General features: G+C 43.0%; 1 protein-coding gene and 1 long non-coding RNA gene across 2 annotated transcripts; one reads left to right on the top strand and one right to left on the bottom strand.

Moving 5' to 3' along the window:
* Window positions 1–4,485: 4,485 nt before the first annotated feature.
* INSIG2 (insulin induced gene 2) lies at window positions 4,486–19,325 on the top strand. Its single transcript, XM_053404987.1, has 6 exons — window positions 4,486–4,674; window positions 12,984–13,343; window positions 16,703–16,827; window positions 17,464–17,630; window positions 18,506–18,605; window positions 19,219–19,325. The coding sequence occupies exons 2-6, from the start codon at window positions 13,094–13,096 to the stop codon at window positions 19,258–19,260; spliced, it is 684 nt and encodes a 227-aa protein (XP_053260962.1). The 5' UTR covers window positions 4,486–4,674; window positions 12,984–13,093; the 3' UTR covers window positions 19,261–19,325.
* LOC128421797 (uncharacterized) lies at window positions 13,342–19,351 on the bottom strand. The gene is made up of 3 exons (XR_008332375.1): window positions 19,278–19,351; window positions 17,379–17,665; window positions 13,342–13,456 (listed from the first exon to the last, which is right to left on the bottom strand). It is a non-coding gene; the product is annotated as an uncharacterized LOC128421797 (long non-coding RNA).
* Window positions 19,352–60,948: the final 41,597 nt, after the last annotated feature.

Genomic DNA, 60,948 nt, shown 5'->3' with positions numbered 1-60,948 from the left:
AAAACCAATTTTATATGACTTACGGTATCTCTTGTAGGCTGCACTCTTGCCGAGTTGCTGGAACTGTTAGCTGTGTGCTGTCTCCCTTTATGCACAACCATGTTCCTACACACTGGACATTACCAGCTTTGATTACAACCCTTTTGCATACGCATTGGAACAGCTATTCTGGTTCTTATAGTTTCCTTTAAGATTTGGCAGCAATTAAAAGGCTGAATGTTTACAAGAGCTGCTTTTAAACAAGCAACACTTGCATTCCCGCCCCCGCCCCCAATGTTGCATGCCAAATTCTGAATATTCAGCAGGAAGGACATATTCAAACTGTGCTATTCAAAGGAACAAGGATAGATATTTTAATAACTGCGTGGCTTTAGAGCATACAGTATATTTAATTATAGGCTAAAAGTAAAAATGTTCAGACTGATACCGCCTTTCGAGGGAGGTTAGACTGACACCTTCATTGGCGATTTCCCCCCGGTGGGGTGGGGTGGAGGTTAACGGTACAGTTCTATTATACATGTCTATTCAGAAGTGCCAATGAGTTCCATCAGTCCCAGGTAAACATATATCGGATTGTAGCTTATCAGTGCAATCCTCAGTATGTGCATGTGTGAAGTGACAGGTAGTCACTTCTAAAGCCAGGTCATGGTGGGGAGGCAATGGAAGTGTGTGCACACTAGGGGGCGAGCGGGGAACTTGCTCCCTTCCCTTTGTACAGCTATCAGTATTTTCTAATGCCCCCCTCTCCGGTTCTAGTAAGGGAAGAAATAGTTGTGCTATCTGGACTGTTGTACACCCTGGACTAGACATTCCACCCTGGAATGTCCGACATCAGTGGTATCATGAGGCCCATAGAGATATCTGTAGGCATCTGTAGGCATTCTCCTCTGTTGTCAGAGGTGCCTCTGCTCAGTCTTAACCTCCTGCAGCCAGCAGATTTGTGGGGTTAGGACTGTTGTAACCTGCCATTTTTATTCTGCCAAGCGTTTGCTGCATTTTAATTCTTACCTGCATGTGAAGTCATTTTATTGGCTTGCTTTGACGTTTTATGGGGTTTTAATTGTAACACTATTCTAATATTGTAAACTGCCTGGGGACCCTTTTTAAGTCTGACTGACACCACACAAATGCTTTTTAGAATTATAATGCAACACCTAATGAAGTATGATGAAGACAAATAGTAGATTTCACGTTTTGATTATTCCACAATGCAAATCTAGAGCTAGGTTTCTCCTACTTAAATCTGAGTGCTCTTGTGTCTCCTACTGCAGTCTAGTCAACTACATACCTTCATCTTGGGTAGCTAAGTGTCTTGGGCCATTGGGCCAACCCTGCCAGCTGTCTATGCCACTGGTTTTCAACCTTAAGTCATCCTCAGATATTGTTGAACTACAAATCCCTTCGTCCCTGGAGTCCCAACAACCTGTGGGAACTCCAAGGCTGAAGAACATTGCTTCACACAGATTTTCATTTGAACATGTGGAAGTTGGGAGTGAGGATAGCGCAAGTAACCCCATTCCCCTACCAGTTTTGAAACATTGTCTTAGGAGGGCTGAACTGCAGCTAATTTCAACGGCAAATAAGCTGTGAGAGTTTGTACAAATGAAGCTGGCCCACCCCGAAAGAGACCGACAGGCTGTTGAGGAGTATGCAGGAGGCCCCCAAATGCAATCAGATACTCCCACACTAATGCCCTTAGAAGCAGAACTCTTGAGGCACTGAAGACCTCCCATTGTCTTTTATGTACCACTCTGCTACCAAGGATAATCCCACAGAAAGGTAGAAATCTTGCTACAGCAATCTCATGTAGAGTTGAAGGCAGAACCACTCTGATGTCCCTGCAAATATACAGTGTGGCACTCATCTTGCCTAAAGTTAACCTAACTTTTTGTTCTCTTGTTTACTTTACCCAGAAACAAATTTCCCAGGAACGAATCCACTATTGCCTTCATTTCTTTTATTCTTTGCCCTGTGTAAAAAGACTAACTTGTTCTTCTTCTGTGTCAATGTGCTATGCTGTTTCAGTGGAAATGTCACCGTTCCCGCCCCCCCCCCGATCAACACATTGCTATTTTCTGTGCCCACACTCAAACTCAGCTCCCTTGCCCCAAACACTATATTGTTATTTCACACAGACTACTTCAAAGGACCTCAAGTGCACCCCCTTTACCAAAGTCTGTTGCGTAACCAGGAAAACTTTGTTCTTGCAAGACTTTGGAGGAAATTAGTAAATGTGGTTTAACGTTTTGGGGGTTTTCTGCACTGCTGCATTTTACTAATGATCAGGCTGAAGTAGTCTTACGGTTCTTTTATGTTAAATAGGATCTGTTTTATGTTGGAAATTGTGATAAGGTCACTATCTATGGTGGAAGGGCAGTCTAAAAATCTGGCAGAAAATATAAATTTATTATTTTGTCACTGACAGATAAAATGACCTGCTCAAAATTCAGGTAGCTATGGCTAGGTCACCTTTGCAAGTGTGTCTTGCTTCATGATGACCTGCCCCTGTGTGCCAGGGAACCCAAACCCCCTAGTTTACTGAAGAATTGAGGGCTATAAAGCCATTAGGGAAGCAGCTAGCACTGAAGTGTTAAAATACTTGCATCATGCCACAGTGGGCATGCCACTGCAGCAATCTACAGGCCTATGAGGGTGGTTACCATAGGCCTGTAGGCCACCCTACTGTTTTGACGCCTGACTGCTGCTGCAGGCTCTATTGCTATCTCCTGGGTTTGACTGTGTTCCTTGAACCTGCTACCCAAACTTGGCTCAGTTTGATCTCCTGACCCTTAGACCTGTTGCATCTCAGCCAATGGCCTGCCCCTCTGATGAATGACACCCAACTGTGCCAAATCTAGTCCAGCCACACACTCACAAAAGCTGTTCACACTTGTAATGCTGTCATCTATTTTACTTGAATAGATGCAACACAGGCAAAATTCACCAGGAGTGTTTTCCAGCAATCCATCACAATCTAGAATAAGTTGCACCTCTTGGTTTCGGCATGTTATGCAGCAAAGAGTTTCATGCAGGGGAAAATATGGCAGCCCTATTTGTCCTGGTGTCTGTGGCAGAATTCACATGTACTTGCTGTGGCAAGAGTCACTTCTTCTTGGTGCAATCCATACAGTGTCCCATCCTTGATACACACTTCCTTCATACACAAATTTGTGGAACTGTGTAAGATCACATCTGGGAAGCACCGTGAACGGGCTCCGAGACAACTGTTCCACTATAACTCCACTCAGTTAAGCAATCAAATAGTGGCAGTACCTGGAAAAGGCACACATCTCCTGAATTAAGATTCTGAGGTGTACTTATTACATGTGCGAGAGTCTCTAGCCTCAGGCAGGAGTGATGTGCAAGAAAGCTTATCTTCACCAGAAAAGGTCACTCCACCTTAGGAAAGGAATTCTCTTATCCTGCAATAAATCTACAGACAGGTCAAATGAAATACAGTAGTAGCCAGAACCATAAATAACCAATCTTCACTATTGCAGGCATCCACTGGTAATTGTTTTTGCATGGCAGATTTCTTTAAATGGATTTAATTTGTCAATCAATTAAACCTACAGCCCTAGTTTTTGTTTTAAAAGGGGGAATACTGAACAGTTGTCCTTGGGATGTGTAAAGAGCTGCATAAGTAATGGATAACAATTATCCAATTGGTAGTTGCTCTTTATTATTCTGATGAATTTAAAAATACAGCACAATGCAGTTTTGTGGGACATTATACATTATACTTACTTTGATTTCTATTTTTATTTTATTATAAACATTTTAAGCTTTCTATTTTATTTCATTTTTCCAGGCAGGGCCCTTAGGAGTTTTAACAACAGCTGGCCAAGCAGCAATTCTGCTTGTGAAGATGCTGATGTGATGAAGGAAAAGCTACCACACTTCTCTCAAGGGGTCTGCCAAGGAAAAAAAAAAGAACTGGCTACAGCGCTGCTGTTAGCTTTGGGTGCAATAATCATTCGGTTTTAATTATAGATAGAATTGCTAACTTTTATTTTTAGCAAACAATTTATGGTCCAACGATCGGCCACTATGGGCAAAGGAGCGAATTCTGTTGCATCCAAATCCAGGTAAAAATATACACAGAATAGCAAACATTTAAGTCTGAAAACAGACGACCAGTTATAAATCTAACCCGCTATTTCCCTGCGCAGCAATTTAAATTCGCAGTGTAGGCATGGCTCAGAAAATGCGACAGGACCCAAACGCAGACATAACCCCTCTTTCCTACTTTGTTTGAAGCATATCTGTCTAATAATCATGATGATGATGATGATGATAATAATAATAATGGAGTTGACTGGAATTCCTTCTCTCTCCTCGCTCAAGCAAGCAAACAAACCAAGCCACAACCCAAATTTATTAGGAAGCCCACAAAGCTCAATCCTTGCATATTGTGAGGCGCCCACCCCCCACTTCTCGTCGTCGGTCTGGGAGGCAGCCGGCAGCACCCACCACCCCGCTGCCCGGTCTCCCGGTCCCGGCGGCCTCTCGGGCCCCGGACTTCCCTGCAGCCTCCGCGGCTCGGCGGAAGCGGCTTTGCCCCGAGTCAGGTGTCGTCGTCGTCGGCAAGGCGAGCCCGCTGCCTGGTTAGAGAAGACGCGGGAGGCGGAGACTAGCAAGCAGGCAGGGGAGGGAGAAGATGGCGGAGGCAGAGTGAGTAGAGAGCTCGGCGTGCCTGCGGCGGGGCGGGCGGAGAGGGAGCGGGACTCGGCCGCGGGGCGGGCGCTTCGGAGGGGATGCAGCAGCAGCAGCAGCAGAGGGGGCGGGGGGCTCCCATATATCTATATGTCTATGTATAGCTATACCTAATAGGCGACTGTAGAGCCTTCCCCGCGCCCCTCCTGCCTCTCCTGGTTTATGGTGACGGAGTTGAGCGGCTCCTGACGCCTGCCAGTCAGAGGGAGACAAACAGACAGACGGACGGTAAGCCTTAGGGGTGATTCTCATGCCACCCCCCGTCTAGACAGCGCTACTTTCGCAAAAGGTGCTTGCTGCTCCTTGCCCTCCTGTCAAGCCGGAGAGAACGGCACATGTTTTCGCAGAGAGAGTTGTAGGGTTGGGAGGGGGACCCCAAGGGTCATCTAGTCCAACCCCCTGCAAGCAGCTGAATCGCCAGGTCGAGAGCCAAGACAAGGCGCAGGGAACCTGTTGTCTTTCCAGATACACACACACACACACACACACACCCCGACCCCGACACCTCTTCCTCTAACCAGCCAAACCTGAACTTGGGACAGCCCAAATTGGCTGGTTCAAAGACCATCCGGTTCAGGAAGTAGCTTGCCTACATCAAAGCCAGGAATGAAGGTTTCTTCTTGCCTGCTGTTTGTATTTATATCCCACCGTTGCGCATAAAAGGAAGCGCAAGGCGAAATGATGTCGTTTTGCCAATCTCCCCCTGCCTGCCCAAATTTCATCCTATCCCCACCCAGTGAAGTCCATGCCTGAGAGGAGGTTTGAACCCGGTCCTAGCTCAGTGCTCCCAGCTAACTGCAACACAATGTCCACCAGATTGCATCCTGCAGTAGACGTCATCCCTTTAGGACAAGGCACTTCATCAGGTCACTGATTACGTCACAGAAGGCAAAACAGAGAGTGGATGTAGTGTGGGTTTTAGTATTCAGGCGCTTTCTTTGTTTTCTGGTTTTTTGATGCAACAAATTTTCTGCTTTTTGAAAAGGTATCTTCACCCCCCCGCCCAAACACACACACTTATTCTAGTGTCATTTCTTCAAGGATTTTGAAGATATATAATTATGTACAAGGTTTATATCAAGCTCTTATCAATTCCATCTAAGAATAAAGTGAGGTGGGGGAGAGTTTGTTCATTTTTTTTATTAACTCAAGGGATTTAAAAGCAACGTCAATCTGCATCACCAGCGGCAGTAGAAATATCTTCAAGTCCTTCCTGCGTGTATGTAGATTGTTCCTGTCTCTGGGTTGGCCTGCAGTGTTAGGCAATTTCTGTTTGTCCATCACTATGGCTCTTACGTTCCAACCATGCCTTACTAGGTTACTATAGATAGAACCATGTGAGAGAAGCTACCACATGGTTATGTGTCCTCTCTGGAACTCACCGAACTGAGTTGTACCATCACCAACTTTCTTGTGAGGTTGTAGAAGCATGGTAATGGCAATTTCATTGAAGTGTTTACCTACAGATAGCTGTCCATACAGGTCGATCTGTGCATTTGTTTTTAATCTGCAATTGTGTGGTCAATGGCTGTATAAATGGGATCCACTAAATCTGCTTGCAGTGCCCCTGTAATGTACACTGAGAACAAGATAGTCACTAGGATCCTGCCCAAAGGCCGTAGCACACCTCACCAGGAAGAGAAAACACCATGCATGGTGCTTCCTGGCATGGCAAGCAAACTAAAATAAGCAGACTCGTATTTGTGAGTCTAGTTATTGTGGTACTGTACAAAGGAGGTCTGTGTGTTGTTCATACAGAATGCAATTTAAAATCATTTCATTTAAAATCAATAGGAAATCTGCTATATAGGTATCTTGTTTAGGATATTTGCTCCCCATCGTTTCAGAAAAGGTTGGAATAATTTGGGTTTTTTTAATATACATTTTTATTAGTTTTGAACATTTTAATTAACATTCATACAACAGAACTTCACATCTTATACAATATTTTTTGGACTTCTGTCAACACCTCTGATGATTTTCCGTTCTTATCACTTATTATGCATTTCTTAATTTCATATTACCTTTCATTATCTTTAACTAATAATTCTCATTATCTTTTTTGCAATGTTTCAAATAATTCACCTTACAAAACTTCTTGCAAACCTACTAGCGTAATCTGTTCATCACAATTACTTTTCAAATAATCCATAAATTTACTCCAGTCTTCTGAGAATCTCTGGTCCCGCAGGTTTCGAATCCTTCCTGTTAGTTTATCTAATTCTGCATAGTCCATCAATTTCATCCTCCATTCTTCTTTCGTCGGTAATTCTTCTTGCTTCCAGTTTTGTGCCAAGGAATAATTTGTAAACATGTACTATGGTATTCTGCATTCCAGACAGAGTATTTCTTTTGAAAATTCCTTTGTTTTTCAAGGCCACTGATGGTGCAATACCTTCACAAGGGAGCTTTGCAAGACTTGCTTCAATACAGGAGATCTTTTCTTACCTTGCTTTATGTGCCACTCAACCATAAATTTGTGCGATACAGGTGCATTGCTCAAGAAGAGTTAATATAGTTAAGTATTGTAATAGTTAATAGTTGAGTTACCTTTAGTCTCATTTTTGAGAAATTGATTTATAAATTAAAGGCATCTCGGGGTGCAGCTACAATTCAGTTTCTGTGAATTCCAGTGTGAACTGGCCTGATCTGTATTTCCTTGTAGATTGGACTAATTATCCTTTGGAGTTTGTATTTCTCCAAATTTTGTGATGCAGTTCTTGGCTCAACAACAACAAACCAAATGAGTTATTTTAGGATAAAACATGATTAGAAATGCACACAGATAAAATATGTTAAATTAATACAAATATGTTTGGCAGATTGTTTAAAAGCAAATAGCATTTTAAAGCAGGAATGTGTTTGTGAATGAACATGTGCAAAATTAACCCAGGCAGGAAACAGACAAATTTGTCCTTCCCTGGTCCATAGAACCTTCCATATGCATGCAGAGAGGATCTCTGCAATTGCATCCAAGCCCTCTTTTCCCTCCTTGCTCTGCACCTTTTACTAGTTGCACTTTCATAGTGTCGTATGTGCTGCTGCTTAGCCAGCCATTCTCTGTGATGAGAGCTCTTCCTCTGCATCACATTCCGTTATCTGATGGGCTGCTTTTATATAGGGCCCTGGCATGTAGGCTACTCACACAGAATAGAAGAATACTTCTTGCTGGCATTCTGGAGAGGACCAGATCAGAAGATAACTCTTATGTGAGGCTGATTAAACCTAGCACAGTGTCAAGAAGCCAAGTTGAGAGTTGGTATGGAGGTGGGCATCACAGAAAACAGGACCCCACATGCAGCCACAAAAGGTCTTGTCTGGACACTAGTCTCCACACAGAAATCCCTTGAACTGTTGTAAATACTTTATTGTGTCCCCTATCCCCTGTCAAATGTAAGACCGTTCCATTTTATATGTAAAAGAACTGAAAAATGACTGACGGCCTTGTCATGTCTGCTTTAGGGGATGTACAAAAAATTGTTGGTGGGGAATGAACACTTGGCTTAGCTTTCAGTTGAGGAGGAGCAGGCAAAATACATTTTTATTTATGCAGGCCTCTGGCCTGCAATCTGCATTGCAAACATATTTGAATTGGTTTTAACTGATTTGGTGTTTAAATTTCTTTTCTTTTTTTTTTACTGATGTTGTAGCTGCCCTTGGATCTTTTAAAAAAACTTTGTATTTTATATCTGTTTTGTGGTATTTTCCTACCTATATTGGGGACAGTGCCATCAGACCAAGGCATTGCCCACTGATTTATGTCATTGACACATGGTCTCAGAACTAGTTACAGGTAGGTAGCCGTGTTGGTCTGCCGTAGTCGAAACAAAACAAAAAAAATTGCTTCCAGTAGCACCTTAGAGACCAACTATGTTTGTTATTGGTATGAGCTTTCGTGTGCATGCACACTTCTTTAGATACAAGAAGTGTACATGCACATGAAAGCTCATACCAATAACAAACGTAGTTGGTCTCTAAGGTGCTACTCGAAGGATTTTTTTTATTCGGTCTCAGAACTGTGTTTGATGTCTTGACTACAAACCCAGAACGAGGTTCTGGACGCAGGTTTCAAACATTAGAGGACCTTCCAAAACCCAATAGTAGAGTCTGAAAACTCTATTTCCTGCTTTGTAGCAAAACACTGTAATGTACCTGCAGTTGCCTAGATCAGTAGGCAACTTGACTGTTGAACTGTGAAGAGAACTGCAAATGATAGGGAACTACTGTAGGAAGTCTGCACAGAGATGGCAATTAACCAAAAGTGAGACCTGATGGTCACCAGAGCAAAGAATGTTATGACAAGGTCATTCTGGACCAAAGGAAAGCTTAGGCTGCATAAACTGCAGAGTTGGGAGTGGGGAAATCAGCCTTCAAAAGAAAACAAAAACAACCACCCATATGATCACATAACTAAGGCATACTTCTCTGCTTTCTACATCAAGTACTGTACTCAAGAAAATTCCACACTCCTCACCAGCTCTCCCTACACACCCTCTGGATCAGACTGGCAGAATTCCTTTTTCAGATACCTCTTTTTCCAACCTGTCAATCAAATATCTTGTTCTACATGGATCCAGTCTCACATTCGTGTATAACAAGTATTTTGACTGACAGCTTAGTCACCTGGAACGTTAAAGGGAGGGGAAAACCCTCCCCCAGAAGCGTTGTTTTGCACATTCTGAAGCTGCCAATCGTTTGCATCTTTTGATAGCGCTTATTCATAAGCAAGTGGAGGAGATGTAGCAGCAAGAGACTGCGTGTTTCTTCTACGCCACCTCTTATTCAGCAGATTCTCGGAGCACACAGAACTGCCTGCAGGTGTGGAGTACTGCTGCAGGCCTGCACTTCTGCACCCAACAAATTGCCAACTGAGCATAGTAAAAAATAAAAAATAAGGAAGTTGCAATCACTTTTCAACCCACTTCCACAAAGGTAGTCTAGCAAGGTTTTGTACAGCTCATATGGAATGCTTTGGGATCCCTTTGCACCAGATACGCAGGTGGGAAGCAATAGGTGGTGGTGGTGGATCTTTGCCCATATCTAGTGTGCAGGTTCTGAAAGAGTGCATCAATTGTCAACACGGCACCCATGCATTCAGCGGTCCAGCTTTTGGTGGTAATACGGTCCAGCTTTTTGATGGATTTTGAAGAGTTTGTGGTGAGTTGGATGAAAAGCCTTGCGGGGGAAGGCAGATGGCTAAGACATTGGGGGCAAGATGTAGAAAAGGGCACAAGAAGAAATGCTTTTTGAAGGCTTAGGTTGTGAGTTCAGAGTAAGAGTTGATTGTGTGGCTCGGCTGAAGCTTCTGTGGGTGACTTCTGCTTTTCCGAGCAAAGCAAACCATTGAATGGAGTTAAGCTTGGAAACGCTGCAAAAACTTGAAAGGTCTGCCTGTACATGCAGCACACCTCACCATGAAGCTAAAGACACCACCTACACAGCGAGTTCTGTTTTCTGAACGATGCTATCTAAACAAGGATAACTTAAACATTGAGTCATCCCCTACGTAACCAACTGATCACTGTGCCCTTCCATGGAGGGCATCCTGCAGGTACCACCCTATTAAAGAGGTTCATTTCAGAATCGGGCCAGAATGTTCCCCTTTGGAACATATCTACGTCTGCTACATATCAGAGAGGTAACTCCCCTGTTGTCATTCAGTGAGTGCTAAAGACATTCCTGTTTCAGCAAGCCTTCAAAATAGAGATCTTTACCTCTGTATCAGATTTAAAACTTTCACGTGCTGCTGTTGTTTTAAAATATATGTGTTCATTTGTTTTTATCTATGTAGCTATTTTATATATGTTTTTATTATACTGTGAATCACTGTGGGATGCCTCTTGGGAAGCGACTCATAGATGAAATAAGCAATAATAACATAATAATTCTGAGCACCAAAGGGTTGGGTTGACTGTTTCGTTTCCTGTCCTTCTTGTCAGCACCTAGCTGGCTCCTGTTGGAAATAGGATGTTAGAATTGATATCTCTTTAGTCTGATCCGGGAAGACAGCTCTCCTATTCCTATGAAGTGCTTCAGACATATATGCACACTCGCTGAAAGGCTCCCTTTTTCTCTTCTACCACATAGAGCACCAGCTTTGGAGTTACGCAAGTTTGCCCAGCCAGGTTTCTGATTTCAAAGCATACCTTAGTCATTTTCTCTGCATATTCTGTGCGGGGCTAAGTGTGTGAAGAACTGTTGCGCAAGCACCCCTTGAACTCACCTGACCGTAGCACTATGTGTCTTAATAAAACCTGTTTCAGAAATTGAGGACACCTTTCAAAGTCCCTTTACTGAATGATGTTTTCGTGGGGAGAGGAGAGGCACATAGCAACACCAGAAATGGCTCAGTTGGTAGAGCCTGAGATTCCTAATTTCTGGGAAAGGGGTTCGAGCCCCACATTGGGCGAAAGATTCCTGCATTGCAGGGGTTGGACTAGATGGCCCTCAAGGTCCCCTTCTAACTCTACAATTCTATGAAAAGCACCTCTTCTAGAAATCATAGAACCATGGAATTTCAGAGTTGGAATGGACCCTGACGATCACCTAGTCCAACCCCTGCAATCCAGGAATATGCAGCTGTCCCATACGGGGATCGAACCTGCAACCATGTAATTACAGTGGTACCTCGGGTTACATACGCTTCAGGTTACATACGCTTCAGGTTACAGACTTCGCTAACCCAGAAATATTACCTCGGGTTAAGAACTTTGCTTCAGGATGAGAACAGAAATCGCGTGGCAGCAGCGGGAGGCCCCATTAACTAAAGTGGTGCTACAGGTTAAGAACAGTTTCAGGTTAAGAACGGACCTCCGGAACGAATTAAGTACTTAACCTGAGGTACCACTGTATCAGCACCATGCTTTAACCAGCTGAGCTATTCGGGCCCTGCCCACCAATTCTTTCTTCCCACCTCCAGTACTACCTAATAATGCTTGGGTGTGTTTCCATTCTTTTGTTTGCATATTGATCTAACTAAGTCAGTTAACTGAAGTTGTCATCATTCGATCGTCAGGCACACAAGGATAATTCCATTGACTTCTAAGGAGTCACACTGCTGCGTCTTCTTTCCCCATCAAAGCGACACCCTAGCCATTATACTATCTGTGCAGCTACTCTGATTCTATTCCTGATAAGTTCAACTTAAAGCTAGGCTGTGGAGTTTATTATGCAATCGCTAATAACTTACTATCACAGCAATTTGTGGAAGCACCTCTTTGGGAGGTTGCCACATTGACTTGGTATGTTTATGTTTGTGGTAACATGATGTGTGCCAGGCTTTGGTTAAAAGAAAACAAAAGAAAAGAAAACAGGCTATGCTACTTCAGTGATTCACCATTACCCCATGAATGTTTGGCTGCCTATGATATTCCATGTTTAGTTCTCAGCTTTTGGGGAGACGGGCCTTGAATCTTTCAGCAATAGAGACCAAAAGTCCTAGTACCAGTTTTGTCAAGATTAAATAATTCCTGAAGCCCTGATGATGAACCAGAAAGTTTAGTAAAAATCATTTTATTTCCATTTTGTTTTCTGCAACTTTCTATTCAGATGGTGGTTATGGGTGTTACTCGACTAAGTCTTACATAGAGTAGACCCATTTAAATAAATGAGCATGGGTAAGTGAGGTCCATGGGTGTCAATAGGTCTACTCTGAATAAAACCTGGATGCATACCACCCCAGGATTTAAAGCTTTTATTCACAAATGAGGAGTAGAATTTTATTGTACTAAAATAAATGAAAGCTGGAATTCTTGCCAATTAAGCTGAATATCTGGGTGTTAATTTTTTCATATAGAAAAGCATCTCCTTATGTGTGTTTTAAGGTGATGCTACATTTATCTTTATATCAGGACCTTTTTTTTTTACAGAACCTATATTTTCAGTTGAGCAGTGGCCACATTGCCAAAGTGCTCTTTTAACCCAGTCCTCCCCACTGTGAATAGTGACAAAAAAGCCTTTCTTGCTCACCAACGTTAGCGTGCATTCATTACAGAACCTGATGCCTCTGTATTTTAGTGGGCAGCTGAGACACGCACCAAGAGCGGCTGTGCTTGTTTTCTGCTCAGAAGCATCTTTGGAATGGGTCGAATCCACCGGCCACTTATTCCCTGTACAGTAGCTCTCCAAAGGTGCCCAAGGATTGAAAGCTGCAGAATTTGGCTAGTAGAAGTCCTCGTGAGTTAATGCCATGCTTCTGCAGCCTTCTTCAGAGATTATATATGTGCGCGTTCTATAATTATATTGTTTGTTTGTTTTGTTTTGCACAGGATTTGGAGTACACCCTGAATTAAGAAAAATAGTATTGCTTCAAGCTTCTTGGTCATCCTCCCTTCTCTCCCAACATATGCGTTGCATTTTGCTGTAAGTACAGGCGGCCATGGCAGATGATGATGATGATACGCAGCCATCCATCCCAAAGAAGTGCGGTCCGTACATTTCCTCGGTGACCAGCCACAGCCTGAACTTGATGATCCGCGGGATAGTCCTGTTTTTAATTGGTGTCTTTCTTGCTCTAGTATTAAACTTGCTACAAATTCAGAGAAACGTCACCTTGTTCCCACCAGATGTGATCACCAGCGTCTTCTCTTCGGCTTGGTGGGTACCGCTTTGCTGTGGAACAGCATCAGGTATGTCGGAACAAATGCAGCCGGAGAGAAACCTTATTAGGGGAAACATCATGGGCTTGATTCAGTCCGCAGAAGCACCATTTGGCATTTCCTCCTCCTTTCCTCCAAGACACCTGTGGACGTGAACCAGGCAAGGGTTGTTAAGAGGAACATAAGGTCTAGGCGCACCTTTTGTATCTATGGACTTCCCTGTCTCTTCTGCTCAGCCATGGAGAATGAGGTGGACAGAGAGTCACAGATGTGGGAGGTGCATCACTTAGCCCTGACTTTCCACATAGGAACCTAATGTGCTGAGAACTCATGCATGCACATCGGAGGATATGCAGATGCTGGATTCATGCAACTGTGCTACCCAGTTACAGCTCCCCCTCTTGCTGCTAGTGGGGATTAGCTTGCTGGGATGTCTTAGATTCTGGCAGAGGAAAGAGTGCCAGGCATTCTCCATTCGTCATTGCTTCTCATGGGCCAATCTGGGCATGGCATCCCAGTGCCAGATTTATGTATAAGCTAAACAAGATATAGCTTAGGACCCCACTCTCTTGGGCCCCCCAAAGAAATTTAAAGGGGGGAAAACTGGATGTACATTTCCAAAATTTAAGATGAAAAACAAATAAAATAAAACCTACATACAGCAACAGTGTTTTGTGTTGTGTAGGATCCTATGGTGTAAGTAATGGGCCCCACCTGCTAGCCTGCTCCCTCAAATATCACTGGTTTGCTCATTTCTATATATAGGGTGTCTAGATTCTGCATGGACTGGTTGCATGGCAACATGTGCAAATGGCTTTAAATACCTATTAGGTCCATAAATTACCATATAGCATATATTCAACACAAACAACTGTGACAGTTTGTTGTTGACAAAGGGCAGCTGGACATATAAAGGGCCCCATTACCTTCAGTAGCCGAAGGCCTCATCAAACCTAAATCCAGCCCTGCATCAACCACATGACTGGCCCTAGGCAGAGAGGGAGGCCTAGCTAATCTGGACCAGGGCTGGTGGGAGGGGACGCCAACACTTTGCTTCCACTACAGTCCCAGTCCGGATTGCACCTCCCCTCCCCTGGCTGCAGTTTAGAAAAGAAAAAGCAGTCATGGGCAGCCAGTTTGCATTCAGTGATCCAACTTCATTTTTTTATATATAAAAAATCTGATTTCAATTTCCATTTGGTGGTCCAAATTTATTTATTTTGAAAATCTGATTTATAGTAGAAATGTTCCTAAATTTTGCAAGGCAATAATCATCTTAAGTAAGTAGCATGGTCTGCTGAAATCTTTTGATTGAGCGGAATTTCTGTAAGCCAGACTGCTGGTGGGGGCTGATGAGAGCTATAGCCCAAAACATCTGGAGAACCCCAGGTTGGGTAAGGCTTCTGTAGTACAATGGCATCTAGATTTCTGTGGCAGGGTAGGGTACATATCTTTCCAGTCTCCCTACCACTGATTCAGCCAATACTTTAATGAATTCAGTTGCTGCATAATATCTTTTTATCAGCGGAAACCTCTTGGCAGTGGAGTCAGGGGGCAGCACTAGGGGAAGGTTCTATTGTAAGTAAACCTCCCATAATATGCCAATATTTTCCTGAGGTGCTGCTTGTCAGATTCTGATACAGGTCAATAAACCGATCTATTGTCTAGGAAACAGGTTTTTGTTGTTGCTGCTGAAGATAATCTTCAAGGCTACGTATCTTGCATTATCTAATTACTTTCCTTTTGTACCTTTTCATGGAATTAATACACCACAGATTTCACAGAGGATTCAGATTTGAAAGGAATTGTCTGTGTAAATTGTCTGAATGTGTTGGTTTTCTTTTCTCGAGTGTGTGTGTGTGTGTGTGTGTGTGTGTGTGTGTGTGTGTCTGTGCGCGCTTGGAATATTTTGGTCACAGTTAGAGACTCGTTTTATCTCTAAACTGCCTGCCTGTCATCGTTCCTTTTTATTTTTTTATTTTTTGCCCATCTGAAATCCTTGAGTATTTTACTGTACCATTTGCTTCGTTTTTATTTTACACCTAGATTGGCAATTCTAGACACAAGCATTTGTTTGGCTTGATTGCCTTTTGCCATCCTTCTCCACCCTGGTCCGTCCCCCTGGAGGTTTAGAGTACAGCTCCCAGCATCCCGCACTGTTGTTGTTTGCTTTCATTAGCCACTTTCCCCACAAAGGTGACTCGAAGCAACTTGCAAAAATGGTACAAACATTAAAACCGGATACAGTGGTACCTCGGGTCACAAACACTTCAGGTTACAAACGCTTTGGGTTACAAACTCCACTAACCCAGAAATAGTACCTCGGGTTGCGAACTTTGCCCCAGGATGAGAACGGAAATCGCGCGCTGGCAGCAGTGGGAGGCCCCATTAGCGAAAGCGCACCTCAGGTTAAGAATGGTTTCGGGTTAAGAACGGACTTCCGGAACGAATTAAGTTCGTAACCCAAGGTACCACTGTATTAGGAAACCCAAACAGAATGAGAACCTAAAAACACATCCATATATAGGTCTCAAACACCCCACCCCACTAAAAGAGGCCACAGATAGCTGATACTCTCCAAATTAAGGGGCTAAAGCCTGGGTTCAAAGAGATGTTTTTGTCTGGTGCCTGAAAATACATAGCGGTGGTGCCAGGCATGCCTTCTGGGGGAGAGTGTTTCATAAGTAGGATGCTGTCAGTCAAAAGGCTTGCTTTCATGTTTCCACCCTCTGCACCTCTCTTAGTGGGTGCACATGGAGAAGGGCCTCAGGTGATGAACACAGTCTTGACTTGGTTCATGTGGGGACAGGTGGTCCTTGAGTGTGAGCTGCATGAGGCTTCATAGGTCAAAAGAAGAAGAAGAGTTTGGATTTGATATCCCGCCTTTCACTCCCCTTCAGGAGTCTCAAAGCGGCTAACATTCTCCTTTCCCTTCCTTCCCCACAACAAACACTCTGTGAGGTGAGTGGGGCTGAGAGACTTCAAGGAAGTGTGACTGGCCCAAGGTCACCCAGCAGCTGCATGTGGAGGAGCGGAGACGCGAACCTGGTCCCCCAGATTACGTGACTACCGCTCTTAACCACTACACCATACTAGCTCTCAACCAGCACATTGGTTTCCCACATTGCCTGGGGCTAATGGAAGTTCTAGTCCAAAGCATCTGGAGGGCATTCAACAAGGCTGAAGGCAAGGGCAGTGGCAGGAATTTTTTTGCTAGCGTGTTTTCATCTGCGGGAAGTTATAAAAAAATATGTCGTTTCGTAAAATTAACTAGTAATGTAATGAATGGTTACCAGTATGATATCAGCCAATTTAGGGAGCGTCAGCGAATGACAAATTTGGCAGAAGTCATAATTGTTCCTTTCGCCTTTTGTTGTTGTCATTTACAGCTGTGATTGGGTTATTGTACCCCTGCATGGATCGACACCTGGGAGAGCCACACAAATTTAAGAGGGAATGGTCCAGCGTGATGCGGTGTGTAGCAGTCTTTGTTGGTATAAATCATGCCAGTGCTGTATCCTTCTCTATGGTAATGAAGTTGGCAGCCGCATCCAAACTTTTTTCTAGGAGGCCAAGAGCTAAACAACAGCTGCCCCGCTCACTTCACTGGGATTGCACGCCTGGTGCACTCCCCGACGAGGCAGTGAATTTATTAGTTGCCCTTCCATTGTTAACTCAGGGTGATTTACAACAGTTTCAAGCTACATGTTTAAAATAACTTAATAAACACAATAAAAAATCCAGTGTGGCTGCAGAAAGCTTGGCCATAAAACAGCAGCAAGAAGCAATAAAGTATTAAGAAATAACATTCTCGTGGCACAAGAGTTCACACTAATGACAGGGTGCATGTAAACTTTTAGCAAGGTGGCTATCCCAAGGAAAGCACTTTTGCAAGCCAACACGCACTCATGAGTAATTGCATACCTACTAAACAAGCATTTGAAACATCATGCCTTTGGTCTAGTCCTAAGAGTGCTGCGAATGGTCAGCTAGGGATGTTCCAGTTAGATCTGATTTTCGGAAAGCTGTTCGGTGTCAGGAAAATCAGAGTTGTGTGATGCTTACTGGCAATCCCTTTGAGGCAAAACCCCAAAACAATTAGTCAGTGTTCCGCTGATCTTCCGAAACTGTTCCTTAACGACGCTCACAGAAAGTGGATTTTGCCAACAACATCCAGTTGTCCCTCACACTTGCTGCACTTTCAATTGGGCTGTGGTGGACGTTTGATCGATCTCGAAGTGGCTTCGGCCTGGGAATTGGAATTGCATTTCTTGCCACATTGGTGACTCAGCTTCTCGTCTACAATGGAGTTTATCAGTAAGTGTTTTCTCTTCAGTATGGCAATTGTAATGCTAGGATATTAGAGAAGGTATCAGGGGTTGGTGCCGATGAAATACTAAAAACTATTCCGACTCCTTGCCCAGTGTGCATCAATCCCATCAGAATGGATGCGGCTCAGAGGTGTGCAAGATTGCATCTGAGGTGTGGGGATTTGCATGGGCCTGTCCTTTTGGCTTTGGGACTGTGTGCTTCTATACCTGCCTGCTCTGTTTTAAAAGAAGAAATAGAAGGGGAGAGGTGTTCAAGCAGCAGGACCACAAGCAGGACCCCACACTTGGGTTCCCAACCTTGCAGCAGATGTCTGCCCTCTTCCCAGCTTACAAGGCCAAGGGAAAAGCTTAGGGGTGTTTTGGCAGCTGCATTGCCAATGACCTATGAGCAGCTTAGCCAAAGCACCTAGGGCCAAAACAACAACCCTATTGCTACCTTTCCAATCTCAAACTTGGAACTAGGGAAGGAAGCCTGGCGTTACATGGAGGTGCAGCATGGGGTCAGGGGCCTGGCTGCAAGCTTTTGCTTGACTTCCAGTGCCCAATTCTGACATTGTGGGCTGGACTTAAGGTGCCGTGCTGATTCCAATGGAAGATCTGCCATCAGCTCTGCTGGGCAAGGGCTGGTGTCCCAGCCACTGCAGCACAGTGCTGCTTATGGGTCTTTTTGCAAAGCTTCAATGCACAGTGAGCAGGCTGTGCCTCATTTTTCAGAAACGGGACTGTGTCGGATGCATTAGCACAAGCTGTTACTTGTACCAGTGCAGTCTTGAGCCCAGGCAACAGCGTCAGAGTGCCAGAGGTTTCCTGTTTCTTTGTGCATTGTTTCAGGCCTAACCATGACTCTTTATCTCTCCCTAGATACACATCTCCTGACTTCCTTTATGTGCGTTCCTGGTTACCCTGTATATTTTTTGCTGGTGGAATAACTATGGGGAACATTGGCAGGCAGCTGGCAATGGTAAGTTAGTCTGTCAGTGCTGGGATTATTTGCAGCATACTTGTGAATAATTTTGTCTACCTTTAGATGTGTGAGCCATCCTTTGCAGGCCACATCCAGATAACTGTGCTGCTGTTCAGGAAGCTCAACATACAGCAGTCCTTGTGCTTTCCAACCCTGCCATGTTCTCCACTTAAATACAGTTGCTATTCAGTTCACAGTGCCTTAAAGGAAAAAACCCAGGATGTACCTGATGTTGTCTGTGCATTAGCATCACCTTCTTAGCTACCCCTGTAAACTTACCCCACAACATGCCCTCTAAACCTGATCTCGATGGCTGAGAGACCTAGAGAAGTTTGGTAGGGAGTGGGAAAGCTGCAGAGCACATGACAGGATCATGAAGTCCTGCTGTGTGAGTGGAAGTCCGTTCAACACAACGTTGGATTCAACCTGCAGATTGTAGGAATAAGGTGGAAAGCTGGGCTCCCAGAAAATTTACCATGCTGAGCTCCACTCATTTGCATCTCTGTTCTCAATTTTTACAGTGTATCCTTTAGTGTGTGTGTGTGTGTGTGTGTGTGTGTGTCATTCTTGGAGACACTTACCACTTAATTTATGTTTTTTTATTTTGTAGTATGAATGCAAGGTTATTGCAGAAAAGTCTCATCAGGACTGAAAAAGAGCAAAGCATACCTTTCTCAAGGAGGATGAATGATAGACCTGGAAGAACTGGCACCAAGGAGTACTTTATAGTGTTTTCAAAACAGTCGTCGCCCTCTCTTGTGTCTTCTTCTGCTCTCACTCGCTGTCCCCCTTGGCCTGTTCCACCTGCAAAAGACACTTTTTACTGCAATCTGTGATTGCTACATATGTAATTCACTTGAAAATCCCAGCATCTTGGTATCTGATCAGTGTGAAATTCTGCTGGAATGCAACATGCTGGACAAGTTGTTGGTTTTTAGATAGGAGCCTTTACTTTATAAAGTAAGCTAGTCTTGCCATATACCATCCTCTTATTTGCATTATGTTCCTGTGCCAAACCAAACTCTCTCTCTCTCTCTCTCTCTCGGTTGCATTCCTTTTTTTACCTTTCCCTGGACAACTTGGGGGATTAAATGTTATTAGAGTGTTTCTATTTTATTATTCATGCCAGAGTGATGTAAAGGTGGCCTGAAAAGGCATTGAGGACAGTAAATCACAAATATAATTCAAGGCTGTGACTTCACTTGTCCCTACCCCACCCTACCCAAAAAATCAACAGGTTAGTTGTATGTCAGGTACAGTTATACACAACCAACTTGTTCTGTGTCATGGGTTGATTGTATATTGGATGTAAAACCAACCTGGACCATTCTGCATACGTACAGGTGAGGCTTCTGCTGCAGTCATGATGTCTGTGCCTGCCATGTTCCTTTGTAAATAGGTGCATTCTGTTGTAGGACTCTTCATGCAACACTAGCAGTAACACTGCTGCGAGTGCAGACATGGCTGAGATGGAGTGATGCTACTGAGACCACCTGAAAATAAGTCATCTGTGGATGATAGATCTGCTGTGGAAATAGGAAAACCAGAACTTCTTTAAATTCAGTGAGATCAGCCTCTGTTTACTTGTTGGAAGTTTCACTCTTGCACTATATGCATAAGCGTGGATTCTCACATGCATTCTGATGATAGAAGACACAATCTGATGATAGAAGACACAATCTGCTGTGAACTTCTCCTATGCGTGCCCCATTGAGAAGAATGGATGAGTGGATAATTGCCGTATGCTACAGCAAACGTGAAAGGATCCCAGTAGTTCAGGGATTGGGAGCCCCTTACCCTTCAGGTGTTGTTGGACTCCAGCTTCCATCAGCCCCAGCTAGCGTAGACAGTGGTCAGGGATGATGGAATTTGTAGTCCAACAACATCTGGCAGGCCAGAGGTTTCCCATCCCTGCATTAGATTGTGCTTGGTTAAACAGACTCGAAGAAGGCCAGAGTATGATGTGACGTTGACACACTCTTATTAGAGGTGTCCATTGAGGTTGGGGGTGTGGCAGAAGGGAGAAATGCCTTACTTGTAATGAAGCCCTAAAGTTGATTCTAAGTAAAAAGAATAAGTTGAATCTGTTCTAAACTTGACCAGTTTCATTCCTTCTATTGTCGTTCATTTAGCTTTAGAGAGCTGCTTATATTCTTTTAAAGAACATTTTCTTTTTAAAAGAAATATTCTGTAAAAGGGTTTTTTTAGAAAATGTGTTACAGTGACTCGAAAGGCCTTGGTCCAAAGAACCGATGTGTTTAGACAAAATGTTTTATTTTTCTTTAATAATGTATATTGTTGTGTTCATAAAAAAAATTGTGGAACAGACAAACTAAGCAGCGTTTTTAAGGCTTGCATGCTAATATATGAAGAATATGCAATGAAAGCTTGGGACAAAAAGATGTCGGAAGGAAAATGTGCAATCAATAAGACTTAAAGAAAAGAAAAAGCGCAAAAGCAAATAATATGCAAAATATCAGTAGCTGAGACTTCCCACTTGGTGTTGTAGCTTCCCACCGCAGCACTGAAATGTTTCCAGTGTCGTCCTATGGACTTAATGTTACGGAGAAAGCACTTACGCCTTAGTGTATCTCCTTATATGCCCTTCCCCACACTGAAATGCAAACACTTTGTGTATATTTATATGATTTAATTTTGAAGCATTTCCTTGAATGGTACAAATGTCACTTGGGATTGTGGAGATACCTTAAAATTAAGTCAACAGAGAGCTTAGTATTCCAGCATAGCTTGTAAGTGCATCCGTGATCCTGCTGATTAATATTTATGGTTCAACCCAACTGTTTAAAGTGTTCATTAAAATTGTGGCATGAGTATATTTTGAAGGCTTAAATCTGGCAATTTGGCCCTTGGAAAACAATAGAGTGACTAAATTAGGCAACAGACCAGTAAGATGTGTGGAGCTTTTTACGTGAACTGTACAAGAGATCTCTTACTTAGAAGTTTCTAGTCATTGCTTGTATTCTCCAGGGCCTTCCCATAGACAGGTGAGCTTGGAGCATATCAGCAGAATCACCTTCTGTTTCACATGTATAGTCTAGGGCAACTCTTGTTGGGAGTAGATGGTCTTGGGAGTATAGCAGGTCTCTCGTTTCCCACAGTTGTTGCTTTTAAATCTAGTTGACACGAAATGTGAAAAGAATTATGAAGGCACGGAGAGCAATTGTGTGGTACCTCAGTTCACAATACGGCATGTAATAGCTAAAAAAGATGGCTGTTCATGGCTATGTTAATTGAATGTTATGAATACCACTGTTTTCTGTAACAGACTCTGCAAACTTTGGAGGACTTAACAGATTTGCCACTTACAAATCTTGCTTGCTTCTGTGTCACGTGTTCTTTGCACCCAGCTGTAACGAGGGGAAGAAAACAGTTTTCATTCACCTTGCTGAAGAAGTACAAATGTGGTGTTAAATCTTACATACATCTTCATATATTTATCTCATCCTTTGTATATTAACGTGAAGATGCAGAATAAAACCTTTTGTATATCGTAACTACTCACCAGGCATCCTTGTATGCCATGCCTTGCACTGTTTGTCAGTCAGTGATAGATAACACATGGTCAGTTTGAAAATGCCACTTGGAATAAGTTCAGTGACTCTTCCATGTCTTTAAGCCAGTGATGCAAAGTCACCCCAAAGTCATTCTTGTGGACTACTGCTTTTCTGTTGATGAGTAGCTTTTCGTTTAACAAAACATGCGTTGATTTTTATGTACCTACTAGCCAGTACTAGAGTTTTGGGAGGAGAGGTTTGTAATGGGAATGCCTTAATTACAGTGGTGGGAAGAAGCAGCTACTGTATAATGTGTAATTATAATATTAGACTGTCTTCAAAATGTTCTGTAGAGGATGACTAAGATATATTTTAGATACAACTTTATAAGCACTATAAACTCTTCACTAGTTGTGAATTGTAAAGGTTGACGATGTTTACTTCAAATTGCTGTTAAAAGCAAAACATGTATTAAATATAATTACAGCCTCGTTGAACCAGTTTCTTTTTCATTTTTCAAGAAGCAATAATTGATAATTATCCTGTTTCAAAGATCAAATTAGAATGCTGGCTGTTGGAGCGCCTTAATGGTTATGGAACACCTGTGGAAATGCTACAAGGAAACAAGCCCGTTAATACACATAAATCAGAAATTGCCATGAGTCAAGATGATTGCAGCACGATGGGCCCTTTAAAGATCCAAACCCGTCCAACTATGGTGAGGGCAGTGGAGGTGAGAGAATTAAGTGAAGAAACAAAACTAACTAAAAAAAAAGGTACATTGAAAAGGGAAGAACGAAGAGCATCGGGACAATTTCATATAATAAAATTACTTTCCTCTTCCTGACGAACAGAGTCGTAATTAGTTTGTTTTGAGATAATTTAATTTCCAGTTATTTTGTTTATTGTAGCATTGAAGGGCTTCAAATAAGTTATATATGGAATAGCAATACAGTCCTTTCAGACGGGTCAGTATTGCCACTCCCATGTTGCAGTTCAAATGTGAGGGTGAAGCCTGAGGAGGCAGGCGGGCTCATGAAGTGATGGCTGAGGCAACCTTGAATTGACAGCAGTTCTAGTTTGGTGTACCTGTATACAACTCCCATCTTCCCTGACCATTAGCCGTGCTGGTTGAGGCTGATGGGAGCTGGAGTTCCAGCAACATCTGTAGGGCTACTAGTTAGCAGTCCCTGAATTAGAGACTTAGGGGCCACAGGTCACACTTTCAGCCATTATGCTATACCAGTGTTGTCTTTCTTAAGCAATTATCCATGAAGTTCTTTGTGTAGTTTAAAACAGCTTTGTTGGAAATATGCTGAGACGTCACATTTAGTATGGCAACCACTGCAATTGTTTCCATTTTTTAAAGGTTCTGAGCAATTACTGTGCTAGCAAAGTAGCTAGATAAAAGGATCTGGGTCATGTTGAATTGTAGAAACTTAACATTTTTGTCCAATTTTAAACCTGGAGGAAGTTTGTTCTCTCTGTGATTTGTACTGAACATTTTTTTATGTAGTGGTGCCAAGTCGTTAGCAACATATGTGATTGCAGATCCATCTAGTAAGTATGGGACTGCAGAGCGTGGCGTCTGTTGTCCTACGACATTTCCATATGGGTGGATGCTTGCACAATATCTCACTAGAAGTGAATTCTCCCTGAGCGCTGGCTTTTTTCAAAGCAGGCAAGTTGGATGTGATTTCAGTCAACAGCCAAAGATTTTTGACTCTTCTCACAAGCCCTGCTTCAATCTAGCATGTTCACATAAGGTGGTTTGGATGAAGACTGTAGCTTATATATAGTTTTTTAAAGCACACATCTCTACCACTGCCTCTCCTACATGAAAAACCTTGGGTGACGTGCTACACTAAAAGAATGTTCCTAACCTTACCTGTAAAAATGTCCTTAGCCTTTTGACTCCCTTGAAGTACCATAGCTAGAAAGGGGACTATGGTAGAATGGTGCCATGGGAATAAGTCCATTTAAGAATCCAAAAGAATTAAATAGATAGTGAATGGCATATTGCCATCTTTAAAATGTATTCTTCTCGGCAGTATATCCTGGTGACAGGGATACCTAATGCTGCCATAAAGTCAGTGTATTCTCAGGGGTAGTAGCTGTTCATGGTAAAAAGTTTTCCTCATGAAACTTCTGCAGAGTCTGAGACAGTGTGCAATAAATTATGGCGAAGGAAGGCAAAACCCTCTCGGGATGCAAGGAAGGGGCAAGTATCTTTGGGCAAAGAAATATTTCTTTTGTGTTACTTAGAGGCACATTCTGTGGTGTTTCTCACGCTGCTATAGGGGAGAAAAATCCTAAGGACAGTTTCCTTTAAGGGTATACTTCTACAAATGTCTGAAATGGAAGAGAAGATGAACAGAGCAAGTACATAAATAAGCATAAAGTGAGTTGGCCGGTCAGCTAATTGACTCTGGTGCCTTTTTTACCCAAAGGCACAGAGAGTAAGAAATTAAAACATTCCAACGCAGCATAAAATAACAAAGATGCTAATTACAGGTCATAGCTTGTTGTTCACATTCTGGAACTATAAAGGTGTGTAGACCAAATTGCACAAGTTGGGCAATTCCATAATTCATCTTAATTTTTTATCCTCATTAAAAGTCAGAGGCTGAGGTTAGAGGCAGACCCTTTCCTGCTTTAGCATTGCTCATTTCTTTTTCTCCTTGACTGGAAAAGCAGGTTGATTGAGGTGGGGTGTTGTGTAGATAAATTATGTGTGAAAGAATTAAGCATCCCTCTCTCTTGCTGATCCTCTCCCCCAGTGTGCCAAAATCTATCCTCCAATTTCTGAAAAGTTTTATTCCTCTGAGGGAAAAAATGTCCATTTTTTCTGCCTCAATTACCTGGGCATTTCAGAAATTCTTTAGAATTTAAGTCAATGTGAGATATTGAGTTTACCGTACCTTATAGTTATGAGTGTGTGTTTTTTTCTTGTAAATGTTGCTCCATCACTCTGCCATTTCCTTGACTGCCAATGCTTCCTGGTCTGAAAAAGAGTCATAGGAGGTGTTGCCTTATAATAGGCGTCAGCAAACTTTTTCAGCAGGGAGCCGGTCCACTGTCCTTCAGACTTTGTGGGGGGCCGGACTATATTTTTTTTGGGGGGGGGGTGAACGAATTCCTATGGCCCACAAATAACCCAATTGTTATGTACTGAGTTGAATAGGATCCAAACTGCAGCAGTCTGATTTGTCCTAGAACAATGCAGCAGTATGATTGGTTGGCAGGAACCACCCAATCCTGCTCCAGATAGAAGTGAAACCACAACCTGATTGGCTTACAGTAGAATTCCAGAATTAGCCAATCATGTGCAGCCCATTGTGTAAATAATGTATATAAAGCAGATACTTTGAGGGGACATTCATTCATTCCTCCTCACCACTATGAGCTGAATAAAGAGCATGAAATCACTTTGCGACTCTGAGTATATTTCACCAATTTAAATAAAAGGGCACATTCTGCTCATGTAAAAACATGCTGATTCCCAGACCGTTCGCGGGACGGATTGAGAAGGCGATTGGGCCGGATCCGGCCCTCGTGCCTTAGTTTGCCTACCCATGCCTTGAAGCACAGACACTTGAGAAAGCTGACCACTGGCGAAATGATCTGTAGAATAAGGTTAAAGGAAACTCACAAACATCTCTTGGCCAACTGAAAAGCAAGGCAAGTGCAAAAGTAAGTAAGTTTGGCTTTTACTCTTTTAGTTTTATCTCAGTTTTAATGTATATTTGTAAATCACATTGAACTACTATACATTCAGAAAATAATAAACAACTTCCAAAAGTTCTACTACATCCAAGTGAAGGGAAATCATGCAGGTTTGGTTCCCTATTTGACAAATTTTAAAGAAGAGTTTTCAAAGCCATTTTTGTCACAATGCCAAGCTCAGTAACTCTTGCTATTTCAGCTACAATGGTACCTCGGGTTACAGACACTTCAGGTTACAGACACTTCAGGTTACAGATGCTTCAGGTTACAGACTCCGCTAACCCAGAAATAGTACCTCAGGTTAAGAACTTTGCTTCAGGATGAGAACAGAAATCATGTGGCAGTGGCACGGAGGCAGCGGAAGGCCCCATTAGCTAAAGTGGTACCTCAGGTTAAGAACAGTTTCAGGTTAAGAATGGACCTCCAGAACGAATTAAGTACTTAACCCGAGGTACCACTGTAGTATCAAATAGTGGCTTCTGCCATGTAGGTAATGCTCATTTGAAAACAAGCTTGTATGTACCTTTTCAACTCATACATTCAGGGGGGAAATCCCAGGATTGATAAGATTTTCCCCTTCATTCATCCAGTACAATTAAAACAAAGAAGGTGTTTATTACTATTATTATTCATTATATTATTCATTATTTATCATATTATATTATTATTCTAAATTCTATTTGGGAAAATAAGCAGTTTTACTTCAGCATGGGAGTGCAATAACTTTCTAGACTTTGCAATATTTGTAAAAAGAAAAAAACTTTGGTTTGCAACTAATATATTCAGGGCCAAGCAAGATGATACGAGAAATGTATGCTTGCATTTCATGTCTTTTAAGGAGAAATTGAATGGGTGGGAGACTACCTTTCAGGACTGGGGCTTTGGTTCCAGAGAAGAAGCATCGCACCTTCCTCCCTACACTGTGATCCTGATTTAAAAAGCAACTTCCCCGCTTGGCCTGGTGCAGTTTGTGCTGGAACAGAAGTTGCTGCAGGTAGGTTGGAAAGTTGCAAAGCTGTAAGTAGTCTGATACCAGAGAACCAGCCATTGGAAACGCTTCACCTGTTTGATTTCTGCAGGCGCAGTTGCTGATCGATGTGCAGGTTAGGAACTGAGCGAGTTAAGAAGTTGGCAACAATAAAAAAAGAAAAGAAATTAAAGGCACGGAAGACAAAGGATCTCCGAGATGGCAGATTTCTGCAGCTTCTTTCTGGGGGTTAGCAAGGGCCCCATAGCAACGTTTTGCAAAATGTAATGTAGTTAGACAGGGACATGCACAAATTGCAGTAGATAATTGACAGCTGAATTATCAGGGAAATGGCTGCCATTTTTTAAGACGCTGGGGGTTAAGGGCTGCTTTGAACCTTAATAAGCCTTGATTGATTTTGTAAATAAGAATCGCAGTTACTCTGTTTACAGCGAAGGAGCCGTTTTATTGCCGCAGTATCAAAGATTACCCTGCTCTGAGCAGCGATATTGAAAGCGAAGCGCCATCTGTCCTGGAGAATTTCTTCCCTTTATGAACAGGACTTTCTCATGGAAATTAATTGAATAGCAGGAACTGTGCTTATTGTGTTTTGCTTCTTTCTTCTGCAAAAAAGGATCTGTTATCTTACAACATGGCCCCTGTCATATCATACCCAAATTCACTCACCATCAATTCTGGTTCCGGTTCACACACACACAGACTTACCGCCTTATATGAATTTTGTACAGAACGAGAAACGTGGAAAGCAAAACACCCACATTTTACTCATATGTGGAATTATTGCAAAGAAACCATCTGCTGCCTTCTTCATTTGTTTTCTGGAGAAGGGGAAGTCAATGAGCCAGATCCACCTACTTCCATTCAGAGCTTCGGGAGGGGGTGGAGGAGGGGCGTTACAATGGACCATCTCTCTCTCTCTCTCTCTCTCTCTCTCTCTCTCTCTCTCTCTCACTGGGTGTGGCCACAAAGGAGCTTCCTGCCATACAGGGCCAGCTGAAATTGTGCGCAATGTGGTGCTGTGGTGCTTTCCTCTGCCTGTGCAGATGGTATGAGTTGTACCTAAGGCAGGTACAGCCTTAGGTCCCGAGGTCCAGCCATTTTGCTGGAGCTTTCTCATCCCTCTCCTGGAGCAAACATGCAGAGACCAGGCAGGGCTACATATTATAGGAAATGGTTAGGCTTAGGACAAAATAAGCAGGGTTGTCCAGTGATGCAAAGCAGAGGCACAACTGCACCATGAGACTAGATAAGCAAGAGATGGAAAGAAGATAAAAGTATCTACCAGAGAAGAATGGCAGATTGAACTGTTGTACCATGCCGAAATGGCACAATTGACCGGGAAGCTCAGGAACCAAGAAGACCGAAACTTCAACAAGGAATGGGGAATTTTTTTAATAATTTATCTTGAGGACCACTGTAAGCAGATGAAAACATTAGCAGGATTGCAGTAACACTTGTAATGTAACGAGTACTATGGAGATATTGGATTTTTTTAAAAAACAACAACAACATGGATTACTGAAAAAGATGCAGTAGAAAAGATTTAACAACAGAACCCATGGAGGAGAAGGTGGGAAGTGCAGAGATTCAGAGGAATCTTTTAATTATGGATGTGTGTTGTGTTATGATTATAATTGCATATTTGTAAAACCACATAAAAAACATTTCCACGACACACACACACACACACGGGGGGGCGGGGAGAGAGAGAGAGAGAGAATAGATAAACAGGGAAGCCATTGCTAAGATTGCTAAGGTTTGGGTTTTTGGATTTTTCTTTCTTTCAACAACTGGCTAAATCGGTAGATATAAATGTTAATCCTTATCCAAGATATACCTTCAAGTGGGGTTGGGATGCTACATGTTCAGGAACCCCATTCCTGCATATATAAAACCCAACGAGAGAAATGCAACCCAATGGGAGTTATGCTTTTCCAAATGTTGCGTCAGCACAAACATTTCTGCTTGTCCTATGGAACAATCTCCCCTCTTGCCTCCCCCGCCCTTGTGCACTGGTCTGGGGACTCTTATGAAACCCCTACCCACCCCATCCCAGATCACAGCCAAATTCCATCAGCATGGGGTAAGCACGAAGGTGCGGGGAAAGCCCCATTGTGGTAGTAGAAGTCTACCATGTGGATTCCACTGGGGGAACCCCTTGGTCATATTTGGCCCAGAGGGGGTTTTGCTCCTCCCATAAGTCATAACCATTTCTCCTGCCCTCCTGGACTGTCTTAATATCCATTCTGTATGCTTAATTAATTAATTCAGATGGAAATTCCCAGGTGTAAAAAAAAAAGGCCATTTATGTGTGCTACTACTGTGGCCTGGGTTTGTTAGCCCAAAAATGGAAAACGAGTGAGGTCCCAATTAAAGAAGAATGGCAACTTAATCTGATGGACTACGCGCAGCTTTCAAACTTAACTTATGGAATAAGAGAACAAGAATATTATATGTTTAAAGAAGATTGGAAAATGTGTAATGAATATATGGGTGAAAATTGTGTACATTTGAAAACGTTGGCAGCATTAAGATAAATTCAACAGTGTGAATAAGTTTTGATGGATGTAAAAATGGAATACTAAATTGCTTAGTTGATGTAAAATATGCAGGGATCAATGGCATGCAAATTGAACCATGAAGGAGGAGAAGGAAAGTCAGTATTTTAAGGTTGTTCAAATGAATGTTCTAAAATGTAAAATATGAAAACTTAATTAAAAATATACCAAAAAAAAACCCAGCAAGAAAAAGACCCCCAAAATCAATCTATCAAATTAATATACACCCTTCACTTGAGGCTCATGGGGCAGTTTATGCGTTTAAAGCACTCTTATCCAACTCTCAACAGTCTCATGCCTTCCTCTAAAATCCTGGAAACTGTAGTTTGTTCAGAGTGCTAGGAATCATAGCTCTGTGAGGAGTAAGCTACAGTTCCCTGGATTCTCTGAGGGGGAAGGTATGGTTGTTAAAGTGGCATTAAATGCCCTTTAAGTGTAGGAGGTGGTGGATGTGACCTGGCTGTCGTCATTTCCATGCAAGGGCAAAGGCAGTTGGTACCCAGTCTCACGCTGGACCCTTCTGTGTGTAGGCATTTCTTGACGAAGCTACTGGCTGGAATCGCTTTCCAATGGCCCCCTGAGTTTGCTATCTGAGAAATGCTGTTTCCCCGAGAGATTAACAAATGTAGTTTTTACAAGCGGAAGTACAATAAAAAAGAGTTAGCGGGGAAGGATACAATTTGATGCCCTGCATTAGGGAACCAACAAAAGCTGGTAGGAGATCTTTCAAAACTGAGCACATTAGTTGAAGGCCTATTCAAATAAATATCAAAACCCAAGCGAATGCCACATCTGGTTCCTTTCAGCTCCCCACACTCTCGTTCTTTCCAGCTGTTAACACCTGCTGTTCTGTCAGATATAATAATGAAACTTCAGGTGCTTTATAATAACATGAAAGCATTATTAATTTTTCATATGCAAAGGCCTTTAGGGGAACATATTTCAGGGGGAAAGATATCTGGGAGTGTTTGCTAGTGATCTTTTTAGAACAGCATGTACTTCATCTTTTCTTTTCCTCCCGACCAAATTTTAGAGCGGTGATTGGAGCTGTTGCAATCTTTCTAGGGCCTAGGCGATATCCAAATATTTGAGGCATCTGGGAAGCACATGCTACTGCTTGTTGGTGTAGCTTTTTATTTTATTTTACTGCTGACATGTAGCCAGAAGCAGTTTTTAACATGGTGCTGGGCTGATACTGTCGCATTGCGCCTGCAAGGTATTCACACCAGAACCGAAATATGGCACACTGATAGCTCCTTTAAGCAGCTAAAATCAGCTGTGCTCTAGGGAAGACTCAATGCAGCATTTGCAGAACTGTCAGGGTGCGTGAGGATCCTTTAAGCCCTGCAAAAGCATTAGGTCCCAATGCCATCTTGCTGCCATCCATAAACATTAGAGAACTACAGTGCCTGTGAAATCTAGTAAGTTGAATAAATGTTACGAACAGGGTTTTTACAAACTTCTGAGTTCACTGACCCCTGGATGAGCTTGCAAAGCTGTTGTTGACACCAACCCAAATTCTTAGGAATGTAAATGAAAGAAAGTCAATAAATATCACTATATAATCATGTTTTAATCCCCAATCAGCATTAATAGGAATCATAAAAAATATATAATAAATAAGGAAGCAAAAATAGTGAAAATGATAACAAAACCATACAGAGGTTTCTTATCGGGAAGGGGGGGTGCACTCTGTACATGCCAATGACCTTTACTTCTGGTGCTCATAGTTCCTAATTAAATTGTTTGCTCTTGTAAACTTCCTTCCCCATCAAGCTCTTTTGGACTCCCTTTGGAACTCCAGGTCTTTATTCACCACCCACTTCATCGTCCCATCAACCACAGAGGATCGATATGGACCACTTTGGGAAACTCAGGTTGAGAGTGTGGATATTGTAGGCTTTCTGGCCATCAACCAACATAGACAATGGTCAGGGATGGTGGACGTTACAGTTCAGCAACATCTAGAGAGCCACAAGGTCCCCACTCCAGATACACATATACCTGACAAAACCCAAAATGGTTCCCTGTGAGTTGTTATGAGGCTCAGAAAGGAGAGCGAACGTAGGAAGATGGCCCTTACACAAAAGCCCTATGCTTAAGTGCACCACCTTAAAAACAAAGGTTCTTTTGAGACCATTGAGAGAGAAGTCTTCTCCTTCATAGAGCTACCTGGAGACTGATCTTAACCAAGACTGTAGACTGTGAGGCAGACATCCTACTGGGTGTTGTAATATCCTGCAAGTCTGAGGGAAAGCGCAGTCACCTTCCACTCGAGCATATTTGTATAATGTTGTGAAATGCCTGCTCATGCTTGGAAATAACTTGTGAAGTCTTCCTTAGCTTTGGTTGCCTAAGGGAGCTTTTTATTAACAATAATATTTCAAAAGCAAGCTAGAAGAGAAGTGGGCTTCCCAGCAATGGAAATCCTTTGCAGGGTGGTTTCTGGAAATCCTTTGCAGGGTGGTTTCTGCAAAGAGAATGGGAAGCTGAACCTTCTTGAATTTTCACCACCACCCCAACTACAGAAAGCAGAAGAGCTCATTCTTCTGCCTTTCTGAAACTTGGCTTTCTCCATTGCGCAAGGAGCACAAATATCATTACTTTATATGCTTCATACTTTGCTATAAAAGCTGCTGACTGATGGAAACATAACAAATTATTTTACGGTGACCCTAAATCTCTGTGCCTTTCTCCCAGATGGGTGGAGGCTCAGCTGAGGCTAGGCAAAGAAGCCATCTTACATGCTCTGGAAGGCAACTGAATTGATTGAATAATATGTCAGCTTTGGTTGTCACACAAGGGCCTGCTGATTTTGTGTTCCCAAGGGAGTCACAGTTGGCAGTGGTACAAGACAGAGCATTTTCAGTGGTGGCATCCCAGTGGTAGAACGCTCTCCTGAGGAAAGTTTGACTTGCCCCACCTCTGATGGTTCTTAGACAGGCAACTGCGACATATTTATCTGGTCAAGATTTTAAGTATTTATAAATGGTTTGTTCATTCTTCTCTTTTGGTGCTGCTTTTATAGTAATGTTTACTGATCTAGGTTTTACAATATCAATTTATGGTTTACTAAACCACCTTGGTTGAATAAGTGAACTGGGAACTGTCGTTTGTTAAGGACGCTGAGACTAGTAGATCTGTGAGGGGTAAACTGCAGTTTCCAGAATTCTTTGGGAGAAATAATGTGCATTAAATGTCCTTTAAATGTATGGTATGTACACATCCATTAGCATATCCCTTCTCTTCCCTTGCACCCTGCCTTTCCATACGTCTCATTCCATACTTTACAACTGTGTCTACATTCCTGATGCAAAAGCAAAACACAAACAAAAAAGAGTAGGTAGGTAGGTAGAAAGAAAGACTCTGAGTGCCTACAGTTGCATATCATAACACAATCATAAATCCGTTTACCATCATGACTAGAGGAATAAAATGGGTTTTGCTTTGGCTGCCCTGGTGCTAGACACCTCCAGACTGTGTGCATACTCTTGCTTGCTCTGCATCCCGTTTGCTTTGCATCCAGTTCATGCCCAATGCTGGTTTGGGAAGTGGTATACACACAGCATTATTTGTCCAGTCATTTCTTAGGGAATACTGCATTCTGATGTATTCCGCCCACTCCCAACCAGCTTTGATCTGCTTTGAGAAAAAGCACAAGTTAGCAGTGTTTTAAGTTTGCAATGTGTAAATAGGCATACTTGAAAATCAAGGCCATTTTGTTGGCGAAAAGGATAGTAATTTTTAAAGTAAAAATAACAAAGTGAGCATGTACATACTTTGCTGCCCTCCCCAACTGTAAAATTAAAAAGAAGAAGAAAGAAATGGGGGGAGGGGAGCTGGTGACTGGCATCAGTTGCCCTGGCACACTTGTGAAGTCTTCCTTAGCTTTGGTTGCCTAAGGGAGCCTTTTATTAAGGAGCACCTGCCATTCTCTGTGTGGTCATTTAGGGTGTGGGCTAGACTTCAGCCTGGAGGTCCAGCCCGTGCTAAACTACTGATTCTGAAGGTTATGAAAGCAACTTAGATGTTCCCCAGTACCTCGGTGTTTTGACTGAGTCCAGCTATTTCTTCAATCAGCAAAATGCATTCTAAAAGAAAAATAGAATATTTCTTGTAGTCTGATTCTTAATTTCTGTCCCATAATACCAGATGGGTGAAGATTCACTCTGGCTATTCGGGGGGGGGGACCCATTTTGCATATGGTATTTTTCAGGTACCCGGTTCCAATGATTTGAAAGCGTCTTAGCATTGCAAATAGGTTCTAGAGCCGACGCTTTGCAAATCTTTGCTTAAACTGAGCCCGGAGGAGCTCCGAAAGTGGAGGGGAAATCGCTAATTGAATCTGAGATTGCATTTGCCTTCGACTAATAGCTGAGGAATTTGGAATGAATTCTTCCCCGAGAAAAGTGAGATAAATGATGTGGACGTGTCTATCCGGTGAAATATTTGATCACTTACCTTCTTAGTCATCATTGATCTTTAATCACTTATTATGTAACGTTTCACCCCCGATACAGATTGCAAAGGGAGGTTGGAGGGTGGGGAGAGGAAAAAATAACAAGCATGCAGCCTATGGAAGCGAGAAAGTAATTTGTCTGCAACAGGAAGGTTGCTCTTTTCTGCACACTCCGTTTACAGCATCATCTATCATCTGTGAAAATCGCCAGGAGGCTGCGGGAACAAAGATCAGCTCAAGTCGCAGGAGAAAAACTGTCTTATTAAAGTCTCATATAGTGATAGTAGCCAAATCCTCAGAACTGCCCAGGGCAAAGAAAACAGCAGATGCAACGCCACAGCAATAGGGTTGCTGAGGAGGCTTGCAAGACTTCCAGAAACTCTTGGCCGACACTGTGTGTTCAGATCCACTATTTCCCCTGCTGCTTCTGCTTTTGGAATACCCCCTCCCCACCCACCCCAGGCATTACATTCCATCTGTGTTGTCTCCTGCAGCCTCCCATGGGATAAATGTGGCATCTTGAGATAACTGTTTTCATCTTAAACAGTGCTGGAGTTTTGTTTTTTCCTGGCTATACCCACAAGCCTTTGTGCTGTTCCCCATTGCAAATGCTATTAGCACCTCTAGACTGTGGTACTTCTCTTTTCCTAGTTTTCAGCTCATCAAGTTGATTGGTCTTCAATAACAACTTGGCAGGTCAGTCCTCTGCATGTCTACTCAGAAGTACACTCCACTGAGTTAAATGGGTCTTACTCCCAAGTATTGTAGCCCAAGAGACCAATCATGGCCCCAGAATGGCCTAAATGCATATGATGTAGCTCAGCCTTCCCCAGGCAGGGATACTTCATATTTCAGAGTATAGTACATCTCCTATCAGCCCTGCTCATTGACTGTGGGAATTGGAGTCCAGGAAGGCACCAGGCTGGTGAAAGCTGCTGTGTCTGAATGGCTCTGGGTCTGAACGGAAGGTCGACTGGAGCCCTAGGTACACTGCCTTGAGTTCTACAATTGAAGAAAGGTGGGATATATAATAATTTTACATTTTATTAAATTTCAAGGATTTCATAAATTTCAAGGATACTTATTTCAGGTGTCCGTTCTTAGGACTCCAGCCATTGTGCATAAATAATATCTAATCCCAACCCCTTTAAAGGTGATCATCAGCTCTGTTTTTCCAGGTGAGGAATAGTGTCTGGGAAACAGTGTGCTCCCATGAAGTCACATAAGAAGAGCCCTACTGGCTCAGGCCAGTGGCCGGCGGTGTATCTTGTGGGGCACAGAGGTGGTTGTGCAAAATTGTTAAGGGGTACAAAATTCTGACATCTGGTGCTGCTTTAATACAGCTGTGTGCTTCTGTCGCTGTTGAGAACAGCTTTTCCATGAGAACCAGTAAGTGACCTCTCCAGGCAACGGAATGCCTCTTCTTTGCTTATCTCTGTGGTTGTGATCTCCTGGGTAATGCAGATGCCATAAGACTGTTGAATGCATATGTGTACTCTGTATGTTTCCCTCCCTCCCCATCTGCATGGCCCCGGGCACTGGCAACCCATGCTTACACCAGTGCCAGTGGCCCATCTAGTCCAGCATTCTGTTCTCACAGTGCCAACCAAATTTATATGAGAAACCCGCAAGCTGGACCTGAGCACAAGGGCACTCTCCTCTCTGGTGGTTTCCAGCAACTGGCATTCAGAAGCATTACAGCCATCATAGTTACCGGCTGCAGCAATACAGAAATGCCTACACCCTCCTGGAAAGCATCATCACTCAGTCAAGTGATGCAGATCAGGGAGCTTAGCTGGGCCAGCTGGGTGCATTGGCTTAACTAAGAAACTGGTTTGACCAGTTCAGCAGTTCCTTCTTGTAGACAGAAAACCACAGGCATGTTTGGGACCCACAGGCACCCTCCAAACCAACACCCTTTCCTAGAACAATAGCTACTAGAGAGCATACTGCCTCCAACATCCAAATAGCAGTCAGTGGGAAGCAACAGCAGAGGAGGGCAACTGCTGGATTCCCCAGTGGTATCATGTTGGTCACTGTGGAAAACAGAATGCTGGACTAGTTAGGCCTTTGGTCTGATCCTGCAAGGCTCTTCTTAGGTTCTTAAAATTGCTATGTGCGTCTTCACCCTCAAAGGTAAAGAAGCCTTCTCAGGAAGTGGCAACTGTAAGAGGCGGAAGAAGCAGGGGCCTTTTTTATTTTGCTCTTTGGTTGTCTTTAACAGCAATCTAAAATGCAGAAATTCAGCTGGTGATTCAGAAAGAGAAGCTGCCATCTGACAGCATCCTGCACACAGCATTAAGCACCAAGCATAGGAAAGGCACACTGGAGAACAATGGAATGTTATATTGCAGGCAGTTTGTGCTTCTCTGATCTGTATTATTTAAACAGGGTGGGCTGGCAGAGACAAAGTGGAGAAACAGGATAGTGTGAGGTGACTGAGCCTTTTTTCTGGCTACTGTTGAGCAATTGAACAAACGTTCGAAAAGTTATGAAATCCTCTTGCCAGACTTCCATTTGGCAGAGACTGTTGGAGGCCTAGTGGTTCCGGCATGCTGAACGAGGACGTGTAAAGTCTCTTTCAACTGTATCTGTGCTTTTATGGCAAGTTCTTAAAGGCAGGTCCTTTTCTGTGAAGCACTGAGGTCTCCCTCAGCTTCAGGAATGCATATAAAATGGCTGGGCTAGACAGTGGGCACCCGCAAAAGCCTTTTCATACATAAAATCCCTCCATTGCAGTAGTCATGTAAATGTCTGAACACGGTGTTCATGCATGAGAGAAAGCTGAGGGGAGCATTGTGGCCAATGTCTTTTTAATATGTGTATCATGCAGAGGAGCTGAAATAAGACCCATTGTTTTGTCCATGAATGTGACCATCCTATGAACAGCCAACCACCATTATGCAGCGAAACATGGCAGTGTGTTGGGCAGCCATGTTAATTTGCCTCTCTATTTCAGGTTGCCTTTGAACTAACTGTTTAGCCTGGAATTGATGCCCTTATTTTTTAGGGAGAACCCAGATGATATTGTTGCCAGACCATTGCATTCCAGCGTTTCCTATGTGGAACTTCCTGAACCAAACTAACGAAGCACAATGATGCTTTATTTGCAGTTTGGTATAAATGCACTATTAATTGGGTCAATGACATGTTGTAGAATACACCTGCAAACTCTCCACCACCACCACCAATTTGAAGAGGTCTTTATATCTTTTGTAGGAGCTGCATGCTACTGAGACCACCTGTCTCAATGATCTTCCCCTAACTAGTAGGAGCTCTCCAAGGTGTCCAGCAGCATCTTTGGTTTTGGCACCCTTATCTGAATTTATTGATCTGGAAATTCCAGGGAATGAACCCGAGACCTTATTCATGCAAAGTCTGGTGCTCTATAATTGAGCTATTTCTGACTTCCTGAAGCATTCACAACTGACCTGTTTCCCTGCACAGCGATTCCAGCCCCACCTTCCAGTGCTAATCCTCAAGCATTCTTATTTTGCACCACAGGCTATCTTGTACCTACATATTCCATAAAACTTTATTATTTGTTGCACGCCTTGAATGATTTCTCCTCCTAAAACCAACTTTTCCCACACTTTGGCGTCTCCATTGTAGTTTGAGGGTGTATGTTTCAGTTGAAGTGTTATTACATTACACTGGAAGCACATAACAGTCTCTTTAAACACCCACACCAACGCAACCCATATGGATTTCATTGAGCAATGAAACTGGAATAAGAATGAAAGAGTAGAAGCAACTGCTGGGAGATCTAGCTATTGTTCTTGTCAATCATCCTGATTGATTAAATATGGTAGCTCACCATATGATTCAAATGGAATGTTCTTCCTGGAAAGAACACTTAGGCTGAGACATTTGACCAGCTTTTGTAAATAAGTTAGCAAGGAGACAATATGCTTGTGGAGCAGCACACGGGAGATGAACAAAAGCACTGAAATGTATTTATTTATTGAGAATAATTTATAAACCACTTAACTGAAGAACAACCAAGTGGTGCACATAGAACAATTTAAAATTGTACTTTATAAGTGAGACAGAAGTTACTTTTATTCCACCCACAACTCAAGAATCTCTGTGGAGAGGATACTTGAACTGATAATCCATAAATAAACATATTGCTTGTGTACTGTGTACTGCATATGAAACTTAATGTACCGCTGGACAAGTTACTGTAGTTATATGTTGTTCTTGTATTTACATGAAAACCAATATAAATTATTGGGGAATTGTACTTAGTACAGGGGAGAAGTTTTAGCTTGCTTTGGTGCTTTACAGGTAGGGATGTGAGAAGACATCATTTTCCATTCTGTCTTGTATTCGTCACATGCACTGTTTCCATTGCACTGCAGTTCATCTTCCACCAAAAACATTATTTGTCTCACTGTCCACTGTAGTGTAATTACATAAATTACATTACATAATTATGTAAATTACATAAGTTACATTGTCATTATGTTATCCCAATTCCTTTCATTTCAATGCAACAGAAAACCGATGCAAATTGACCAGTGGGGAGGGGGAAGTAGTCAATTGCATATTGTAAGCAACCTCTCCACCTTCCTGTGCTCTTAGAAAAGCCCATCCGAGGACAGAAAGGTTGCAGAGTGCAGACCACTGGAGAGATGATTTGCACTAGGAAAGGAAGGAGTCTCACAAATAGCCCTTTAGCCATCCTGAAAGTAAGCATGCTCCAGAAAAGAAAAAAAAGCACTCTACTCATAAGAATTTGACCAAACGTTCCCCTTCCCTTTGATAATTTCTGAATGCAATTTATTTTCTCATTAATTGGTGCAGGATGCCGTGGGGGCAGGGGACATGCAGGGAAATCTTTGACACAGCATCAATAGCAAGTGGTGACCACTTTATTTAGAACGTCTGCATCTAAAGCAAACAAATTGTTTTATAACCATGGCAGGAAACTAGGTACCAGTGGACCTGTTGAATATAGAGAAAGGATCACCAATGTGGTGTTCCCCAGATGTTGTTGAACTCCCAGTTTCCATAATCCTCAACCAGCATGGCCAATGCCCAGGGATGGTGGGAGCTGGAGTTCAGCAACATCTGAAGGGCACCCTGTTGGCTATGTCTTATATACAGAGAATCATAGAGTTGGCAGGGGTCTTGTAGACCCTCTAGCCAATACCTGACACCCAGGGCTAGAGCATCCTCAACAGATGTCCAGCCATTGCTTGAAGGAAGAGTGAGCTGTTCCCCAGTTGACTGCTTCTATGGCTGAACTCCTCCTACTGTTAAGAAGTGTCTCCTAAAGCCCACCAGAAGTATGCATCTACAAGCAATGACGCTAACACTGTAAAATCACTGGTCTCCTCTGACTGGCAGCAGCTCTCCAGACTCAGGCATCCTCTGCTACCTGGCTTTTCAATAGAAGGTGCCCAGTATTGAACCTGGGACTTTCTGCATCCCAAGCATGTGCCCTGCCAATGAGTTATATTTGGCCTGTGGGCCCTCAATCCATTTACAACTTTGTGCTCGCTGCATGGTGCCTTTATGTTCCCCGACTGAAAGATGGATGGACAGGAAACAGCCAGAAAGCCACAGGCTTTGCCACCTACATTTTTCCTGCAGCTTCTCTTTGCCTGCCAAGGGAAGGCATCCAGCGAAGAGCAAGTCACATAGTTTTTATGAATATGCTGGCAGTGGCTATCAAGCGAGAGGGATGTGGGGGGAAGTGTGCTGTGCCCAAGATTGGCCTAACATCCAATGTAGCTGTCAGCCACTGCTCAACAGGAATAAGAATGGGGAAAGGTCTTTTCTGTCGGTGCAGATTGATGTTTCTATATACATGTCTCCGCAAGATTCACTCCTCCTGCTTCTCTACATAAGCTTCCTCTCGCGGAGATCTTTTTAGAGTTTTGGGAAGTTCTCAAGGTTTTACATGACTTTAAAATGAAAAATGGCTTCACTAATACACACCGCCGGTGTAATAAAATGAATTATGAAAGGCTTTAACTTTGGCTATCAGCACTTTAGAGCTTTCTGACCAGCTTTCGGTGGCTCTGTGGAATGTAATGAATTACAGAGACTTTTAACACTCTGTGTCAGTAACTTTAGTGGTTTGGTGATTGGCTTGCAGTGACAAGTTTCTGGAGTTTGTAAAAGTGGGGTTTGTGCAGCCTGAAAGCTTAGAAAATCCAAGCGTATTTATGGCCAATAAATTCTCTTTGTCTTGCCAAATTTCCACGAACTTCAGTCAAAATGGCAAAATAGTTTACGACAGAAAGAATGATGATCTACATATTTAAAGAAAATAACATTGAGATATAGTGCGTGTGTAAGAGAGAGTTTGGGCTTCGTTTGTTGCAAACATTTATTTAAAGCATAATTTGGAGAGGGAGCAGCACAACTGGCACACAACCAATATCCAGAGGTCTCTTGTGTTGAGCCCAAATTGCAGAGTTGTAGTGGAGAATTAGATCTTTAAACCCTGAAGCGTCCTGCAAACATGGCAGGGAAACAACCAGAGCCAGGTTGAGGTGGTGGTGATGGGCTGACAAACTTAAACCTTCTTTCCCCTCCCCACTCCCTGAACAGTAGCTTTGTAACTAGTACAGTGGTACCTCAGGTTACATACGCTTCAGGTTACAGACTCCGCTAACCCAGAAATATTACTTCAGGTTAAGAACTTTGCTTCAGGATGAGAACAGAAATCGTGCTCCGGTGGCACGGCGGCAGCAGGAGGCCCCACTAGGTAAAGTGGTGCTTCAGGGTAGAACAGTTTCAGGTTAAGAACGGACCTCTGGAACGAATTAAGTACTTAACCCGAGGTACCACTGTACAAGGTTGATGTCAGAATGGAGGGCTTAACTGACTTTTCCTGCTGGAATTCTGAAGTCAAGTTTCTGGCTTTATTATCAATTTGTTGCACTGATTAGTTGCGGCACCCCACTTGTCACTTTTTTCCAGGATGATGAGGAACCATTGCTGAGCACTCTTTGGGTTCACTGAGTCAATCAGCTACAAATCCACCTAACAGTAAACTCGTCCAGCCTACATTTTACCTGTTGAGCTTTTTCTGACAGCAACCCTGAGACTACGGAGGAGAAGACTGACAGCCAGTGTCACTCCCTGGACTGGCTGTAAGTAAGGAAGCAGGCTGGCTAAGGGCAGGCTGAGCTTGGTGGAGCGCTGCACCATTTGCCCAATGGACAGTCTGTACCCGTAACGAGGCTTCAGTCGATTTGTAGCAGAACAAATATCACCATGAAAAGGTTTATGGAATTAGGTTTCTACATCACTACGTGATTGCAATCAGGTATGGGCAGCTGACATATGCTGATCATTTGAGCCTGGTGAAATTATGCTGCCTCTCTTCCTTAATTTGCCAGCCCTGCCCTTTCCTTTAAAATCGGTGCAAGCGATTGCTTTTCTGTGCTCTGAAATTCTAACCTTGCCTATCAAGTGTCCCCGATTTCTCATGTACCTGCTACAACTGCATTTGGTCGCTGCCAGAGACCATTGTGGAAACCTTCAGATCCCAATGCAATTGGCTTTGCTCAGTTACTTTTCAACTTGGATTAAATAAGGGGAGCCTCACGGGGAAATGTAGTAGCAGCAGCTGCTTCCAAAAAGGATAGCTGTAGCAGAGCAGCTTGAGTGAACGGTGAAGGTTGATACTGAGCCTTCACTTTTTTATGGGCAGAATCACCTGTTCTCCCACACTGCAAGTTCTCTTCTTCAGCAGGAATCCTGCAACGCAACTCTGCACACCTTCAATCTGGCTTCACCATTATTTTAGGGAATGGGCATGTAACCCCCCATTTTGAAACATTCCTGAGTTGCAGGATAAGCTGTGTTGCTTTCTCAAACCAGAGCTCATCCATCGGCAGATCTCTGGATGACCAGCAACAACAAAAAAGTCCACCCCACTTGTAACTTAAGTTGCTGAAGCAAGAATGCTTGGATTTTTACATGCAAGGCCTTGTGAGAATGCCTTTAGTATGGACACAAATTCCAAGGATTTGTATGTGCTCAGAGACACCCCGGTTCTTCATTCTTTGCATGCTTCTTCCCATCCGAGCCACTATTTTGCACCTGACTCCAGTTGGTGCATCTTGTAGTTCTATTAAACACACCCACCCACACCCCTGAATTCTACCTATTTGCAACTGGCCTACAATACCCAAAGGAACAAAGGAGTAAGGAAACACCACCTGGCTGTCTTTGATGTCTCCAGTTCTATTTTTTAAAATAGGAAGCAAGCACTGAATCTTTATGCTTGATGAATACAGCCCACAGTGTTGTAAAGCAGTCTTTCCCAATGTGGTGCCCCAATTGGTCAGGGATGATGGAGAGCATCAGGTTTGGGAAGGCTGCTCTAAAGTAATATTTGGCATAGAGGTTTATGATTGGCTAGGGTTTTCTGGATTTCCCCGAACACACCCTCTTTTTCAGGCTTAAAATGTCTGCCCAGGAGGATCTTAAAAATTAACCAGGTAATCCTAAGAAAGAGAGAAATGTGGCCTTAGGTGCGTAAAAACTCTTTCTCTTAACCTTTGCCCCCTGCCCTCATCTTCAAAAGAAGGATAACAATACTGCCATAAGGATTACAGATAATGCATACAATGCACTATGTAAATAGGTGCTAAGCATTATCACCATCAATTGACTTTGCAATTAAAAAGGAAAATTGAAGTGTTTAAAAATATGAACAGAAGAACCAAACAAAGCAAAGAAAGCTAGCAGGAACTCTTGAAGTACAACAAAGCTTCCTGCAGTGATATTTCTGTCGAAACTAATCCAACTGGATTGAGATATTTTCAGCTGAATCTGGCTGAGGTTTGCTTCTCTTTCCTCACACAGACCTATTTACTTCTTCAGTGCAAGTAAAGAATCTTGCTTTCTTACTCATTTCTGCATGGGCAAGCCTATACTCTATATACTTAAGAAAAAGTTCAAATAATTATATTTTTGTACAGTTATACTTCACTTACTGCAAGGATTCTTCACTCTTGACATGAACAAGAACCTTATCCAGGAGTCCCTGTCACATGGAGCCACCATATGCATGCACAAAAATACCAGCATGACTTGCTGGAGTCATGGCCAGCAGGCAAGATTCCACTCCTCCTTCATGTGTTTACTAGGGACTTTAAAGTTCCTACCCAGAAAGTGGGACTGCACCCTTGAAGGATGCGGCCTCCTAGCCCAGAGTGAGACCCACACAAAACAATGGCGCAGAGGATGAGGTGTCTGCATGCATCACTGCCCAAAGCCTAGTGATGTATCCTCCACTCTGCTGTCATTTCCCCCCTCTAGACCCCTGAGATTCATTAATTAACTGATGGTACTCACTGCCCCAAAGTGTGGTGATAGCCTCTATCTTAGATTGGTTTTCAAAAACAATTAGATGAATTGATGGAGGATGGGTCTATCAATGGCTATTAGCCACAATAGCTAAAGGAAACCAAGTCCAGAGGCAGTGAAAACAAACCACAAGGTTGTTGTCTGTCGCACCCTGATTGTATGCTCCTCTGATTGGCCACTTTAGGAATCAGAATGTACAACTGGATAGACCTTTGGTCTGATTGGTCAGGATTCTTCTTATGTCCCTGTTACATAGCATTTGCTTGTGAAAGCTCTATTGCAACAAAGGACATTTTCACCATTTTGGCACATTAGGGATTAGGTATATAATGTTGTGTGTGAGGTGCGAAGGGGGGGGGGGGAGGAGAAGACTGGTAGCATCAGAGACTATTCTCCAAAGAAATAATCAATGAAAATTGATTTTGTCTTTTGTTCTCTGTAAACACTAAGCCTACTTCCTGGTAAGAAGAATGTCCTTGAACATTGCAACAGAAGAGCAAAACAGCTGGAGTTTATTGCATCCTATTTACCCAGGCTTCTGAATCTTGAACATCTGTTTGTGCATGTGTCTGATCATTAGGTGAGAATCTAAAGCAAGAAACACCTCATTCATTTTTTATTGTGTGTGTGTGTGTGTGTGTGTGACACAGCCTCTCAGTTTGCAGACAACATAACTAACCCCCTGGAAACTGCCAAGCAGATAATCCTATAATCCTGGCTATCATGATTGAGCAATATCAGCCACATGGTATATAGAACCACAATGTTTTGGGCTTACTAATTGCTGCTATTAAAAACCTCCGAGAAACACAGATTTATATGTGCTCAGGGCCTCCTTAAAAGTGTATTGCGAACCTCCATAACATCTGTTTCTCCTCTCAGCTTTCTGAAAAGAGATTTGCCTATACCGTTGTATTTTGGAGGAGCTTTTGTTTTTAATTATGTAAAAGATTCTAAGCGTTGATTTATTACGCACGGAACAAATTGTGTCTTTGGAACATGCTGCACTTCAATTACGTGGCTTAGCACCGTCGATACATATGCAGGGCCCAGCAGTCAATTCTGACTCTGAATAGATAATACACCAAAGATGTATTACATTTAATGTAGATTAATGTGTGTTGCTTCCCTCTGCATGTATGTACACGGGTACAAATAATTAAGATTAATTTCCACTAGATATAATGGCCTTCACTGTGCATGGTGCCATAAAATTCTTCTTTAATAGCTGTTAATTGGATGTATTTGCTTTCACAGTGAAGTCCTGATTAGTCTTGTTACCTTGCAACCTCTCCAACCAGCACCACCAGCAGGCTTTTGTAGTTAGAGGAAGATTTACAGCAAGGGAGTTGCAGGCTACACTGTTCAGTAGCCAAAAAAAAAATCATTGCAGGTATTTGTTCTTAGTATGCACATGAGTGCCTGAATGTGGCACTCCTTGCCAAGCTATTAAAAAGAAGAAGAAGAAGAAGAAGAAGAGGAAGAAGAAGAAGGGGGAGAGGGCTTTTATGTTGTTGCCACACAATATTTTCCAACAGGCAGCCCAGACCTATGGTTTTTAAGCTTGAAGGAGGACAGTTCTTAGCAAGCAGCAGAACCAATTGACAGGCTGTGCACCCCTCCTGGAACTGGGGAAGGGGCAGAGCCCAGTGGCAGAGCCTCTCCTCTACGTGCAGAGGGCCTCAGATTTGGCCCCCAATTTCTCCAGACAGACCTTGAGCCCCAAACCCTGGAGAGCCACTGGTAGTCAGGGCAAACCAGTGGCTCCCAAACTGTTCCCCAACACCCACCCACCCACCCCTTGTAAATTACTGAGGGTCTTGGTGGACCGCTAAATTATTTTTCTGCCTGTTGTAGCCATTGCAATATGCTGCGCTAGGTGCTGTATGATTTTTAATGGCATTTTATAGCATCATTTATTTCTCACATCTTCCATTGCATTGCAATTTGTAATACAATTGTCAGAAACTCCCCTCTCCCCTTGCTAATTCTTTCTGCTAACAGCTATGACAAAGCCTCTATGCTTAGAGGCACTATACCTGTGAATACCTGATCGTGGGGACAAATAGGGGAAGTGTGTTGCTTTCACACCCTGCTTGTAAGTTTTTCAGAAGCATCTGGCTAGCTACTGGGGTTGGGGTGGACTAAATGAGCTCTTATTCTGATCCAGCCAGGGTTTTATTGAGCAGGATTGAGAGGGTTGGGCAGGGGGAAAGGACACTGAATTATGACCAATCAGAGCTGGCCAAGGACCTTAGGTTGCCTGACACAAAGTAAGAATAATAATGGTGATTTATTATTTATACCCCACCCATCTGGCTGAGTATCCCCAGCCACTCTGGGCAGCTCCCAACACAATATTAAAAACACGATAAAACTTCAAACATTAAAAACTTCCCTAAACAGGGCTGCCTTCAGATGCCTTCTAAAGTCAGATAGTTGTTTATTTCCTTGACATCTGATGGGAGGGCATTCCACAGGGCAGGCGCCACTACCGACAAGGCCCTCTGCCTGGTTCCCCGTAACCTCACTTCTTGCAGTGAGGGAACCACTAGAAGGCCCTCAGAGCTAGACCTCAGTGTCTGGGCTAAATGATGGGGGTGGAGACACTCATTCAGGTATACTGGGCCAAGGCTAAGATGTGCACCCCAGCCCAGCAGCTGACTTCCACACAAGCAATGGGATAGCTTCTTCCAGAACAGCTGAGGGTAGCTGAATAGTCCGAGGGGTGTAAGATGAGCCTGTGGCAAACACAGCTCTGATATCCAACAGAGGAGAATAACCGGGGTGTGTGTGTATCAGAAGGAATGGTGGGCAGGCTGCTGCTGCTGCCCTCCCCACTAGCGTCTGCCACCTGAAGCGATTGCCTAATGGTAGGGCTGGCCCTACTCCCAACACACTTAGAAGCTACTTTTTCTTAAGAGACATACAATTGTACATGTTAGAAGCCAAGCAATTGGGGCTTTTTCACCTCTGCCTGACATTCTTATCATCATTGACTGCCTTGGTAAACTAGAGTGTATATTTCTAGAGATAGTTGCACCCAGACACTTGTGTCCCCTGCAGAATATGCCTGCCCTTGATGCCCTTGGTGCAGCATTTGAAAAGGGGAGCCCATGTTTGTATAGGTTCAGATGGGCCTACGCTCTCACACTCCTGGGATCCCACACTGTTCTTATGTTTAACAGCACGTCTGTAGGGTGTTCTCTTTAGCCTTGCCTCTGGAAATATGTCCTCAAGTCTGACTCCATGACATCTCAGGCTATGGGCCCAACTAGATTTAAAAATATAAATAGTAGCTCGGGGTGGGGGTGGGGGTGGGGGCTTGAGCAGCATTGGGACCACAGGGAGAGTTTGAGAGTGTTGGGTTGCTGTTTTCTTAAATGGCACTAAGAAAGCGTGTTAAACTCTTCCTCAGTGGTCCTGACATTGCTCAGCCCTCCCTCACTGGTGCTGCAATTACCTAACCACAATAAATGAATGAAGATACATGTTCATCATTTAGTTTGGCCTTATGTCCGACCTACATTTTTTTTAAAGAAAAAACAACAAGTTCTCAAGCACTTAAAGGTAAAGGTAAAAGGACCCCTGACCATTAGATCCAGTTGTGACCGACTCTGGGGTCACGGCGCTCATCTCACTTTACTGGCCAAGGGAGCCGGCGTACAGCTTCCGGGTCATGTGGCCAGCATGACTAAGCCGCTTCTGGAGAACCAGAGCAGCGCACGGAAACACTGTTTACCTTCCCGCTGGAGCGGTACCTATTTATCTACTTGCACTTTGATGTGCTTTCGAACTGCTAGGGTGGCAGGAGCTGGGACTGAGCAACGGGAGCTCACCCCGTTGCGGGGATTCGAACCGCTGACCTTCTGATTGGCAAGTCCTAGGCTCTGTGGTTTAACCCACAGCGCCACCCACATCCCCTGAAGCACTTACTGGATACCAAATAGATTTTCCAGAACAGAATGCTGCAAATGGAAGATTCCGGGGCGGGGGGCGGGGAGTGTTCTGGAGCTGCTGGGAATATCTTCATTTTGACATAAAGTAGAAAGAAGAATTGGTCTTGTTGCTGGCACATTTGAACATTTCTCTACTATGACATAGTTCTCAGCTATATACCACCTGCATGTGCCCTCCTTCATACATGCAAGCAAGAAGCTCAAGGGCACATTTCAGCCAATGACACTCAAGGAGGGTGCAAAGAAGGGCTTGTAAGAGGTGTGGCCCGGGGAGGAGGTGTGGCTTGGGGAAAGTCCCAAGGGCCAGATAGAAAGGCAATGAAGGCCACATTCAGCCTGCTGGCCTGAGGTTCCCCACCTCTGCCATAATTTTCAGATTTGTAAAAAAAAAAATACTTCACAAAAAGTGGCCCACTGGTATGCATTTCTTTTAAAGCAGAAATTCATTAATGAGATATAGTCGGTCTTGGATGATTCGGGAGCAACTATTATGAGTTGTGTGGATGATCAAAGGCATATTCCACAAACCCCATTTCCTGGCAATATATTTGTTAAACACTCATGTCAAGCTATTTTCCCTTCTTGGCAAATAAGAAAGAGATATCAAACACATGTTTCACCAACTGCGTGAAGGAATGGGGAGAGCAGGACTTAAGCTGAATGAATGAAAAATGACCTATATGATCCCATCAAGAAGTAATAGTACCAGATGATTTGAAGAAGAGCAGAGGATGAGTATAAAGAAAGTGGATAATGCAACTGGAAGCACTTGGGATGTGTCCTGACAGATACAACTGAAATGCTGACAAGAACTCAGTGTGGAAATCAAGCAAGCCACAGGCTAAATATAACATAACGCAACACAATCCTTTGAAACAGAAGAAACTCATATGCAGATGTAGCACCCTCCCCATTAAACAACTGGGGGTGCTTCAGATGAAATGTCTATGGGAAATGGTTGGGCCAAATTCAATATGGAGATGGTGAAGATGCTCCAAGCAAGAGCTCCACCAACTCTTTGGGACAGTTACTGATGTGATATACTTTGCCGCTGAGGAGCCATTTCACACCGCTGAGGGTGAATGTGAATTTCTGTATGCAACTGCATAGGTTAGTGTGGGCTGGGTAGCATTTGTGGTGAACCGGCAACACTCTCCATGAATATGGTCGTATTTCCAGCAGCAGTAATTGTGGAGAGCACTGCTGGGTGCTCACGAGGGCCAGCCTTTTTTGTTGCCTGAGCAGAAAATTGCGCCCCCGCTCCGTCTCCTTAGGTCAAAGTGCAGGGTATCCAAAGCTGGCCAGATTATTTTAGGCTTCTGAGGAAGAATATCCCACAAGTGCATTCCTTCTGCTCCTCTGCTCCATCAGAGAAATTACAATCTTAGTAATAACAAGAGCAGGTTTCGTGACACTTCCAATTAGCTGCCTGAGGCACTCGCCTCCCTCTGCCTAATGGTAGGACTTGCCCTGACGCTCACCACACTTGTTGCCTGGTTATGGCTACTCTTTCTGCATGCATTTGGAGAAATTCGGTGGCATGAAATGGCTCCTGATAAACAATGTGTGAGCCATTTAGTAGGAGGCATACATAAATAGTTTAGTTTGGGGTTTTTTTTTTGTAATTATGGCTCATCTAAACAGCAGAGTGAAACAGTTCTAAACGCAGCTCCTATTTTACATGCATAGTCACCAGCCCTGCAGAGAATGTGTTTGTCTCTGGTATATTGATGGTGCTACAATAAGAATAGTAATGGTGTTAACACATTAAGCAGGAACAGCTTTATAAAGGCTTGATGACCATATAATAAGATTTCTGCCCTGCAGAAATCCAGCAGGTGCAGCTCTTGTCATCATTGTGGCAAGAGGGACGTTACCATTTTCCAGATAAAGGTAGGCAACTAAGATCATGTACTGAGGATGTCAGCAAAAGAGAGTAACATGTCTGAAAACACTCAGGGTGTGGTGGAGGGGACTGCTAGGAGGCAGAATTAGATCAAGTTCACTGGAGGCTGGCCATGGGATTCCAGAAGTCTATAATGTCCCTAATTTTTTTCACATAGTGGATATAGCCTTGGAAAGAACCAAGATGGCGACTTGAGTCATGATATATGGAAGAGTTTCTCCAGCTTCTAAATGCAGACCATATAGATTAAAATCCCTTTCATTTGTGACCTGGATGGAAATTATTATCCACTGCACCACAATGGCGAGGTAAGCAGATAATGATTGGAATTCTGTTTAGGTGCCCTTACAGCTTGTGTGAACGTATAGCTTGTTGTAACACTTTCTGCCATTCAGCCAGGCAGAGTAGAATCGTGTACTGGAACCCATTCATTTCCATGGAGGAAGCCCATTTACACATCCATGACTTTGCATGTGCAGATTTAGACCCTTCTATTGAAATAAATGAGAAAGAGGCCATGGAGCCTTTCCTAAGGCTGGGATTTGTCTTGCCCTTGTAAAATCTCGTTATGGATGCACGTCTAGCAAAGTCTTCAGTGGCTGTCCTCAAATGACTTGCTTCCAAGTGTCCTCACTGAATTAATGACATTGCCCTGCAGTCATTACTGTAGTTTGAGACTGGCAATCTGCAAGTAAATGTCCTATTTGCTGAAGTAACTTGGAGAATCTCCCATATAGGGTTCAACGTGATTGGGGCTCTCTTTCCAGTGTTGGTCTCCAGAACACTAACAGGGTCTTGCCCACACTTCCACTTGTCCTGTGCCTTGAAAGCATGAGTCCGAGTAGTTTTTCATGTGCCCAGACACTTTAGCTAGAAAAACCCATTTTTAGCACAGAATCAGAGCAATTAAACATCAATTTGTGGAAAACCCAACTGGTGTTCGCTCCCATTCAGTGGTAAATGTCAGGTTTTCCGAGGGGAAAGTTTCCCAGACAAGCAGAAGTCTGGATGAGACCACAGTGTGTGGTACAGTCACATGCGGCTGTGATTTTCTTTCAAAGAAACCCCTTCCCACACGAGGTTCAGATGGTCTGAATGTAAGGACTATTCCACAGCAATTATTTATGTTTGAACTGGCCTAACATGTGGTTTTATGAATTAAAGCTTAGCCTTGGCTACAAGATGTCAGTCCTAGTCTTGCATGCTCCCTCTGCAGCATTAAAAAAAAAGGATTTTCAAACTGTTGCCTGGTGTTTCCTACCCAAAGACTACGCTCATAATTGGGCAAAATGTTAACATCCATTTTGTTTCAACTGATTTTCAAATCCATATTCTGTTTACTTCTATAAATTAACCTGTCTTGAGCCCTATGGATGGGGAGGGCCCAAAATGCAAATCCATGCAGAAATAAATGGCATTTGTATGCTCGCCAGTACAAGATATTCCATGAAAAGAGACAGTAATTATAAGCGCACAAAATGCCAAGAGAAACAGACACAAATGCTATCCTGCGCTTTTAGTGCTTAAGGAAAAGCTATCCATAAATCTGTGTAATTGAGCTGACAATTATTTTAATCATTATTTTGATCATTTTGCCATTCCCGGCTTCAGATTCTGCCTCTAGTTCTCGACTGCACATTCCTTCAGCCTCTCTCGGCGCAGGGAGAGTTAAAACTAATATTTGTAGATAAAGAGGTAAACATATTTACATTCAGTTTTTCACACTTTATGCATATGTCATGCAGTGAATAGTTTTAGAGGTATGTTTGTACTATCTCTCCAGAATTTTTACAGTCTGCAGGACACAAAATCTCTATAAAGTGACTTATTGAAATAGAGGCAGATTGGTAAAACCGTTCCTCTCATATGAACTGTGAAGAATGATCCTCTAAATGAAATCAGGAAGGAACTGGACAGAATCTTGTTTAATGGTGTGACAAAATGAATCACTACTATTCCAAGCATCCATCACTGCTAAAAGGGGACCACAAATGATCTGTGAACTACTATATATTGATTACTCATGTACTACAAGTGTCGGATTTAATGTTCACACACCATGGAAAGGCGGCAGGGACAGATGGTGCCTTAACTCTTCTTTGATAGATTTTAATGGTGAAATATTGATTTCTATCTGGCCAAGGCCTGCTGTTAGGGGCCAAAGTCATTTGTTGGGTATAGCTGGACACCCAGTCTGCGAGGGGTAATCAATCATTTTTGGCAAGGCAGGTGAAATTCTGAAAGAGAAGCACCTTGGGCTCCCAAACTGATATCAAGATGCAGTGGAGAGACCAACAGATGCAAGTCCACACACACACACACACACACACACAGACGCACAAAAAAGAGCCTCCCTGAAATTGTGCTTGTAAAGAATTATTAATGATAAGACATGTTTACTGAGGAGAGCCACAGCGAATCAGAGCTGACATGAAATAGGCTGGGAGCCTCGGTGAGAAAATGAGCTTCTCGCTAAAAGGGACTATATTTTATTTAAACATCCGTCTAGGGCTGAAAACGCAGGTAATCTGTTGTGTTACAAGCCAGTGGCTGTTCTTGCCATCCAGAGAGATAACACTGAGGAGCTAATAGGAACACATCAATCACAATCAGCCTGCAATTCCAGCGGTGTCTTCTCTTCCTCGCTCCTTTTTAAGTTCCTTAATAACGATGATAACATAGTTCTGGGCTTGCGAGAGGGTTTCTTCCCTCTGAGGGTCGTATTCATAAAGTGAATAGGCTGCAAAGTCAGCATCTCACTCCTATGGAAAAGGTGGGGAGGTACTTGGGGAGGGAAACGGCGAGGACTAAGAAATTGACATAGGTCTATGATTGGTGTGCGTGTGTACATTCGTGTGTGTGTGTGTGTTTGCGTTCTTTTAATAAAGCTCTGACATTTCTTTGCTGCCCCCCTCCTCTCCCCTGGGAAGAAGATGATGCTCACTGGCCTCTTAAGGCATCCCAGGAAAAGTCTCAATGAATATTCTTACATTCAAGGCGAAGGCGACGAAAGGCACGTGATCCGATTAGCGAATCCGTGTTTGTTCTTTTCTTTTCCTATAATGACATGGGATAGCAACAGGGCCATGGGTCAGACCATTGGTCGATCTAGTTCAGGAGTGCCTACACTGACTGGCAGCTACTGTCCAGGGTATCAAGCAGAGGCCCCTCTGCAGATGCCAGGAACTGAACCTAGGACTCTCTGCATGGAAAACAGATGTTGCACCACTGAGCGACACTTCCTTCTCCCCCAGTATCAAGGTCAGACATCGGCTCACCTAACACAGCAGTGTGTTTACGCTTCCTGGCAGTGACTTTTCATGATCACAGGTTTCGGTGGTTCTTGGTTTTGCTACCTGAGATTCTCATTTTAAGTAGGATTTTAATCTGTGACTTTTTGCATGCTAGGTGGCTCCTTGGTAAGTCCTTCGCTATGGAAAGCCTTTCCTCTGCTCCCAGAGTGCTGACTGAATACGGCTGCTATTATGGGAGTGAGGAAAATATATTCTTCATATGCTCAGAGATGTTTTCTAGGATCACTTCACATTTTCTTGACGGAACCTAGACTTTGGAAAGAGATCCCGGGCCTCAACCCTGGTTAAAACACAGCTTAAAATGGCAGAGTGGGACTCAACTCTCAGTCTGTATAACAGGGAGAATAATACAAAGTACATCTTCCCTGAAGAGGCAGGTAAAGATGAAAGATTGTAGAGCACTTTGCATGGTTAAAGTGCTGTATAAATAACCATAATGCTACCTAGCCATGCAGTCAGCAAGGTGCCCCTAGAAATGGGAATCTGGTCAAGGCTGATTTTTCGTTTAGATTATCTTGCTTATCTAATGATTTTTGCTTCACTGCTCAGCTCGATTGTGTTCACTACGTCGGCAGGCTATTAAAATGTCAAGGCACATTGAATTGTTGTTATCAAGGAGAGAGACCTTTCCAATCAACCTGTGTTCTCTGGGTTGCATAAATGCGAAGCTAGCTAGGGAAGGCCTGGAGGGCCGGAGGGGAAGGGTGGGGGGAAGATGGGGAGTCAGATCCTCCCCGAGACAGATTCAGCCTTGTGTGCGCTTGTGCAGGTTAATCCAGTGCAGTAATAAAAATGCCATCTTTTGGAACAGGCATGAGACATTTCGCTCGTTTGCATTTGCAAGGGAGAGGAGGTGTGTGTGTGTGTGTGTGTGTGTGTGAGAGAGAGAGAGAGAGAGAGAGAGAGAGGAGTGAGCTGCAACTTATCTCCCTTGTGTGATACACCACCACCATCCTTGTAAAGAAAATAGAGGGAGGAGGAACCCTGGGAGGGAAAATCACTGGCCTCGCATACTAAGGAGTTTGCTGGGCTGAAGGAGAAAAACAAAGGCAAATGTCTTCGCCGTGTCGATGCCTGCCTTAGGGTTTGATAAGAAAATAAGTTCACTGTCCTGTAGGGATAAACACTAGAGACACTCCGGTATCATAATATTGAACCAGGCCTGACAGGATGATACAAATTCAGTTTATTTGGAGACACATGCACACGCACACACAAAAATCCCTCACCACTCTCTCCACTACCTTGTTCATATAATTGTGGGACAGTTTATTACACAGAAGTACATCAGATATTGCCAGGAATCGATCTTTACTTTTCTCCCCTCGTAAACTACACAGTACATCATATTGGAGGGAGAGAGGGGTGGGGGGAAGCAGGTAATTCCCTGGATTTACTTCTTGTTTTTGGTTTTGTTTAAATCATTTCACAAATATTTTGCTTCTTTCTCTGCATTTCTGATTCACTTTCATTTCAAACAGATGGGTTTTTGAGTGTGTGCACGTGCATTTATTTAGTGCTTAAATGGTTTGGCGTGCTACATAACTACATAACTACATCAGCATCAGGGATCATTGACGTGGCTGAGACATTATTGTTAGTATTAATTGTTCATCGTTGCCACCACGCAGACACACACAGCACACGCATGTGTGTGAACACACTTTGGTCTGCAAATCTGTCCATACGATGCAATGGAGACAGGTACAAGCTGACCCTACACATGTGCTTGCGTCAAAGAAGATATGCTTGTTGATTTTGTAGAGCTCAGCTGCTGTGCGCACAGGTACGCAAACTGTACACTTGTTGAACTGCATGCAAATAAGTGTACAAGTCTATAGCTCAACCATTTTGTGTAGAGGAACAAACATTGCACACTTGCTGAAGGTAATGTGTGAACACTCTTGTAGGAGACAGGACAGATGCTTGAGGAAAGACATAGTGTTTAGCAAGCCAACATTGAAAGCCCAACATGGTTTCTCTCGCCAACACTCCCTCCTTAGCTCTGTTGCCAACCCTACTTCTCTGCTTGCTGTGTGGCATATGTGGAACCCTGGTCAATTACAAGAAACCAGGAGGAGGAGAAGGGACGCGGGTGGCACTGTGGTCTAAACCACAGAGCCTAGGGCTTGCCGATCAGAAGGTCAGCGGTTCAAATCCCCGCGACAGGGTGAGTTCCCGTTGCTCGGTCCCTGCTCCTGCCAACCCAGCAGTTCGAAAGCACAAGTGCAAGTAGATAAATAGGTACCGCTTCCATGGAAAGGTAAACAGCGTTTCCGTGTGCTGCTCTGGTTCGCCAGAAGCGGCTTAGTCATGCTGGCCACATGACCCGGAAGCTGTACGCCGGCTACCTCGGCCAATAAAGCAAGATGAGCGCCGCAACCCCAGAGTCGTCCATGACTGGACTTAACAGTCAGGGGTCCCTTTACCATTATCTAGGAGGAGGATGGATGGTGGGATCAGAAAGGAAAGGAGGATAAACCTCTTGCTGCACAAGTAAAGGTATCTGAATGCTCTCTGAACCTGATATCCCAATCCCTGTAATGAGGTGGCCTGCTGTGTTCTGTAATGGCTGAAGCTTTGTTTGCACTAAGTTTGCAGGGAGCTTAGACAACACTGGCCATTTATTGAGCATTCATTCTCATTTGCTTGTGGGGAGTTAATTTGATGTGACACCAAAGAAGTATTATCCTACACTTTCCAGCACATTTCCCCAACACTTTCCTTGAAGCAACAAGTCTGCTTTTTGTGGGGGTTATTTTGTGTGTGTGGGGGGTGGGGGTGGGCAGGGGCATGTTTGTTGAACAAGAGCTCCCAATCAACTAAAACCAGGCAACCTGAACTTGCCAGCATCATGTGATTGAATCTCACCCGAAAACAGTGGCAGTCTGGAAGCATCCTTCATTAGGGCAACATAGAATAATAGAATTGTACAGTTGGGAGGGAGAACAAGGGTCATCTAGTACAACCCCCTGCAATGCAAGAACCTTTTGCCCAACATGGATCTCATGTCTTATTGTATAAGCAAGCAATGCATGGAAAGTTGTCATTCATTCCTGTTTCTTAGGCTTCATCAAATTCTGGTATTGACATGCTATTGGTGGTCTGCCATGCACATTAAGGGGCTTGTTTCTGTTTTAACATGTAATTTCTTTCCTGAAAAATTTCCAGCTTCAGTGCCAAACTGTATATGACATTAATAGCATGAGTGCAATTAACATGATGCAGGGTTTTCTGTTTTCTTTTTAGTAACTAGCAGCTGGGTGTGTGTGAATGCAGCAGTGTGTGGTGGGCTAGATTCAGCCTCCAACACTGGTATTGTTACTGTTTCATAGCAGTTGGCAACTCAGAGATTTCATGGTTTTGGAAGATCCTGGACTCAGGATCCCTACCCTTTCTTTGACATACACCTCATCAAACTCATTAGTATGTGTACAGGTGTGTGTGTGTGTGTGTGTATGAATGATTCCTTACGTACCCTAAATTTGTGTAGGTGTATTCAGATGGGTACTGAGACAGTGAAAAGCAACAAGTGTGATAATCTGGATGCATCCTGAGTCTCCCCAGATCAAGTTTAAAAGAAGTTATAAAAAGATAAGCACTCTGACATGTGTCTGTCATTATAAGATGGCCTGTTTCGTTCAGATATACAATACAGTACTAGTACTAATAGTTCCATATCCCAGCCAATTCAATTGGAGGGGGGAGTTCCAGAAAGGGAACTAACCTCCTAGGTGCTATTTGCCATTCACAAAACATTGCTTGCCTAATTGATGATGAAAAAGTTAAAAGCAAAAATGGCTAGGCTAGTGTCCCTCCATGCCAAGTCACTTTCCTTTCAATGCAGTTATGTCAAAGAAATGCTTCCCAAAGATGGAAGGAAGATAAGATACCAACAATAGAAGAATGGCAATTGAAAATGATGGACTATGCAGATGTGGCAAAACTTACAGAAAAGCTCAGAGACGATGCCATTGAGAAATTTAAAAAGGAATGGGAGGCATTTATTGTATATGTACAAAAATATTGTAAACAAGTAGAAACATTGGCAGGCTTTGACTAAACACTTGCAAGCAGTTAAAATAAGATAAAGTTTATGGAAGGAAATTTGAACTGAAACCATAAAAACTGATGGTATGTAATTAATATAAAATAACAGGGATAAGAAAAAAGAGGTTTAAGTATAATTATGAAGAAAATATATATATTCAATGAACCAGGAAAGGAAATGGAGGGAAGTCAGGAGGTTAAAGAAAACCTCCAAAAATATGTTTTTTATTTTTTATTTTAGTTCTTATATTCCATGTTGGATATTTTGTATTTCTCATTCTTCTTCTTTTTGATGGAAAATAATTGTTGAATTTGAAACTGTAAAACCAATAAAAATTTATTTACAAAAAAGGGGGGAAATGCTTTTTTTAAAAAGTGAACTCACAAAACAGCCTGGAAGTGCCCTATGGATGGCATAAGTGTGATAAAAATCCAAATTAAATGTAAAAAAAAAGACCATGGGCTGGCATTTTGATGAAGACACTGTGTGAAGGTAGGGATAGCCTTCCAGGATCACAGCAAAGGTCCACCTATTGCAGCATCCTGTTGTCTTGGTGACCAAAATGTTTCTTATGGGGCCTGAGTTCTCAGCAACTGGTGTTCAAAGGCATACTGCCTTTGACAGTAGAGGTTGAGCACAGCCAACATGGCTAGTAGCCATTGATTGCCCTATCCATGATACTGCAAAAAAAATTGTATGCGCAAGAAGCACCAATTCCCATCTAGACGCAACCTAAGCCAGGGGCCATCACTACATTTTGATGCAACAAACATTTGCAATATACATTGCATAAATAAGAACTTCCCTTTGTCTTGTTATGAACAGTACTTCCCATCAATCTCAGCTGGTGACCTCAAGTGCTGCGGAGAGATGGGAAAATAATAAACAATTCTTTACTAACTTCCGACACACGACCCATTCCTCTATAAACCTCTATTATGTCTTCCTTTAATGGTCTCCCTTTCTTTCCAAATTAAAAAGCAGCAAATGCCCATTTTTTCATTGGGATGTTGTGTCAGCTCCTTGATCATTTGGGTTGCCCTCTTCACACCTTTTTAGGTAGGCAATATCCTTCTCGAGATGGAGTGACCGGAACTATAAACATAATTCTAAGTGATGCCATGCTATGGATTTATATACGGCATTATGATACTGTCAGTTTTATTTTCAGTCCTTTTGTAATCCTTAACACAGACTTTGCCTGCTTCATCCCTGCTCCACAAAGAGTTGATGTTTTTATTGAGCTATTCCCATGACCCCAAGATCTCTTTCTGGGGTAGCCATAGCGAGTTCACATCTCAGCTGTGAATATTATGGTGCTAAGAGATATATATATATAGTGAGTGAATAATTTTACACTTGCACAGCTTTAAACTCTTTCTGGAGTTGCTCACAGTCTGCTAGAGTTTTCTTCACTGTGAATAATTTGGTTTTTTTGCAGACTTGACTAGTTCACTGCTCCCCATTGATTACAGATAATTTATAAGTTAAGCAGCACTAGTACAAATGGAGATCCCTGAAAAGGTCCCACTCCTTACTTCCCTGCATTTTAAGAACTATCCATTTATTCCTACTCTCTGCTTCCTGTTCTTTAATTAGTTTAAAGAAGCAGCAAAGGACACGTCCTCCTATCCCGTGACTGTTAGGTATTCCTGAAAGCCTTTGTTTTGGGATGTCCAAATATTAACAGATGGGCAAGATCACCCACTTCTTCCTTTCACGTTTCCTCTGATTTGGTCCTAGAAAAGCACCAGCTTAATAGCACAACTCTCATGTAATATATCAGGAACATGCCAACTAACATGTGAAAGGGGTAGAGCACTGGAAAAAGACAAGGTGGGTCTGGGGGACCTGGGGGGGGGCACTGTCTCGTTTATGTTCAGGAAACATTGCTTTGGAGGTCAGTTTCCAAAGGGAGTGATGAGGTTAATCATAAATCTTAACCTTTTGCCATATCTTTGCATCTTGACTTGTGCACATGAAATCTAGAAATGTCACACGCACACAAAACAATGCAGCGAAGCTATCCATTCGCTTGTATTATGAATCTTCATTATTTTCCGCTGAATTGAGTGTGTGTCTTCTGCCGATTTGATTCAGATCAGTTTGTAGTTCTACTACACACAGTGTAAATCAATGGAGTGAAATGTTGCCACTGACAAGCATTTACAATATGGGCAATTCTTAAGAAATCCTCTCTCTTTGACTAGAGCAGGCTTTATGAGCTACTGAAGCATGGCACACATCACCATCAGCCCAGGGCATTGCTTTAATACCATGAAACCTACTGATTATGAGAGATACCTGTGGCACATATTTCTAAGGATTGGAAAAGGGCTGCGGTTAGATTGTTTTGCACACTTTCCCTGCTTCTAGCTGTAGTGTGAATGCGGATATGACACCTCTTTCCTGGTATCAAATTGGCATCAATATGCATGTCTGCCAAAAGTCCTTTGTTCTTTTGGCTGCTATTATACTCGGAATGTGTTGACATAAGACTTTCCCAGTGTTGTGTGATGATCTGTTCTGTATTGCTGCAGCTGTTTATGGAGATCAGTAGAGAATATGATATCAAGCAACTACAAGACAGGCTAGAGCAGGAATGTAGAACCATTTTCAGGCTGATAGCTGCATTGCCTTCTGGGCAATCTTCTAAAGGCCACCTCCCCATGGTGGGTGAGGTGAGGCCAGAGCCAAAGGTGGGCGGAGCAATGAATAAAATTTTTACCTCTGTACAATAGGCTCTTTGCATACTCTTCACTGTCCTCTGTCTACAACAACAGCAAAACACACTTCATAAAACAATCATATGAGAAACATTATTTTAGAAAGAAAAAAGAACCATGATCAAACCTAAACAAAAATAATATAGCAGTCTGTCTTCTTAACTGCTGGATCCCAGAACAACCAAGTCCCAAATAACTAGGTGAACAGTTATGTTTTTAATTGCCATGTGAAGACCATCAAAATGGGGAACAACCACACTTCCAAAGATAGATACACATCTGTGGTGTCACCAACCACAAACCCCTGTCTTGGGCAACCATCCCACCAATCATCGCTGGTGGTGGACCCACAAACAGGGTCTCCCTCGTTGACTTTAAAGCATGGATCTGTAGTTATTAAGGGCGACACTCAGCTAAGTACTTGTTACCTAAACCACTAGTAGCAACATTTTGAATTGGTCCTGGTAGGTTACATGTAGCCATTTCACAGCTTTCAGGATTGGTGAAACTGGTTCCCATCTCACTGTCCCATTTAATAGTCAGGCAACCACATTCTGCACTAAAAGAACAGAAGAGAAATGGTTATATAATTTCTCTCTCTCTCTCTCTCTCATGTCTTTCAATGAACAATGTTTGCTGAGCTCCCTTCTGTTCCCCCGAAAATCTCCCTTTGGATTTAAAGACTATGCTGAGAGCTGCTAAGCAGCTAAAATGCATGCAATTTGTTATAAAATTGTCCTATGTTTTAAGTGGCTCTTTAAGGTGAAAAGAGACTGTGTATTGGGGGGGGGGGGAATCCCAGAATTTAATTAGAAAACTTTCCTATATAGAAAAAACTGCTTGTAAAGTAGGTTTAGCATCAGTGTGGATTCCAGCTGAGTATTTTACTAGAATCTTTTGGGATTTACTATTTGACAGGAACAGCACAAAAGATTTGTGCACCCAAAGCAAAATTACTAGCAAAATGGCCAGCATGTTTTCAGATCAGCAGTGATTGAAAAATGTCTGACATCCCTCACCCCACCCCTGCGATATTTGCAAGAGAGGCAGCACAGTAATTAGACTATGGCTGAATCACGTGTAGAAACCCCAGGTGGAACTGAGAGGAATTGTACTGAGAGAGCTTCCAAAATGGAAGAGTTTGCAGACCATGCCAAATAAATTTGCAGCTTTGCCTGCTTCTTTGACCACAGTGAAGCAGCCACTTCAGGTGGAAGATTCTGGAGAGTGACACTGAGATGCTAGAGAACAGAGCTGTGTGTCTCACAAGGCCTTCCTTGCACCACCTAAATTGGATTGGCTTCCCAGTGCACAACGGCACCAATGTTAACGCCTCCCCCTATCCCAGCCCAGTAGACCAGGATACCAGATATGTGGTGGTGACCTCTCTCCTGGTGACTCCTATTGTCAGCAGTAAAATCTGCTGGGCAAGCCATAGTTCTAGACTCAAGCCGAACCCAAAATGACCTCCTATGTTTCAATTTGTTTAATTGATCTCTGTTGTCAGGATAAGCTTGTCCATCAATGTGAAATGCACATTCAGTGTTCATCTGGATTTCTATTAGCATGTCTTATAGCACTGGCTACAAGGACCCATCTGAATTATGTTCACTGATGATATTGATGATAATAGCCGCAGCAGCTAATTAAACTATCATTCAACAAAAGTTCCCAGGGCAGTGATAGCGATATCACGTGCTACAATATAACATAGATTTTCCAGAACCGTGCCTTAGTGCCTGCACCAGCACACACAGTGTCAATTGTTGGAAACAAAGAAAGCCAGAGAAACATCTCAG

The sequence above is a fragment of the Podarcis raffonei genome, chromosome 1 (genome assembly GCF_027172205.1).
Source record: "Podarcis raffonei isolate rPodRaf1 chromosome 1, rPodRaf1.pri, whole genome shotgun sequence".
Taxonomy (NCBI): domain Eukaryota; kingdom Metazoa; phylum Chordata; class Lepidosauria; order Squamata; family Lacertidae; genus Podarcis; species Podarcis raffonei.
Note: the sequence above shows the minus strand (reverse complement) of the source record. Positions and strands in the feature narration are given on the sequence as shown.

What these genes read in the sequence shown, in the direction of transcription:
- INSIG2 (XM_053404987.1), top strand. Translation starts at nt 13,094, where the DNA reads ATGGCAGATGATGATGATGATACGCAGCCATCCATCCCAAAGAAGTGC. An exon ending in GTATAAATCATGCCAGTGCT is followed by an intron (nt 16,828 to 17,463) that starts GTATCCTTCTCT and finishes CGACGCTCACAG; the next exon opens with AAAGTGGATTTTGCCAACAA. An exon ending in GTCTACAATGGAGTTTATCA is followed by an intron (nt 17,631 to 18,505) that starts GTAAGTGTTTTC and finishes ATCTCTCCCTAG; the next exon opens with ATACACATCTCCTGACTTCC.